We start from the raw sequence: 72,089 nt of genomic DNA, 5'->3' as shown, positions 1-72,089 counted from the left end.
AAATCATGCATGTAATGATTTTCACTCCTTGGTTGTACAGAGTATTTGGTATAAATAGATGCCATCAGCTCTTAGAACTTTCAAAGAATCTATCATGTTGAGCTCCTCTAGTAGCAAATCTAGACTTGAACAAAAAGATATATCAAGTGTCTTAAGATTTTTACGTTTACCAATATATGTAGGAAGTTTTCTGATACTCTTGCAGTATTTCACATCCAGTAGGGAGATTTCTTTGAGGTAACCGATATATTCATCAACATGAACCAGTTTAATATACTTTCAGAATTAATTTCTTAAGATGGGGCATTCCAAAACTACAAATTTCAAGGTGTGTTGCACTAGTTTCTCCTTGCAGTCTTCCTCTTATATCTCCCTTAACATATCAATTTTTGAAGGTATAATAAAGTGATAATTTTGTTTTTATAATTTTGTATTTGAGGTAAATAAATAGCATTAGTTTCTCAGTGAAAATGTTATTAAAAGCTTGTTTGAGTTGTTGGGATATGGGTATTTTTCTTCCTATGTGGATAAATAAAGCTCAATATGGATCAACCTACTTTTGCCCATAGACTCATTACTATGGGGTATATATATAGATATTTTTAGGTCTTGTTTCACCATCACAAAAGAGAATTTCAGTATCCACAGAGAAAAAACAAGACCATATTTTCATACCTAAAATTTCAGCCACACTATCAACTTCATATTGTGATTTTCATTTCGTTTCTTATCCGATTAAGCTTATTTTTTGATAGCTTATTCCTCGTATCTCAATCTCTAATTAGGTACTTATGGAGGTAGATTTGGTGTCTTATAGCTTCTGTTTTTCATTCCCAAACAACAGCTATATTTTTGGTGTTTTTGCTCCTTTTTATTTTCTAGTTTTGGTGTTATCTTGTTGTGTTGTTTCTTATTGGTTGGAACTTGTTTGGTGAAAATTTTTAAGGACATTATTTTGACTATGGGTGGTTATATTGTAGGTTTGGTCCCATATTTTTTTACTCTTCACACCAAAGGATTTTCCATATAAATTTGGTGTCTTGTTATTCTTGTCTTATTGTATTTGTTTGATTAATTTATTTATTGATAAATTTTTTTTTTTGATTTGATTTTCTTATCTCCTCTTGGTTCAAATTCAAAGGAAAAGTTAGACTTGGTAATTTTTCAACTATTACCCTGTCGTACACCTTTGATTGTGCCCTTGTATTTTCCAACAAAGTGGTATCAGAGAGTTAGTTATTATTGATTGTTAAGTCGAATGATGGAGGAAAATATAAGCAAGATGGTGTGTTTGAATGGTAGTAATTATCATACTTCAAAAGACCAGAAAAAAGATCTTCTCATATTTAATAAAATGTATTTACTTGTATTTGCGTATGCTAAAACTCAATCCATGATAAATGAGGATTGGACATTTGAGTAACTATAGTTTTATGGTTATATCAGACAGTGGGTTAGAGATAATGTTAGAAATCATATTATGAATGGGACACATGCAAGAAGTTTGTGGGACAAGATCGAGATACTTTATGCTTTGAAAACTGGCAATAACAAGTTTTTTCTACTTAAGAAATTGATGAATATCAAGTATAAAGAGGGCAGTCCTATTTCTAATCTTACAAATTATTTTCAGGGTGTCATTGACCAGCTATCTAGAATAGGTGTATGAAATTTAGGGACTTTGGCTTCTTAATACTCTACCTAACTGTTGGGAAACTCTTCGAGTTTCTTTGACTAATTCTTCTCCCGGTGTTTTTGTAACTATGGTTTATGTTAAGAGTGATGTCTTGAATAAAGAGATAAAGAAAAAGATCTCAGGCCTTGGTTACTAAAGAGAGGGAGAGAAATAAGTCCAAAGTTCTGAATGATAGAGATAAATGAAGAAGCAAGTCGATGTCTAAATTTATGAATGTTACATGTGACTATCACAACCAAAAGGGGCATATCATAAAATATTATTTCAAGCATAAAAGAGATATGAGACAATAAACGGAAAAAGGCGATAATAAAAATTATGTTGTTGTTGTGTATAATTATAAACTTTTTCTTGCTTGTGGTGAGAATGCCATTAATCTTATTCGTGATGAGTCTAGCTTGTTTGTGGATTCTGGTTCTACTTCATGTTATCCAAAAAAAGGAATTATTTTCTTCTTATACTCCAGGTAATTTTTGGATGTTGAAAATGGGCAATAATGATGAAGTTAAAGTACTTGGCATTGGCAATGTTTATTTGATAAATAACAATGGTTCCAAACTAGTTCTTAATAATATCAAGCATGCTCCAAATGTTTGCTTGTATTTTATTTCTATAGGAAACCTTTATGATGAGGGTTATGTTACATCCTTGGTGTTGGCCAGTGGAAGCTTACTAGAGGTTCGATGATTCTGGCTCGAGGTGACTAGTTGTCTAACTTATATGTATTTTAGGGCTCTACTTCTAGAGATTCAATAAACTTAGTGGAGAACGATACTTCATTAGAGTTATGGCATAAAAGGTTGAGCCATATGAGTGATAAGGATATTGATAGTTTAGCTAAGAAAATTTTTCTTTCTAGAGTGAAACAAGTAAAGTAAAGAAGTGTGTTCATTGCTTAGCTGGTAAATAGAAAAGAGTTTCTTTTTAGAGTCATTCGCCTTCAAGAAAGCTTGATTTGCTAGAATTGGTACATTCTGATTTGTGTGGTCCTTTTAAAGTAAGGTCTAATGGTGTTGCACTTTACTTTGTGACATCATACTCGTAAACTCTGGATATTTTCTTTAAATTCCAAGGATTAATTACTTGATGTGTTCAAGGGTTTTCAGGCCTTGGTTGAGAGACAGGCAGGGAAGAAATTAAAATTCATCCCCAGAGATTATGTTAGTGAGTATGTTGGTCTTTTTGATAGACATTGCAGAGAGCAGGGTATCGGCATCAGAAAACTCCTCTAAAAATTACTTAGTTAAAAAGTTTAGCAGAGAGGATGAATAAAACTCTAGATGAGAGGATTAAATATATGCTTCTAGATGCTAAGCTGCCAGATTAATTTTAGGTAGAAGCACTTAATACTACAGCTTATGTTATCAATTTATCTCCTACTCTTATTTTGGATAGTGATGTCCCTGATAGAGTTTAGTCTGATAAAAATGTTTCTTATGATCATCTTAGAGTCTTTGGCTGTAAAAGCTTTTGTGCATGTCCCTAAGGATGAAAGATTAAAGTTGGATGTTAAAAATCGGTAGTGTATTTTCATTGGTTATGATCAAGATAAATTTGGCTATCGTTTCTATGATTTATTTGAGAAGAAACTTGTTAGAAGTTGTGATGTTGTGTGTTTTTTAAAGAGAAAACAATTAAAGATTTTGACAAAGTTGAGAAGATTGATTCTTATAGTAGCGAGAGTCTAGTTAAAGTTGTTCCAGTTAGTTTGACCATTACTCCAGAAGATAATCTTTGTGATGATGAAAATCAAGTTGATAATAAAGATGATGATCATATTTAGAATGACTAGCATGATATTGTTGATGCTTCTGTGTAAGTTTATATGGTTGATCAATAATCGGTTATTGATGCTCCAGAGAATTCTCTCAAATGATCTACTAGAGAGAGAAAACCTTTATCTCATTATCCTCCCAATAAGTATGTACTTGACTGACAAGGGTGAACTTGAGATTCTAGATGAGGCCTTGGAAAGTGAAGAAAAAAAAGTGATTTGATGCTATAGAAGATGAGATTAAATGTTTGCATGATAATCATGCCTTCGATTTTTTTAAGTTTCCTAAATACAGAAAAGCTTTGAAAAATATGTGGGGTTTTTGGGTGAAACATGAAAATGATAACCCTTTTCAACGGTACAAGGCTAGATAAGTTGTGAAGGCATTTAAATAGAAAAAAAAGTTGATTTTGATGAGATATTCTATCTAGTTGTGAAGATGTCATCCATTTGTGTGGTTCTAGGATTAGCCGCAAGTCTAGATTTAGAGGTTGATCAAATGGATGTTAAAACTGTTTTTCTTCATGGTTACTTAGATGAAGAAATTTATATGGAGAAACCTGAAGGTTTTGAAGTCAAGGAAAAATAAAATTATGTTTGAAAATTAAAAAAGAGCTTGTATGGTTTGAAAAAAGCTCCCAAGCAGTGGTAAAAGAAGTTTGGTTCCTTTGTGAGTTAGTAGAGCTTCAATAAGAATACTTCAGACCATTGTGTTTTTGTGTAAAAATTCTTTGATGGTGAATTTATTATTGTGTTGATTTATGATGATGACATACTTGTTGTTGGTCATAATCCTTACAAGATTCAAAAGTTGAAGCAAAATTTGAGTAAGTCTTTTTCTATGAAATACTTAGGACCAGCAAGGAAGATTCTTTGCATGCAATTTATCTGTGATAGGAAGGCCAAGAGGTTGTGGTTATCCCAGAAGAAGTACATTCAGATAGTACTTTGAAGGTTCAAAATGGACAAGGTTAAGGTTGTCAGTACACCTTTAGCTATGCACTAAAAATTGAGCACGAAGTAGTATCACTCCAGTGATGATGAGAAGGAAGATATAAAGAAAGTTCCTTACGCTTCAACCATTGGTAGTTTGATGTATGCAATGGTTTGTAAAAGATTAGATATTTCTCATGCTTTTGGTATTGTTAGCCATTTTCTTTCTAATTCAAGAAGAGATCATTGGAATATTGTGAAGTGGATTATGAGATAGCTTTATGGCACTTCTAGTCTGAGTTTGTGATTTGGTACATGGAATCTTATTCTTTGTGGTTATACTAATTTAGACATGGTTGGTGATGTTGATACTCATAAGTCTAGTTCAGGGTATTGGGTTACTTTTGCAGGGGAAGCTATGTCTTGGCAATCTATGTTGCAAAAATGTGACGCTCTATCTTATATAGAATATGAGCTTATTGCTGCTATTGAATCTTGTACAAAATTGCTTTGGATAAAGAGATTCTTGGGGGAACTCAATGTTTCTCAAAAGAGGTATGTGCTTTATTGTGATAATCAAAGTTCCATATGGATGATAATGGTTCTTACATGATGACTAAATCATTTTTGAGAAGGAATTTTGAAGATTGTTACATGATTGTCTGGATGGTGGTCTCCTCTACATAGTCGGGAGGGAGAGAATTATTGGGATAAGGACTTTTTCCCTTCCTATGTGGATAAATAAAGCCTAATATGGACCAACCCATTTTTCCCATAGGTCAATTACTATGGAGAATATATATAGATCTTTTTAGGTTTTGTTTCACCATCACAAAAGGGAATTTTAGTAGCCATAGAGAAAAAACATGCACAGTTTTCACACCTATAATTCCAATCATAGCTGTCAACTTCAATTTGTGATTCCCACTTCTTTTCTTGTCTGATTTATCTTATTTTTTGATAATTTATTCCTCTATTGTCAATATTTGATTAGAAACTGACAAAGGTAGATTTGGTGGTCTGTAGTTTTTGTTTTTCATTACCTAACAGCAACTTGAATTTTGGTATTTTTTCTCCTTTTTATTCTCTAGTTTTGGTGTTATATTATTGTATTGTTGCTCTTTGTTTGGCACTTGTTTGGTGTCCAATTTGAAGGATAATATTTTAACTCTTGGTAATTATAGTGGAAGTATGGTCCCATGGTTTTATTACTCTTTCCACAAAAGGGTTTTCCCCATAAATTTGTGTGTTGTTATTCTTGTCTTATCGTATTTGTGTGATTGATTTATTTTCTTCCATATTCTTTATTTTTCTTGGATTATTTTAATCTCCTCTTATTGAAAGGAAAAATTAGATTTCGGTATTCTTTTGCTGCTACCCTGTCGTTCACCTTTAATTGTGTCGTTGCCTTTCCCAACAAAGTGGTTTCAGAGAGTTGGTTATAGTTGATTGTTGGTTTGAATAATAAAGGCAAATATGAGCAAGATGGTATGTTTGAATGTTAGTAATTATCATAATTGGAAAGGCAAGATAAAAGATCTTCTCTTTTTCAAGAAAATGTATTTATCTGTGTTTACGTCTACAAAATCTCAATCCATGTCAAATACATAATGGGAATTTGAGCACCTATAGGTTTGTGGCTATATCAAACAATGGGCTAAAGATAATATTAGAAATATTATTTGGAATAAAACACGTGCCAGAAGGTTTTGGGACAAGCTTGAGACATTTTATGCTTCGAAGACTGGCAATAAAAAGTTGTTCCTACTTAAGAAATTAATGAATATCAGGTATAAATAGGGCACTCCTATTTCTGATCATATAAATGATTTTTAGGGTGTCCTTGACCAGTTGTTTGAAATGTCTGTATGAAATTCAGGGACTTTGGTCTTTTAATACTCTGCCTGACTCTTGGGAAACTCATTGAGTATCTTTGATTAATTCTACTCCTTGTGGTGTTGTAAATATGGAATATATTAAGAGGAGTGTCTTGAATGAAGATATGAGAAGAGTATCTTTGACCTCATCTTATTTATCTTCACACGTTAATAGTTTGGTTACTGAATAGGAGGGGAGAAACAAGTCCTGAGGTTTGAATGATAGAGATAAAAGTAGAAACAAGTTAAAGTCTAAATTCAAGAATTTTACATGTGACTATTCTAACCAAAAGGGGCATATCATGAAATATTGTTACAAGGATAATAGTGATATAAGACAACAAAAGAAAGAAGGCAATAATAAAAATTTTGTTGCTGCTATTTCTAATGATGATCTTCTTGTTGCTTGTGTTGAGAACTCCATTAATCTTGTACGTGATGAGTATATCTAGTTTGTGGATTATGATGCTACTTCTTATATTACGCCAAAGAAGGAATTGTTTTCTTCTTGTACTCTAGGTAATTTTGTGATGTTAAAAATGGGCAATAATTATGAAGTTAAAGTACTTGGCACTAGCACTGTTTGTTTGGAAAGTAACAATGGTTCCAAACTAGTTCTCAATAATGTCAAGCATGCTCCAAATATTTGATAACTCTCAACTTACACGTCAGTTTACTTCAAGGTGGTCTTCATCAATATATTTACCCAACTTTAGAGTCGTGGTCGAATCCACGAGAAACAATATGAGTGAAAATTAAACTAATTTAAAACTATAGTTACAAGTTAAATTCAAACAAATGATACGAAAATATAAAATGGGGGTTTTAATGATTGAAAAAAAGTTATTAACACTTTAATTCGCCTTAGATATCAAAGCTTAAACTGCAATATTTCAAATCAATGATATAGAGAAACTAGAGTTGTGATCACCATGATTAGTAATACTCCATTGAATAATAGTTGTAGTATTGAATTCTTATGACTTATGGAAAATACCAAATTATCAGTATCGACAGTTCGTCTAAGTGTTTCTCAACCTACCTAGATGTTGAGTTCCCTAATTCTCTCAAACTTAGGAACTTTCTTTTCAAACTAATTTTATTTCGAGTTGATTATTCTTGTTACAGAATTAATCATTATATGTGAACTTAACCTTCATAAATCCTTGTTGAGAATTCACTACCTTTAGTTTATTTCTAAGTTCAAGCTAATCAACATAACGTGAGATATATTAATTGGAACCAACAAAAAATAATTAATACTAAAGAATTATCAAGATGTTCCCATAATCACTCAAACCCTAACCAACTATTAAGACAATACAGGAGTAGTCATAGATCCCACAACCCTAGTTGTGGGTTTTAGTTCCACATGAAAGAGAAAGTGACAACAATAACTGAATTCTTAATTCAAAGTGATTAAACTTACAAAAGATGTATTTAGAAATTGATTATCTTCCTAAATTCAAGAAGAGTATCCCAAAACTAAATCAAAGAATTGAACATTGAAATCCAAGTTTAGAGACCAAAGAGAAGTAAAGTAATCTCTGGAATAAGTTCCAGAGGTTAAGCCCTAAAAATAGAGAGAAAATGGATTAATGTCGTGAAGTTCAATATGAATGTTAGTCTCCAATAAAACCTAATAATTTTCCCTTAAATACCTAGAGTTAAATTATGAATCAAATCACAGAACACAACTTTTTCTCGCACAGCTGACGACAAAGTGTGATGTCTTATCAGGAGTCTCACGACTTATCAAACATTATCATCAGCTCCTTCTCCAAGTTTGATGATTTCTGCCTTATGCTAATGGCAACTCCTAATGGCTTATCAGGACTTTGATGACATATCAGACAATGTCTTCACTTCTTCACTTTAAATCTCATGTACTGCCTTAGGCTAACGCCATTCTTGACGGCTTATCAGAATTATGATGACTTAAAAGATATGTCATCACACTTCTGCTCCAACTTCCTTACACTATCTATAGCTGACGATGACTCTGATAAATTATCGCAAATTTAATTACTTATCAGACAAGTCATCAACTACACTCCCATGGCCACTTGTTCCAAATTTACCTCTTTTCCTCTTATTGTCTTTCGTTTTCTTGCATCTTTGCTTTCTTTCATTATCAAAGAAAAAGCAATCAAAAACAATAAAACTTGCTTAAGACTATAATTATTTCTAGTTAAAAGCCTCAAATGTATTAGCATTATCTCATACCTTAATATTCTCCTAAATTTAGTTTTTGTAGGAAACCTTAATGATGAGGGTTATGTTAACATCCTTGGTGCTGTCCAGGAAAGCGTACTAGAGGTTCGAAAATTATGGCTGGAGGTGACAAGTTTTCTAACTTGCACATATTTCAAGACTCTACTTCTAGAGGCTCACTAAACTTGGTGGAGAATGACACTTCCTAAGAGATATGGCATAAAATATTAAGTCATGTGAGTGAGAAAGGGATTGATAGTTTGTCTAAGAAAAAATTATTTTCTGGAGTGAAACAAGCAAAGTTTAAGAAGAGTGTTCATTTCTTAGACGATAAACAAAAAAAAGTTTCTTTTCTGAGTCATCCTCTTTCAAGAAAGCTTGATTTGCTAGAGTTGGTACTTTTTGATTTATGTGGTCCTTTTAAAGTTAGGTTTTATGGTGGTACACTTTACTTTGTGACTTTTATTGACGATCATTCTCACAAACTCTGGGTATTTTCTTTAAAGTCTAAGGATCAAGTACTTGATGTGTTCAATGGTTTTCAGGCCTTGGTTGAGAGACAAACAAATAAGAAATCAAAATGCATCCACTCAGATAATAATGGTGAGTATATTAGTCCTTTTGATGGATATTGCAGAGAGTGGGGTATATAACATCAGAAAACTCCCCCGTTAAATATTTTAGCAGATAGGATAAACAAAACTCTAGTTGAGAGGGTTAGATGTATGCTTTAAGATGCTAAGCTTCCAGATTACTTTTGTGTAGAAGCACTTAATACTGCTTCTTATGTTATTAATTTATCTTTTACTGTTGCTTTGGATAGTGATATCTCTGATAGAGTTTAGTCTGATAGGAATGTTTCTTATGATCATCTTAGAGTTTTGGCCTTAAAGCTTTTGTGCATGTTTCTAAGGATGAAAGGTCAAAGTTGGATGTTAAAACTAGGTAGAGTATCTTCATTGGATATGGTCCAGATGAATTTGCCTGCCATTTTTATGATCCAGTTGAGACGAAACTTGTTAGAAGCTGTGATGTTGTGTTCTTTCAAGATCAAACAATTGAAGATTTTGACAAAGATAAGAAGGTTGATTCTCAGAGTAGTTAGAGTCTAATTAATGTTGACCTAGTTTCTTTTACTATTTCTCTTGAAGATAATCTTTGTATTGATAAAAATCAAGTTGATAATGAAGATGATGATCATTTTTAGAATGACCATCATAATGTTGTTGATGCTCCAGTGCAAGTTGATATGGTTGATCACCAACCAGTTATTGCTGCTCCAGAGAGTTCACTCAAATGATCTACTAAAGAGAGAATCCTTTTATCTTGTTAATATCCTAATGGGTATGTACTCTTGACTAATGGGGGAGAACCTGAGAGTCTTGATGTGACCATGAAAAGTTAATAAACAAAGTGGTTTGATGCTATGGAAGATGAGATTAAATCTTTGCATGATAATCATACCTTTTATTTGGTTAAGCAGTCTAAAGACAGAAAAGCTTTAAAAACGGTGGGTTTTCTTGGGTGAAACATGAAAATGGTAACCCTCTTCCACATCTAGATTGGTTGCAAAGGGATTTAACAATAAAAAAATATTTGATTTTTATAATATATTCTCTATAATTGTTAAGATATCATCGATTAGTATGGTTCTATGCTTAGTTGCAAGTCTAGATTTAGAGGTTGATCAAATAGATATTAAAACTATCTTTCTTCATAGTGGCTTATATGAAGAAATTTATATGGAGAAACCCAAAGGATTCAAAGTCAAGGGAAAAGAGAATTATGTTTGCAAATTGAAGAAAAGCTTGTATGGTTTGAAACAAGCTCCCGCGCAGTGGTATAGGAAGTTTGGTTCCTTTATGAGTCAGCAGTGCTTCAAGAAGACTACTTCAGACCATTATGTTTTTGTGCAAAAATTCTTTGATGGTGACTTTATTATTATGTTGCTTTATGTTGATGACATATTTGCTGTTGGTCATAATGCTTACAGGATTCAAAAGTTGAAGCAAGAGTTGAGTAAGTCTTTTTCTATGAAAGACATAGGACCAACAAGATAGATTCTTGGCATGAAGATTATCCATGAAATAAAGTCCAATAAGTTGTGGTTATCATAAAAGAATTACATTTAGAAGTACTTCAAAGGTTCAACATGGACAAGGATAAGGTTGTTAGTACTCCTTTAGCTATGCACTTCCAATTGAGCACAAAACATTGTCCTTCCTGTGATGATGAGAGGGAAGATATGAAGAAAGTTTCTTATGCTTTAGCCATTGGTAGTTTTATGTATGCAATGGATTGTACAAGCCTGGATATTGCTCATGTTGTTGGTATTGTTAGCCCTTTTATTTGTAATTTGGGAAGAGAACATTGTAATGATGTAAAGTGGATTATGAGATATCTTTGTGGCACTTCTAGTCTGAGTTTGTATTTTTGTACAGGGAAGCCTATTCTTTGTGGTTATACTGATTAAGACATGCTTGTCGATGTTTATACTTACAAGTCCACTTTATGGTATTTGATTACTTTTATTGGGGTGAGGGGGGCTATGTCTTGGCAATCTAGGTTACAAAAAGTGTTGCTCTATCTACAAAAAAGCTTAACTTATTGTTGTTATTGAAACTTGTAAAGATTTGCTTTGGATGAAGAGATCCTTGGGGGAACATGGTATTGCTCAAGAGAGGTATGTGCTTTATTGCGACAGTCAGAGTGCCATACATGTTGGCAAGAATTTTATATTTCATAGTCAGTCTAAACACATTGACGTGAGATACCATTGGATTCGGGATGTGTTAGATTCTAAGTTGCTTGAACTTGAGAAGATTCATGCGGATGATATGGTTACCACATGATGACTAAAGATTTTACAAGATGGAAGTTTGAAGATTATTTCATGATCGCCGGGATGGCGGTCTCCACTACATAGTCGAGAGGGAGAGAATTGTTGGAATCTTGGCAATCTTGATTTCAAAAATGTGTTTCTCTATTTACAACAGAAGCTGAGCTTATTGCTTCTATTAAAGCTTTTAAATATTTACTTTGGATGAAGAGATCCTTGGGGGAACTTTTTGATTCTCAAGATAGGTATTTCCTTTATTGCAATAGTCAGAGTGCCATACATCTTGGCAAGAATTTTATATTTCATGATTGGTCTAAACACATTGATGTGCTATACCATTGGATTTGGGATGTGTTGGATTGTAAGTTGCTTGAATTCAAGAAGATTCATATGGATAATAATGGTTCCTTCATGATGAATAAGGATTCTTCAAGAGGAAAGTTTGAAGATTGTTGCATGATCGCCGGGATGGTGGTCTCCTCCACATAGTTGGGATGGAGAGAATTGTTGCGATATTGGCCTTTTTTCGTCCTATGTGGTTAAATAAAGTCCAATATGAACCAACCAACTTTTTCCCATAGGCCCATTACTATGATGCATTTATAGAGATCTTTTTATGTCTCGTTTCACCATCACAAAAGATAATTTCAGCAGCCATCAAGAGAAAACAAGAGCAGATTTTTGTCGGATTGAGCTGATTTTTTGAAATCTTATTTCTCTCATCTTAATATTTTATTAGGAACTAGTGGAGGTTGATTTGGTGGCCAGTAGATTCTGTTTTTCATTCCCGAACATCCGCTATGTTTTTGGTCGTTTTGCTTATTTCTATTCTCTAGTTTTGGTGTTATCTTGTTGTGTTGTTGCTCATTGCTTGGAACTTGTTTGATGACCATTTTGGAGAAAAATATTTTAAATCTCAGTGATTATAGTGGAGTATTGGTCCAATGGTTTTTTACTCTTCACACCGAAGGTTTTCCATGTAAATTTAGTTTCTTGTTATTCTTGTCTTATCGTATTTGTATGATTGATTTATTTTCTACCATGTTCTTTGTTTTTCTTGGATTTGATTATATCTTCTTAGTTCAAATTGAAAGATAAAGTTGGAGTTGGGTATTTTTCTGTTGCTACCCTGTCGTGCTCCGTTGATTGTGCCCTTTCTTTTCCCAACATGATTTACTTAACCCCTTCTATTTATCTTGTATTCTTTACATTACGTTTTCCCATGCGATGCTAATTGAAGTTAGATATTGAAAATGGGCATGCCAATGAGTTAGAACTTCCATGTTAACATCTTTTGCACTCAATAGATAATAGATGTACAAATAAATGAATTTAAACCTATTTGCACAAATATCCAAAAGTCTTTCTAGACACAAGTTATCTTATTTGAACCCAATGATAAAAAATAGTCATAAATAATTAAATCGCTATATAATAGTTACTACAAAAGCAGCTCTATAAATCCAAAAAAGTATCGCAATGATCAATAAATCTTGATACTTCCTCCTAATTTTATCGTTTTCTTCATCATATTTTTTATTCGTTTTTGTAATCCTGAAATAGAAATTCTAGCATGTTCAGGATAATCAACTCCATACCATCTAAAAAACTTCCATCCAAATTGTATAAGAAGAACCAAAGAACCATAAAATTTAAATCTTGAATATTAGTATCTTTTAGACAAAGAAAAACTCACCAATAATGCAACCTTACTCGACCATCTTCACATCCAAGAAATCAACGACCTGGGTTGTTTACAAACAAATAAATCTTTCATATTGCTCCTTTTCCACAATGAAAAATGAAATTAGATGCCATTTTCATCTATCAATGAGCTGAAAATAGTGGGAAAAAAAATTAGGAGAGAGTTGTTGGAGAAAATAAAAAAGAGAATAAAGTGCAAATTCGATTTGTAAAAGGGGGATGTATATAAAAAGTATTTATTAAGGTCATAATAGTCATTTAAGAATTTTTTGACCTTTGGGAGGCTCAAATTTTAACTTCGACATTTGTGGTTTTGAGTTTATTTGTCACAATCCAGGGTAAGGCCTTGGCCGTGACAGACATCCCGAGCCATGAAGGCTCGAGAGGTTCCCCTTAGTGTGTAATCATAAGCATAATCCATACATAAATAAAAGTGCGGAAGATATAATAATATTCAATGGAGATTCATTTTGATACAAACTGTGTCAAGATAATTTTGACAATACATCACTTCAACTACTGTTACAAAGCCTCCACTGAATACTAATTGTCTAGGCCGGAAAAAAGCCCACGGCTAGACCATATACTGAAAGACTTAACATATAAATGAATGCCTTTCGAAATATGGATGACTCATCAATTTTGTCAATTCCCAAATGTTCTATTGATGTGATGGACCATAGGACTATACAACATAACCTAAAATATAGAGGGTCAATGCACAAAGGTACTGGTACGTAGAACAATTCAGAAACAAAATATATTTTTATACAACATAAGTAAGAGCATTTCATAAAAGCACGTCAGCATAAAATGATTGAAAATACATGGGCATAATTTGATAAGCTTCGAAACATTTTCTTTGTAATCATGATTCGACTCTTTATCTTACTTCTGAGGTACATGGTATACCATATATTTCTACGATCCTACAGGCTATATGGCATTCGCCCTTGACTTGGCGGCAAAGCCCCCAATCCAAGTTTTCTGCAAGGATTGGAATCTTTATTTTCTACTATGCCATAAGGTCATCGCCAACATACAATCCATACTATAGGACATCATAAACCCGTATCAAAAAAATACAATTTTGGGCTATGAGTTATCTGAACTCTAGCCTTCTTCGGGTAACCATCTAACTCTCTTTAAGCCCAATTTTAGTTCTTTAAATCCATGCTTCATGTTTTTTAAACATTCAATACTTATTAGGTTAAGGGCATATCATTACTGGCTATTGTCATACCCAAACATGTAAGTCGTTCATATCATATCAAATCCAACCCCTTCTCATTCAAAACATGTAAATGACCACCAAAAGATTTATCAACATTAGTGATACATAAATCTTATAATCAAAAAGGGGCTATTAAGTCATGCTCTCGAAAACAATTCACAATTCATACCATGCAAAGTCCATAAATTTTATCATGGGGAAAAGGGAATTTCACATATCACATTCATAAAACACCTTTCAAATTCAAATCATATCTGCACGAGATTATAAATCAATTTTATAAAACAAGCCCCATGAAATGTTACGTACTTTTATCAAATTTGATTCACGATGCATCTTCCTAAAATTATTTCCCAAAAATCAATACATATACATGCATATATAACTTTAAACCTTGTTAAAATCGTAAAACATATGCCCATGAGATTTAGGATAGCCCCACATACCTTTGATAGAAGAAAACATTGAGAAACTTTGACTCTTGAGGCTTAACCTCTCAACCTAGGTTATTTTCCCCTCTTGTGCTTAAGGAAGATGAAACAAGGATTTTTGTCAATGATAAAACATGAATAATGACCTTAATTTTGTCTATAGATATTTAGGGACGGTTATGGGATGTTAAATGACCTACTTGCCCATGAAATAACACAAAAATAGAGCATTTACGCTGCCATAACTCAACCATGTGTTGCACAGCCCATGGCACAGGCCATACTATGCGACGTACAACCTATGGCACAGCCCTTATGTGGGCATCGTCTGCCCCATCGTACAGCCTGGATAGTGCCTTATTCAAACACTCATTAACTTTTTACTCCAGACTCAAATTGATGAACGGTCGGTGTCATTAGAAAAAAGACTCGTATGGATTCAATTTGATATATTGTAGGCCATATGAATCCTTATATCCTAGTAGAAATGGTCGCTGAAAGTTCAACCAAGTAAAATCGTCAACTAAAAGTCAATCAATAGGGAAGTGCTCAACTTAACTTTTGATTTAGGAGATTTTTATGGTGAATATTCATCTCCAAGGATGTTCCAACACTAATGAAATATTAATCACATTTATTTCTAACTAGAAACCATTGGATTCATGTCTATATACATCGAAAAGATGGTTCAACTTTAGCTTGAATGTATGGGGTGTTACATTATCTCCCCCTTGGGATCATTTGTCCCTGAATGATGGGTAGGAACTTCTTGAAGCTCTAAAAGTATGGGATAAAGAATGTGACCTTTCATTTAACATTTTTTCTCAGAAAAATATGCAAGGTCATCAAAAGGTCTTCAGGATAACCCCCTAGTGAAATGTATAAGCACGAAGCATGAGATAATAAGAATTGACATAGAGATGACCCTGTACATGAGTTCTAGGGATCGTAATCATCACAGCATACGGAACGAGTTTATTTGGTGATTATGGGCCTGATTTACATCAGTCGTAGTCATGAAATATAAGGTTTTGCAGGACATAGAAATAGAGGAACTCTCCATCTCACATGATATGGAGAATAGCCTTTAAGATTAAAAACAGTCCTAAACTATGCATTCTACCACGAACCAACAGCTTCATCATTTCTAACTTACAATTTCCCCCACAATGTACATTGCTACAAAATTCAGAATCTAACTATACATTGCTTCCATACATAAGCCTAAACCAAAGTTAGAAGATGGTAACTTAAGCTACGGGGCTCTATAATTCACATCCATCCAAGAATACTAGTCCATCCTATCACTATAGTAAAAAAACATCATGTATTATTAAGTGTACTAGACACTTAACACAATGACTTGTGTATCTATAATTCACAATATTCAGGCATATCTCTACTACACCCACTTCATGTGTATTCCCTCTAAGACCAACAAATGCAATTAGTCTCATAAGGATTTTTGCCACATATCTCCTTCCTAACTATTTCCAGTATGAAAGTTTATCTCTTTCTTCCCCCTCCCTTATCTATAACCTTAGCTTGAGAAATCACATCCAAAATTTTCACATTCAAGAACATCTACTCCCCTACCAAAAACATTACTATGCTTCTATTACCACCTCCATACTAACACATAGAGGGTCATTGAGGGACCCGAGCATAAGAATCATAAATGGGAGTAACACTATTTGGTTATAACTTATATTTATTTCTCTACTATAGGTGGAACAAGAGGTGAATATACGATAGAATCATAAAGTGCTTCATGTATCAAGTGTCTAGATCATAAGTAGAGAGTCATTCTAGCATAAACACAACATAGCATGAGTTCTTAGGACAACCCACAGTGAGAAACATGAGCTCTTACATCATGAGTTGTATAACATAAGGTCAGAATTCATGAAGTCAATGATTGAGACAAGGATTGGTACTTGAAGCTATCGCTTCTCATTTCAAATATGAGATAGTCATGATTTTTATTGAAACTTATCACTCTAGCTAGTCCCGGCGTAAAATAAGTCGGGAACATATAGAAAGCACTGTTTCTTAGAACTAAGCATTATGTGAGACATGAATTTTACGGATTATGAGAAACATAACATAGAGCTTGAATACTTGGAATATTTGATAACTGAGAGACATTATTGCTTCTAGTTTGAAGGTCAGAACAAGACATGACCTATATAGAGAACTCAGACCTTAGACATAGGAAAGACTTGAATACATAAGACATTAGTAGGATGATCTCTTAAATCGAAGTAGGAGGAGTTTGGTTGAATAGGAATAGTTTTATCATGGCTCTTCCCTGCAACTTGCCACAATGAGAAATTTGTGAACTACCTTTACTCATCATCTCCTCCTTAAAGAAAAGTCACACTCCTGAACTTCCGGAATATAACCTCTCATCAAATCTATACCCAAAACTCTCAACACAAAAGGGTATCACCATGAACATAAACGCTAGACTCTCCTCAATAATCTTAAAGTAAGGACACTAAATTCTTTCTAGGACATCCCTTTCAGGGGCACTAATCATAACTTCCTCTAAGCCTAAAGTCATCGAATTATGACTAACATTATCATGGGCATGGATATCCATGCTTCAAAACACTTAACACTCTATCTTCAATTCCTTCGGTTACTAGAATTACACCTCTAATCACATAACTTATAACTTAAAAAAATTTGTACAACTATACCAAAGGCGCATATTGCCTACCTATATTTCCTTAATTCAACTCTAAAGTACACAATACAACAACTTCCCCGACTTATCCATACTACAAAATTCAAAAACATGAGCTAGGTAAACATGACACTTTTACCCATAAAACCTTAACAACATACTACCTGGGGGTTTAACTTATTCTTATATACCTTCGCCCTTATCCATTTAATGACTCAACCACAATTCGTTGTTTTTAACACTAGTCCTCATGACTATATATATCACAATTATACACTCTTCATTACGCAAGTGCCAACCTAGGCTATTTCAAACATTACATCAAGCCAACTAATTCTTTCCCAAAAATCATGCATTATCAACCTTGAGCTACTAATCTTACAACTACACTTCCCTTCTAAAGTTCAAGGCTATTGTCTAACTACACCAATCGTATGAAATATGTCATACAATATACTAATCAATCGGATAGAAATGTCAACCTAATTCTTTTATTTCACTTAACTATGGCCCATAAGTTCATCCTCTCCATGACATTATTACTACACCTCAAAATCTACTACATACATTCTCATATGCAATACTAGTTTAAAACAACTAGAAAAAAGACAACTATGGGGAGTAAAGTCACATAATAGGGATAGTCGATCTTAATCTTATGTAATAAACCATTACGATCTTACCAACATATTCCACTTTCTCACATCATATTTACTTACACCTGCATACATTTAGACTACCTTCAAATTCCATGTACACCAATAAGTCTCTACCCATAACTTATTGACTAATCTACCCTTTTCCATTCACGAACAATAGATGATTTCTACAACCACTATAAATATCCATTCTAAGACCCTTTCCTATTTTGAATAACTAATAATCATATCCAGTCACTTCCTTCATAGAATACCTTACAATCTATAAATATTGCTACCACATTAGTCTATCACTATAAAATGGAAATCTAACTCTCAATCAATGGTTATACAACTAAAACTATCTTATTTATGCAAAAGTCACCTTCACTCTGACTCCTAAAATTGAGACTCCATATCATTAAATTTTTTACCATCTTACTACCAATAGGTCATGACACCCTATCATATACTTCTACTCAGGTGGAAATACTGTTCCAATATTCTGCTACAATCTCTACCCTTAAACATGACATCTACGATAAGAATTTTGAAATAGACTGAATAACTTCATACCTCAGGCTAAAATGCATGATTTTCTCAGGATAAAGGTATACACCCGAATTAATACACCTTAAAGAACTAATGGACTCCACTCAATTTGTTGTAATATTTCATAATATTTTATGACTCAATTACAAAGGATCACATCATTTAGACTCTAAGCTTCTGCCCTTGAATTGACTCAACAGTGAGACATAACTAATAAAATCAAAGTAAAAAAGGAATTTGGATAACTTCCATATAGACAAATAATGGAATGATATAGAGTATGAAAGAATGGGATACATCTCCCAAATACCTCGTAGATTCCTTCTTATAAGTGTGGTGTGATACCTCCTATAAAAAGGACACTACTTGACACGGCTTCATAGACAACCTGGACCATTAATCGTGCTCTGATATCAATCTTGTCAAGACCCGAGTTGAGACCCTGGCCACAATGGACATCTGAAATAATGTAGGCCCGAAAGGCCCCCCATAGCATGAAATAATAAGCATAATCCATACATAAATCAAAGTGTGGAAGATATAATAATATTTAATGGAGATTCATTATGATACAAAATGTGTCAAGAAAATATTGACAACACATCACTTCAACTACCGTTTACAAAGCCTCTACTGAATACTAACTGTCTAGGTTGGGACAAAGCCCCCGGCTAGACCATATACTGAAAGACTCAACATATAAGTGAATGCCTTCTGAAAGATGGATGGCTCACTAATTCTATCTAATCTCAAGTTTTCTACTGATGTGGTGGACCATCGGACTATACTATATAACCTGAAATATAAGGGTCGATACACAAAGGTACTAGTACATAGAATAATCCAAAAACTAAATATATTTTTATACAATATAGGTGAGAGCATTTCTAAAAGTATATCAGCATAAAATGATTAAAAATAAATAGGAATAATTTAATGAGCTTCGAATTATTTTATTTTTTGTAATCATGACTCAACTCTTTATCTTACTTTTGAGCAAGATGGTACACCCTACATTTCTATTATCCTACTGGGTATATGGAATCTTCCCTTGACTAGGTGGCCAAGCCCCCAATCCAAGTTTTCCACAAGGATTGGAGTCTCTATTTTCTACTACGCCATAAGGCCATTGCCAGCGTAAAATCCATATTATAGTACATCATAAACCCGTATCAACAAAATATGATTTTGGGCTATAATTTATCTAAACTCAAGCCTTCTTTGGGTAATCAGTTAACTCTCTTTAAGCCTAATTTTAGTCCTTTAAAATCATGCTTCATGTTTTTCAAACATTCAATAGTTATTCTAGTAAGGGAATATCATCACAAGGTATCTTCATACCAAAACTTGCAAGTCATTCATATCATATCAAATCCACAGCCCTTCTCATTCAAAATATGTAATGACGATCAAAAGATTTATCAAATCACAAGAGAGTTCTTAATATCGATAGCATATGAATACTTATGCAAAACACTCTCTTGATAGGACTTTAACATGTGACGATCAATTCATTTATTCAACACATGTATTTCTTTCAGTTAAGACACCAAAGCCTTTAACATAAGAAATACCCCTTTAAAAGTGTGCAAATGACAATGCATAATGGTTAAAGAGGAATTCAAACTCATGAATTTCCATCACTCATAAAACAACCCCAACATTAGTTATACATAAATCTTATGATCAAAAAGGGGCTCGTAAGTCATACTCTTAAAAACAATTCACAATTCATACTATGAAAAGTCCATAAAATTCATAATGGGTAAAGTCAATTTTACCATTCACATTCAAAAATCACCTTTCAAATTTAAATCACATATTCACAAGATTATAAATCAATTTTATGGAACAAACCCCATGAGAGTTACGTACTTTCATTAAATTTGATTCACAGTGCATGTTCCTAAAATAATTTCCCAAAATTCAATACATATACATACATATATAACTTTAAATCTTGTTAAAATTATAAAACCTATGCCCATTAGATTTAGGGTAGCCCCACGTATCTTAGATTGATGGAAACGTTGAGAAACTTTGACTCTTGAGGCTTAATCTCTCAACCTAGATAGTTTACCCTATTTTTTATTAAGAAGGATGAACTAGGGATTTTTGTCAATGATAAAACATGAATAATGACTTTAATTTCATCTATAGATATTTAGGGACGGTTATGGGACATGAAAGGGCCTTTTAGCCCTTGAAATAACACAAAAATAGAATATTTATGCCGCCATACCTTATCCATATGGTGCACAGCTCATGGCACATGCCATGGTGTGCAATGCACAACCTATGGTATATCCCTTAAGTGGGTGTCACATGCCCTATCGCATATCCTGGACAGTGCCTCATTCAAAATCTCATAACCTTTTACTCCAAACTCGAATTGATAAATGGTCGGTGGTGTTGGAAAGAAAACTAAAAGGTCTTCAATTTGATATATTGTAGGAAACATTAATATTTATATCCTAGGAGAAACAATTGCTTGACTTTCACCAAAATAAATCATCAACTAAAAGTCAAACAATAGGGAAGTCTTAACTTCACTTTTGAGCTAAGAGATTTTTATGGTGTACATTCATCTCCTTAGTAATCACACTTATTTCTAACTAGAAATCATTGGATTCATGTCTATATATGTTAGAATGATGGTTTAACTTTAGCCTGAAAGTGTGGGGTGTTACATTATACATGCATTTTGCCAAGTAGGATTGGGGTATTTTTTTTGTTCAACTTTTGTATAGTTAAAGGGCCGACTTGTACATTGATAAAGTTAAAGGTCATAGTTATAATTTACTGTCAAGTTAAAGGTCATGTTTATGTATTATGCCTTCTATATTTCCCATGTAGCCTACGCAGGATGGTTACCTGACCCACGTAGTTTTTCCTACTTGCATAGTTTCTTTACCACCTTTTATTAAGACAATCATAACTTATACTCTAGACTCATATTATTAAATGGTAGTTTCATTGGAAATAAGACTCAATGGACTTCAATTTGATAAGTATTAGGTCTCATAACTTTTCATATTCTACGAGGAGTGATTCCTTGAAGTTGACCCTACTAGAAACTTAATCCTTATTTGGTAGTAAGGCATTCAGCTCATTGCTCTTGAGATTTCTTATGACCTTAATTCACATACAAATCTCTTCCCCCACTAATGAATTGACATTAATACATATGTACCATTAGGAATCATTAGATTCAAATCTATCATAGTCGATGAATGGTTTAAATCCTAGCCAAAATGTTCGAAATATTATAGTAGCAGTCAACACCGATTGATATATATTCATTAGTTCTCTGATTTTGTTATTCTTTTCAAACATTATTTTTTTTATGCTAATATTATCCCAGTTCTTTTTCTTGTATTTGGAGCAGAATATGCATATATATTTCTAGCTGCTAAGACAATTGTCTATATGACATTTACTTTTGCATAATTTATTTTTATACTGAGAATACTGAAAATATTTATCTCAATCATATCAAATATCAATATCATCATTTAATGTTGTCTATAATTGAGGAACTTGCTAGATTCACCAAAACATCTTTAGATCTTCAGAATCATTTTTATTTTATACTGATTATTAGGATTTCTCATAATGATAACTGTATATTCACTTGATTTGCTTATTTTTTATCTTTTTATACCATAATCATGATATGTTACGTGTTTTGCCATTGTCTTGATCTAGCTACGCAATCCTTTCCAAAACCTTATTGGGCATGGCGGGCATGTGATGTCTATAGATTTTCATCCAACATAGGCCGGTCTCCTCAGTTCTTGTGATAGAAATGATGACATTAAACTATGCGATGTCAATAAGGGTAAGTACAAATTTAATTTTAAAGTGGTTCATATTTTTATTTTGATGTTGTTAAATAGATATCTCTATTTTGTTGGCATGATAGACAACACAAAGATCATAAATTAATAGTGAATATCATATACTTTTATGTAATTATATATTATTGTATATGTGTAATTATAGAGATATAATGTAGTAATCAAAGAGATAAAATAGTACTCTAGAAGGGATATAATAGCAGATTCAAAGGGATAGAATAACTGATCTTTAGGGATAGGAAAAGAGGATTTTTGGAGGTGTAATCTCTGAATACTTTCTTTTTAATGGAAAGAATCTCTTCATTGAGACACATTCAACATAAATTTGACATGGATTAGTGCTCTAACAACCTACATTTTTTTGGGGCTAGAATTCAAATCATTGTTCTAATGCGTATAGACTCGAACCTAATAATTCTTTGTTAATATATGTGTTGTGATCAATTCTATAGTGTGGGAAAACCATTGGATATGAATTGAGCTCACAAATATCTCCTAACTCAAAGATGAGTTGAGAACATTTTTATCAATGAAGTTTTATTGAACATTTCATCTTAGGCCAAATTTCAAATACTAAGACTCCTAGTATATTAAGAGTTACGCGTCCTATAATATACCAAAAGAGATATCTTTGAGTCCTCTTTCCAACGCAATTGGTTCCACCTTAATATGATTTAGAGTAGAAAGTTATGCTCATTTTATTTCGTAGTGTCTGTCTACTAAAATTTGACGACAAAGTTGACAACTTATCAACTAGGTGATGACCAAGTTGACAAGCCCTTAACTAAGTGACGACCCATTAGCCCTTGTCATCAGCCTAGGGAAGTAAGTGGTAAAATCCAGACCAAAAGTTATGACCTAGGTGATGAGCTATCACCTGAGTGGCAAGCCATCAACCATGATCGTCAACTGATGAAATTTTGCGACTTTTTTATTTTTCGTAGGGGTATTTTTGTCTTTTCCTCACTCCAAAAACTTTTACACAAATTAAGTTGCCCCTTAAGCCTTATTAATCAACTTTTATCAATTTTAAAACATCACAAATTCTCTCCACTCTTAAAAATCAAGATCAAAATAGGGTTTTTCTCTAAGTTCAAGATTCAAAAAAAGGGTCAAGATTAGAGTTCCAATCTTCAAATTAAATATCATAAGGTGTGTGGGGTTTTCCCAAGCTACATGGTCATGTTGAAATCATTTTAGTAAGTTTGAAAATTATGAAATCATACACTCATGAAGGGTTTTGAGAATAATTTAAAGGTTATGCATTATGAATCTTTTTTTAACGATATAATGTTTTGGTCTTGAGGCCTTCCCTTAGGGATTGGTTTTTGATCATATATATATATATATGATAGGTATGTATGCGTTTGAAGTTTGAAAATATGAATTGAGGGCATAAAGAATGAATTTCCCTCTCTCGTTATGTTATTTCTTGATTTATAAGTTAAGGGTTATTCAACTCCATGTCTTAAATCATGAACCAATGGTTTACCAACTTATATGGATTTTATGTTGATTTTGAATTGAAGTGAGGGATAGTTTCTTCTTTTTAATTGCTAAAGGTGATAATCAAAGATATTGCATGATTGTTTGAGACATTGACCACTATTTGTTGTAATGTTGAAAAAGAGAATCTTTGTATGGTTTGACATATGTTTTGAAAACATGAATCCTATTATAGTGTTTGAATGACTTGGTGGTAAAAATATTGCTTGAATGAAAGAGCTATAATATTATAATGTATGGTGTAGAGATATGACTTACAAGTCTTAGTATGGCGATACCAAACAGACAAATGCCATAGCATATTTAGAACATACTAAAATATAGATTGTTTCTCAGATTTCGAATTCATAAAGATGCATGTCTAGAAAAGGTTAAAATGGGCTTAAAGAGAGTTAGATAATTACCCAAATAAATTACGAGTTGAAAAATTCAATGCTAGAATTCATGATTTAAACACACGGGGTTATGGTACCATGCTGTGTCGTCTTTTGTACCTTGATTTATGTCATCTCAATTTGGGACTATGGTTAGAAGACATGCTTTGTGGTTTTGTGCACTACTATGAAATTTTGATTTAATTGGGGATCATGGCACTATATTATATGGTCTTGTGTGTCTCCCCTTATTGATACTCCAATCCTTGCAGGCAAACTTCGATTAGAGGCTTGGCCACTGAGTCAAGGATGGATTCCATATAGCCCATGGAATTAAAGATTGTAGTATGTAGCATCTAGCTCAAAAGTAACACAAAGAGTGATTCATGATTTCAAAGTCATTGGAAGTATGCCCATGTGTTTTTCATATATGGTATATAAACTGTTTTATGAATTGTTCTCAATTATATTTTTTAAAAGTACATTATTTTGGATCGATCTACGTACTAGTACATCTATATTGACCCCTATATTTCAGGATTTGAGGCTCAGTCTTGGGGGTCTACAAACCAATAGATCAATTTAGTTAGAAGTTGCATTTGGTGAGCCTCCCTTATTTCAAAAGGTCTACTTTAGAACATTGTTATTTTATTTTGGTTTATGGTCTGAATGGGGACCTTGTCCCAGTTTTAGACAGATGTTGGTTTCATAACTTTTAGAGATTTCACAAACTAGTGTTAGATGTTGTTGAATGTTTTATGGATTTCATAATCATATTTTTTAGTGGAAATAAGATGACCATGTTTCTGTCTCGTTATATGTTCTGACATTTCTTTATAAGTATATGAATTATGCGTATTATTGCCAATTAGATGGGCTCTCGAGCCTTCATGGTTCGGGATGCTCATCACAGCCAGGGACTCAGCTTAGGTCGTGACAAACTTGGTATTAGAGCATGGTTCATGGTCCCAGGGTGTCTATAAAATTACATAGGGTAGAGTCCTTTTTATGAGTGTGTAGCGTGCCACACTTATAAAGAGGAAGCTATTAGGCATTTAGGAATGTTTCACTTTTCATTATATTCTATATCGTGCCATTATGTTGTCCATTTTGAAATTATCCAAATTCCTTCTTTACTCAAATTTTATTAACTATGTCTTATTATCGAGGCGATTTAAGTACAGAAGATTAGAGTAAATGATATGGTCCCTTTTGATTAAGTCATAACCGATTATGAAATTGCATAAAGTCTTAAGAGGAGTTTGTGAGTGCTATAAAATGTATTGATATAAGCTTATACCCCTATCTACATCAGTCATGAATTTGAGCTTGAGGTTTGGAGTGTATTCAGTCCTCTCTTACAAAATCATTATTGCAGATGTCATGCTTAAGGGCAATGATGTGTGGCAGAGTATTGGAACATTACTTCACCCAAATGGTAGTATGTGATAAAGGGTCATAACCTGTGAGTTGTAAGAGGATTTAGAAGTTAGTGATATGAAGTCACAAGCTTAGAAGTCAAAATAAGGGTAATTTTGCATAAATAAGTTAGTTTGGTTGTGTAACCATTGATTGAGGGATGGTTTTCCATTTTATAGTGATAGACTAATATGGTAGCAATAATTGTAGATTATATGATAGTCTGTGAAGGAAGTGACTGTCTATAATTATTATGATGGTTGTAGAAATCATTTATTGGTTGTGAAGGGAAAGGGGTAGATTAGTCAATAAGTTATTGGTATAGACTCATTATTGTTTATGAAATATTTGAAGGTGGTTGTGATTTATGCCTGAGTAAGTGAATATGATGTGAGAAAGTGGGATATGTTAATAGATTGTAATGGGTGATATTATAAGATTAAGATCAACTATCCTTTTTATGTGACTTTACCCCCTTGATTTTGTTTTCTCTAGTAGTTGTAGATTAGTACAGTATGTGAGAAGGTATGTAGTAGATTTTGAGGCATAGTAGTAGTTTCGGGAGGAGGATGAACTTATGGGCCATAGTTAAGTAAAGTAAGAGACTTAGGTTGATATTTCGTTTTGATGGGCTGGTTTAATATACACCATACTTCATCGGTGTTACATGATTAGTGCTAGACAATAGGCTTGAACTTTAGATATGGATTATAGTGGGAATAATAGTAGCTTAAGGATAATGATGCATGTTTTATGGGAGTAAGTAGTAGGCTTAATTTGACGTGTGCAATAGCCTAGGTTGGCAACTAGTGGAAAAAGTAGTGGATAATTATGATATTTATGTACATGAGACTAGCGTTAGGATGATAAATCGGGGTTGAGTCATTAAGTTGATAAGAACGTGGGTATATAAAAATAAGTTGGACCCCCTAGGTAGCCTGTTTTTAGATACAATTTTATGTATATGGGTGTTTTGTGCGCCTAGTTGTGTTCTTGAATCTTGTAGTATGGTGATGTCTAGGAAGTTTTTATATAGTGTTCTTTAGAGTTGAATTGAGGAAAAATAGGTAGGACATGTGTGCCTTTAGTATGGTTTTACCAAATTTTGTTAAGTTGTAAGTTATGTCATTATAGGTGTAATGCTAGTATCCTAAGGAGTTGAAGATAGAGTGTTAAGTATTTAGAAGCGAGGATGCTCATGTCCATGATAACTTTAGTCATAAGTTGATGAATTTGGGGGTTTGGGGAAGTTATGATTAGTATCCCTTAAGGGGAATGTCCTAGAAAGAATTTAGTGCCTTTATGTTGAATTACTGAGGGAAGTTCGTATTCATATGTATATCGATACCACCATATTATATTGAGAATTATGGTTATAGATTGATGATAATTTATGTTCTAAAGTCTAAGATTGTGACTTTGATATCAGGGGGAGATGGTGAGCTAAGATAGTTCCCGAATTTTCTCATTATAGCAAGTTATGGGAAGAGTCATGACAAATCTATTCCTATTCAAGCATATTCCTCCTACTTCAGTTTAAGAGTTTATTCTACCAATGTCTTATTTATTCAAGTATTGCCGATGTCTATGGATTGAGTTCTCTATGTAAGTCATGTCATGTTCCGACCTCCAAACTAGAAGCAATGATGCCTCAGTAAATCAAGTCTTTTATATATTCAAGCTTTATCATATGATGCCCATGATCCAAAAAAAAAATCCATGTCTTATAACATGCTTGGTTCTAAGAAAATTGTGCTTTCTATATGTTACCAATTCATGCTACGTCGGGTCTAGCCCTATGAGATAATGTTTATGAAAACTCATAGCAATGTTTAGTTCTTAAATGAGGAGCAATGGCTCTAAGTAGAAATCCTTGTCTCAATAGTTGACTTTATGAATTCCTGCCTTATGTTATACAACTCTTGATATGTGCACTCATGTTTTCTCACTGTGGTCTGTCCTAAGAATCCATGTTGTATTGTGTTTATGCCAAAACAACTTCTACTCATGATCTAGACATTTAATATATGAAGAACTTTGTTCCTAGTGTGTCGTATCTCCATCTCATATCCCACATTGAATAGTTAAATAAGTTATAGTGGAATAGTGGTACTCCCCTTTTCATGATGCTCATGCTAGGGTCCTTCAATGACCCACCGTATGATAGTATAATAGTAGTTATGGAAGAGTAGTGATGTTTTAGGTAGGGGAGTAGATGTTCTTGAATGTGAAAATTTTGAGGTAATTTCTTTAGCTAAGGTAATAGGTGAAGGGGGAAAGAGGGAGACAAACGTTTGTTATTGAAATAGTTAGGAATGAGATGTGGTAAAATCTTTGTGAGAATGATTAAAGTTGCTGGTTTTAGTAGGGAGATCTATAAAATGGGTGTAGTAGAGATAGGATTGAATGTTGTTCTTGATGAAAATACAAACCAATGCACTATGTGGTTAATACTCCTCGATTTAAGGCAGAAGGTTGTTCGATTATAGTGATAAGATGGAGAAGTGTTCTTAAAGAGATGTAGAACATGGGGTCCCATAGCTTAAGCTAGCATCTTTTACTCTAGGTTAGGCTTTAACATAGAGTACGATACAGTTAGACTCAAGCTCTTGCAGTTATGTATTTAGCGTGGAAATTATAAGATTTGGGATGTTGAAATGTGGTATTCATAGTTGAAATCTTAGTGGAAAAGCATCGTAAAAGTTTAAAGGTTATTAGACGTATCATTTGAGGTAGAGAATGTTTCTAATCTATTCTTATGTCCCGCGGGAACGTCATCTCATGTCTTGTACCAATCTTAATCAAGATGGGGATTCTTAGAAAACTTGATGCCTTACAATGTTTTAATTATGTGCCATAAAAACACATGCCAAAAACATATCGATGTCAAGTTTCGTTATTTCGTGATTTGTGCTTACATAATTTACTTGGTGATGCCATAAAGCTCTTCTTGAATGTCTAGGTATTTTTCATCGAGGGAAATAAAATTTCTAATGTGATATTACATCCATTATTCCATACTTCTATAGCTTTAACAAAATCCTTCCTATCAATCGTGAACGAATGATTCTAAGCGGGGGATAATGTAACACCCCGCAATTTTTACGGGCAAGATTTTAAACCATCATTCCTACGTGTATAGACCTGAAATGTAAGACCCTGCAAAATCCTAAGTTTAACTCAATCAGTTAAAGCTTGAAAAGAGGTCCCAGACTTAGAAATTTTAGCTAAGTGTTTACACCTAGAATTATTTTAGCCTTCATAATTTGGCCATCCTATTTAATGATCCTTATAACCTTAAAATGTTGATCCTTGGATTAAATCACAATCAAGTGTGTTAATAGGTTATGTTGGGTGATTTTGGGATTTTTCGGACCTCATTTGGATCATATTCAAGTAGCATAAATAGTGGGTCAACGCGATGTCGACATATTACGTCGCCCATCGTATCGATGGATAATTTTTCCCCAGCTTTCAGTGTAAACTCGACACAGCGTATTGGTTATTAAGTTGATGCCATCGACACTGCACATCGCTCACCGCATCACTAGGCACGTTTTCAATTACTAAAACTCTGCAATCAAAGGGGCATTTGGGTTATTTTCCCACCCTTAATCAGCCCTATAAACACGAGATTAACCTACTCTTATGGAAAAAATCTCTCATTCTCTTTCAAATTTACTAGAGAACAAACCCTAGGGTATTCAAATTTATAGACCAATCTTCAAGAACAAACCATCAATCTTCATGAATTTACTTACCAAGGTATGTTAGGTGTTCATCCAAGGGTTTCCTTCCACCCTTGGACTTCAAAAACATCCTTTAAAATTTCCAGATGATTGTTTTTATGAATTCAATGTTGAGTTAAATTGTATTCAAGATTATGATTTTATATGGTCCTAATCTATGATTAATCACAAAATTCATGTGAATTAAATAGCATGTGTGTAGTTTTATGTAGTTTCATGTTGAAAACCCTTGAATTTGCGAGTTTGAAATTGTGATCATAATGCTTGCATGTTGACTAGTATTATGTGCATAAACTATGTCCCCAAGTGTTTTATATAATATTCATTAGAGTTGAATAGTGAAACATGATATAATAGTATGTGTACAAGTTCATGCCATACAAGTGTTTGCTAAAATGCCTCAATGAATGAATTGTGATAAAGTGATTACTTATCAGGTTTTCAAGATTGTGCTATGTTTTTACTATCTATACTATCGAGTCCTGGGGGTATCTAATACCTAAAAATCTAGCTGCTACCTAGATTTACAATAGTTTTAGGATAGTCTCAGTGATGTCACGTACAATAGTACTCAGTCAGTAACAAAACCCAATATACTCAATCATTAATAGAACTCAGTATATTCAGTCCGTTAACAAAATACAGTGAACTAAGTCCAGTTCAGTTAGACAGCACGATCAGTAACTATTTAGTCAAGCCTAGTATAGTCTAGAAATCAATTTAGTGTCTATTCAGTTAGGGGTAGGAATTAGCACCCAGTGAACCCAAGGATGGGGGCATTTCTGTCAGTAAAAAGGGTTTGACTCTTAGTAACAGTCCCTGTGTTACAGAACTACACAGCCATTATAGGTTGATATATTTTTCTACCAATCTAGGGATGATACATCTCGTATGAGTTTTCCTACCAATGAGGTTTGACTAAAGGGTTTCTTGCCAGAGAGGGTTAACTCATAGACATTGTTAGTCTCCCTTGGCAAGGTGCTAACACCTTTACAACTAGGGTCATAGGTTGGACCCCAACTCAGTTCATAATCAGGGTATGTCAGTTAGATGAACACTCCCACAGATTCAATTTTAGTTTCATACTGAGTATAAAACCTCAGTTCAGTATCAGAATCTGGACTGTCAGATACAGTCACCCAACTGAGTTTAGAGCTTAGTTTAGTTCTACAGAATCAGGACTGTTAGAAACAGTCACTCAGTTAATAGTAATACAGTATCAGTAAACACAAATATCCATCATTCAGTTTTCAAAACTCATTATCCAGTATTAAAAGTGATCTCAGTCATAGTATATGTAGTTATGTCCATAGCATTCCATAATCAACATTTTACAGCAGTTTCAGATATACATATACTCGCACTCAGCTATATTCATGATTTCTCAGCCAATTACTGTTCATGCGTATGAATCCCTGTATTCAGCCTTACCTCACCTAGTATACTAGTACATTCAAAGTACTGACGCATACCTTTTTTTTGCGTAATGATGTCTTATATCATAGGTTCAGACACACTTACTCCTGATCGTACCTAGCAGCCTAAATTATTAGCAGCAGATTTAGTGGTGAGTCCTCATAGTTTAAGGATAGATTATTATTTTAGTTATTCGTAATTTAGTATTCGGAGTTAGTTGGGCGCTTGTCCCATCAACTCTATATTTAGAAATTTTAATAAGAGGCTCTTCAGACTAGATTATTTTAGATAGTGTTTCAATTTTTAATATTTATTTATCCGTATTTAGTGTTTGATTTCAGTTATGAACCTTATGGCAGATTCAACCTAATTTCTATATTATTACAGAGTTAATATTATTCTGTGATTGCAGCAGGTACCAGTCATGGGTTAGCTTATGGTCCTTCTGGATTATGAGCATCATGTCACGTCCAGGGTGCAGACTTAGGGCGTTACAAACTTGGTATCAGAGCATAAGTTTCAATAGAGTCCTAGTAATTTTGAAAGCCATGTCAGGTAAAGTCTTGTGCATGGGTGTGCAACACACCATACTTACGAACAAGAGGCAATAAGGCATTTTTGGAAAAGTTTCCCTTATTTCACTATTCATATCGTGTGAGTAAGAACGAGCTCAAGTTAAACTCCCAGTATAATTCCTTTTCCCTTCCGTTTATAGAACATGCCTCCCCAAAAGAAAAACTAAAGAAGAACAAAAAACCAGCTAGCACCTCCGCCTGTTCAGGCAGATCCCCTAGACGAATATTCTCCCATGTAGAATTCATAGCATCTTTTACCACTCTAGCTTATTCTATGGAAGCCCAGAATGAATGCCCAGTTACCGTTCCGGCCAATCCAGTGGACAATACTGTTGCAGCTAGAATTTGGGACTTCACCCAAATAAACCCTCTAGCCTTTACCGGGTCTAATTCAGATAAGGACCTACAGGAATTCCTTAATCGGGTATAGAAAGTTACATATATTATGGGGGTGACTGTGAGTGAGGGTGCTGAGTTGGGTGCATATCAGTTGTAGGATGTGGCTTACTCATGGTTTAAGTAGTGGAAGGGAATGAGGGTCGTAGATGCAGGGCCCGTAGGATGGGAAGAGTTTGCCACTATTTTCTGGATAGGTTTTTCTTACTGGAGTTGAGGAAAGAAAAGATTTTGGGGTTCATTAATCTAAAACAGGGCAATATAACAGTGAAAGAGTATTCTCTCAAGTTTGATCAGTTAACTAGATATGCCCCTCATATGGTAATAGATAGTAGATCTAAGATGAGTAAGTTTGTGTCTGGGATGTCTAACATTGTGGTCAAGAAGTGTAGGATCACAATGTTGATTAAGGAGATGGACATATCTAGTCTCATGGTCCATGCTCAACAGCTAGAGGAGGCTAAGAATAAGGAGATAGAAAGGAAAAATAAAAGAGATAGAACAGGTAGCTTCAACTTAGCCTAAGTCAGAGGGTGGAAATCATTCTCAGTTCCACCTAAAATCTTTAGTTCCAGCTCAATCCACAGCCAGTGCTCTAGTTCCAAAATTCAGAGATGGCAATAAAGATAGGGCACCAGGACCTAAACCTTAGGGTAGTGTTAGCAATGCCCAAACATATCCCCTTTGCCAGAAGTCTGACAGAAACTACTAGGGTGTCTATAGGGCTGGTAGTTATGTATGTTTCAGATATGGCAAGCCAGGCCATAGGGTTAGAGAGCATCCTCAGGTAGGTTCACGGAGTCAAAATAATCGTCCATTAGCTCAGTTCGACCACCTAAACCAGCAGGGTTCCACTTCCAGTGCCACCAGTGGGCAACACCTAAATAGTCTTTATGCACTTCAATCCTGACAGAATCAGGAAAATTCTTCTAATATGGTCACTGGTACGTTATAAGTTTATTATTTGAACATTTATGCTTTTCTCGATCCAGGAGCTTCTTTGTCCTTTGTAACTCCTAATATAGTTGTTGACTTCAGAGTCAGTCTCAAAATCCTAGAAGAGAAATTCTTAGTCTCTACTCCAGTGGGTAAATCTATCATAGCCCGTTGGGTATACAGGAGCTATCCAGTTATGGTATCACAAAAATTCACATCAGCAGACTTAGTAGAATTAGAGATGACAGGTTTTGATGTCATTATTAGCATGGACTAGCTTCATTCATTCTATGCTTCAGTTGACTGCAGAAATAGAGTTGTCCATTTTCAGTTTCCGAATAAACCTATCCTTGAGTGGAAGGGTAGTACTTCATCACTTATAGGTCAACTTGTTTCCTAACCTAAGGGCTAGAAAAATAATATCTAAGGTTTGTGTCTATCATCTTATTTGAGTTAAAGACTCTAGTTAAGAGACCCCTAATCTTGAGTCAGTTCTAGTAGTATGTGAATTCCTAGATGTAATTCTTAAAGATCTTCCTGGAGTCCCTTCCGAGTGAGAAATTGACTTCGAAATAGACCTTGTTCCTGATATTCAGCCTATCTCTATCCCTCCATATAGTATGGCCCTAGTAGAATTCAAAGAGTTAAAGAAACAGTTGAAGGATCTCCTAGATAAAGGATTCATCAGATCTAGTGTATCCCCTTGGGGTATACCAGTTCTATTCTTGAGTTAGAAAGACGGTTCTTATATAATGTGTAAAGACTACCATAAGCTAAATAAAGTCATGGTCAAGAACAAGTATCCACTTCCCAAAATCGATGACTTGTTTGATCAACTTTAGGTTTCTAGCTACTTTTCTAAGATAGACCTCAGATCAGGCTATAACTAGCTCAGAGTTAGAGAATATGACATTCGAATTCCTAGTCATGTCATTTTGTTTTACCAATTCCCCAGCATCCATCATGGACTTGATAAACCACATGTTCAATTAGTACATGGACATGTTTGTCATAGTCTTCATTGATGACATTCTTGTCTACTTCCGCAGTGAACGTGATCATGTAGACCATCTCAGAATTGTATTACAAACTCTCAGAGCCGATCAATTGTTCGCCAAATTTAGTAAGTGTGAATTTTGTCTAAGGTCAGTAGATTTCCTTGTTCATATAGTTTCCAGTGATAGAATTAGAGTTGATCCTCAAAATACTAAAGCAGTGAGAAACTTGCCCAAACCTATATCTTTTTTATGTATCAGGATTTTCTTGGGTTTGGCTGGCTATTACCGATGGTTTGTTGAAGGATTTTCATCCCTTGCATCCCCCATGTCCAGATTGACTCAGAAAAAAGTCAAGTTTCAGTAGTTAGATTCTTGTGGGAAGAGTTTTCAGGAGTTAAAGAATCAGCTCACTACAGTCCCAGTTTTGACTTTACCAGATAGTTTAGATGGATTTGTTATGTATTATGATGCTTCAAGAGTTGGTTTGGGGTATGTTTTGATGCAGAGAGGTAAGTTCATCGCCTATGACTCTAGATAGCTTAAGCACCATGAAAAGAATTACCCCACTCATTATCTTAAGTTAGCATCTTTCACGTGTTCCTTAAATATTTGGAGGCATTATTTGTATGGGGTACATGTGAATGTGTTTACATACCACAAGTGCCTGCAATATGTGTTTTCTTGGAAAAACCTAAACCTACATTAGAGAATTTCACTAGAGTTATTGAAAGACTATGGTATAAGTGTTTTGTATCATCGAGCAAGGCCAATATAGTGATTGATGCTCTCAGTGGGATGTCTATGGGTAGTGTTTCTCATGTGGAGGATAGTAAGAAGAAGTTAATTCAGGAAGTTCATCAGCTTGCCCGACTAGATGTCCGCTTAGTCGATTCAATAGAGCGTAACGTATAGGTGTAGAATAGTTTAAAATCCTCTTAATTTTTGAGGTAAAAGAAAAGCAGAATAAAGATCCCAGTTTAGTTAAACTAAAAGATTCAATCAGAGATAAAAAAGTAGAGGTTTTCTTCAAAGAGAGATTGTGTGTTATGCTGCCAGGGTAGACTATATGTGCCATGTGTGGATAGTGTGAGACAAAGGATTCTTGTAAATGCTTATGGAGCATGTTACTCGATTCACCCAGGGGCCACTAAGATATACCGTAATTTTTGGGAGCTCTATTAGTGGAGTGGGATAAAGAGAGACATTACAGAGTTTGTGGCTAAGTGCTCTACATATTAGCAGGTCAATATTGAGCATCAAAAGCCTAGTGGGTCTATGCAAGAGTTAGTATTCCCTTATAGAAGTGGGAAGAAGTGAACATAGATTTTGTGATAGGTTTGCCCCATACTCGCCATCAACATGATTTGATTTGGGTCATAATAGATAAGATAACCAAATTGGGTCATTTCTTACCGGTTCATACCTATTATTTAGTTGAGGATTATGACAAGCTCTATGTTAGAGAGTTGGTCAGATTGCACGGAGTTCTGTGCTGCATCATTTCAGATAGAGGAATGTTGTTCACCTCTCATTTCTAGAAAGCCTTCCAAAAGGGTCTTGGTACCCAAGTTAACCTCAGTACAGCCTTTCACCCTCAGATAGATGGTCAAGCAAAATGGACCATCCATACTCTAGAAGATATGTTAAGAGCGTGAGCCATTGACTTTAAGGGCAGTTGGGATGACCACTTGCCTTTGATTGAGTTTGCATATAATAACAGTTATCATTCTTGCATTCAAATGGATCCATTTGAGATGCTCTATAGGAGGAGATGTAGATTCCCCATTAGTTGTTTTGAAGTGGGTGAGACCGCAGTGGTAGAACCTAACTTGGTATTTTGATGCCTTAGAAAAAGTTTAGTTGATTAGGGAAACGCTCAAGACAGCTCAGAGCCAACAAAAATCGTATGCTGATGTGCGACGAAAGGATATCAAGTTTGATATTGCTGAATTTGTATATTTAAAAATCTATCTTATGAAGGGAGTGAAGAGGCTTGGCAAAAAGGGGAAACTAAGTACCCGATATATTGGTCCTTACCGAATTCTCAATCATTTTAGAAAGGTAGATTACGAGCTTGATTTGTCTTCAGAATTAGCTTCAGTGTACCCAGTGTTTCATGTCTCCCTTCTAAAGAAGTACGTATGTGACCAAGCAGTTGTAGTCCCAAAAAAGGGCATTGATGTCTAGATCAGCCTCTCTTATGAGGAAATCCCAGTCGAAATTTTTGATTTTTAGGTTTGCAGACTAAGGAACAAAGAGGTTCCTCTAGTCAAAGTTCTTTGTTGGAATTACTTCATTAAGGGAGCAACTTAGGTAGCAGAAGCAGTCATGCAGACCAAATATCCTCACCTCTTCTACGTAAACTAAAACTCAGCTTAAGGTAACAGTATTCCTTGATTTACTCAGTTCCATGCTCATATTACCTTTAAATCTCTATATCGATTCAGTTTCATAGAATTCACATATCATGCATACCTTTATAAAATAGCTCAGTCATGTTTCATGTCTTTAGAACCTAGTCATACTTCAGTTATGTATGCCAGTATGATAGTTTAGTATATCAGTAGATTCAGTCATGAAATCATGCTTCAATTGTGCATGATCAATATGTAAATTTAGTCTATCAGTATTCTTAGCTTAGTCAGTCTCATTAGAGGATGAATATTCCCATGGGGGAGATATTGTAAGACCCCACAAAATTCTAAGCTTAACTCAGTCCATTAAAGCTTGAAAAGAGGTCCCAGACTTAGAAATTTTAGCTAAGTCCTTACACCTAGAATTATTTTAGCCTTCATAATTTGGCGATCTTATTTTATGACCCTTATGACCTTAAAATATCGATTCTGGGATTGAATCATGATCGGGTGTGTCAATAGGTTACTTCGGGTGAGTTTTAAATTTTTCAGACCTCATTTGAATCATATTTAAGTGGTCAAAATAGTGGGTCGACGCGATCTCTACGCGTCGTGTTGCCCATCGTATCGATAGATAATTTTTCACCAGCCTTTAGTGCAATTGAAATAAACCAACGTGAACTTGACGCAGTGCGTTGGCCATCACATTGATGCCATCAACGCAGCACGACGCTCACCGCATCACTAGGCACTTTTTCAGTCATTAAAACTCTATGACCAGTGAAGTATTTGGGTCATTTTCTCACCCTTAATCAGCCTTAAAACATCAGATTAACCTACTCTAAAGGAAATATCTCTCATTCTCTCTCAAATTTACTCAAGAACAAACCCTAAGGCATTCAAATTTCATGACCAATATTCAATAACACACCATCAATCTTCACAAATTTACTTACAAAGGTATGTTAGGTGTTCATCCAAGGGTTTCCTTCCACCCTTGGAGTTTAAGAACCTCTTTTAAAATTTCAAGATTATTGCTTTCATGAATTCCATGTTGAGTTAAATTGTATTCATGATTATGATTTTATTCGGATTCTAATCCATGATTAATTATAAAATTTCTGTGAATTAAGTAACATGTGTGTAGTTTTATGTAGTTTTATGTTGGAAACCCTTGAATTTGTGAGTTTGCAATTGTGATCATGATGCTTGCTTGACTAGTATTATATGCATAAACTATGTCCCCAAGTGTTTGATATAATGTTCATAAAAGTTGAATAGTATATCATGACATAATAGTATGTGTACAAGTTTATGTCATCCAAATGTTTGCTAAAATGCCTCAATGAATGATTTGTGACAAAGTGACAAGTTATCATGTTTTAAAGATTGTGCTATGTTTTTACTATCTATGCTATCGAGTCCTGGGATTATCTAATACCCAACAATCTAGCTGCAGTGATGTCACGTACAGTAGTACTCAGTTAGTAATAGAACTCAGTATACTCAATCAGTAACAGAACTCAGGATATTCAGTTCGTTAACTAAACTCAGTGAACTCAGTCCAGTTTAGTTAGACAACATGATTAGTAACAGTTCACTCAAGCCTAGTACAGTCTAGAAATTAGTTCAGTATCTATTTAGTTAGGAGTAGGAATCAGCACTGAGTGAAGCCAGGGATGGGGGCATTCCTGTTAGTAAAAAGGGTTTGACTCTTAGTAGAAGTCCCTATATTACAAAACTACGTAACCAGGTAGGTTGAGATATCTTCCATCCAGTCTAGGGTTGATACATTTTGTATGAGTTTTCCTGTAAGTGAGGGTTGACGAAAGGGATTCCTTTTAGAGGGGGTTAACTCATAGCCATTATTAGTATCCTTTGACAAGGTGCTAAAACCCTTCTAAATGAGGTCACAAGTTGGAACCCAACTCAGTTCTTAATCGGGGTATGTTAGTTAGATAAACACTCTTAAAATTTTAGTTTCAGTTTCAGACTCAGTATAAAACCTCAGTTTAGTATCAAATTTAGACTGTTAGATACAGTCACCCAACTCAGTTTAGAACTCAGTTCAGTTTAAAAGAATCAGGACTGTCAGAAATAGTCACTCCACTAACAGTAATACAGTATTAGTGAACTCAGATACCAGTCATTCAGTTTTCAGTACTCATTCTCCATCACATTATACGTAGTTATGTGCATAGCATTGCATTATCAACATTTTACAGCAGTTTCAGATATACATATACTCGCACTCAGTTATATTCATGATTTCTCAGCTATTTACTGTTTATGCATATGAACCCCTATATTCAGACTTACCACACCTAGTATACCAATACATTCAAAGTACTGATACATACCTTTCCTTTATTCTATGATATCGTATATCGTGGGTTTAGACGCATGGGCTGCTAACCATACCTAGCAACCCAGATTATCAGCAGTAGATTTAATTGAGAATTCTCATAGTTTGAGGAAAAATTATTATTTCAGTTATCAGTATTTCAAGAGTCGGCATTAGTTGGGAGCTTGTCCCAGTAACTCCATATTTAAATAATTCAGTTAGAGGCTCTTCAGACTAGATTATTTCTAACAGCTGTTTAGTTGTCAGTATTTATTTATTAGTATTCAGTGTTTGATTTCAGTTATGAACCTTATGGCAGATTTAACCTAATTTCTGCGTTATTACAGAGTTATTATTATTCAGTGATTGCAACAGGTATCAGTCATAGGTTAGCTTATGATCCTTTGGGATTAAGAGCATCGTGCGATGTTCGGGGTACAGACTTGGGGCATTACATGAATGTAATGATTCTTTTTAAATATATATGTTATGATCAATTCTATAGTGTGGGAATGCCTTTGTATATGAATTGAGGTCACAAATATCTCCTAACTCAAAGACGAGTTGAGATTAAGTTTTATTGAATATTTCTTCTTGGGTCAAATTTCATTGACCTTTACTCCTATCATATAAGGAGTTATATGTCCTACCATATACTAAAAGAATGATCTTTGAATCATCTTTCCAATGCAACCGGTTTTACCTTAATCTAATATCGGAGTAGAAAGTTATCTTATTTTACTTTGAAGTGTCTGTCTGCCAAAATGTGACGACGAAGTTGACGACTTGTCAACTAGGTGATGACCAAGTTGACGGTCCGTCAACTAAATGATGACCCATCAGCCCTAGTTGTTAGCCTAGGGCAGTAAGTGGTAAAATCCAGCACAAAGTAAATGACCTAGGTGACCAGCTATCACCTGAGTGATGGGCCATCAACTGATGAAATTCAGCGACTTCTTTGGTTTTCGTAGGGGTATTTTTGTCTTTTTATCACTCTAAAAACCTTCACCACAAATTAAGTTTCCCCTTAATCAATATTAATCAACTTTTATCAGTTTTAAAACATCTCAAATCCTTTCCACTCTCAAAAAACAAGATCAAACTAAGGTTTTCCTCTAAGTTCAAGATTTCAATAGAAGGGTCAAGATTAGAGTTTCAATCTCAAATTAAACAACATAAGGTACGTGGGGTTTTCCTAAACTATATGGGCCTGTTGAAATTATTTTAGTAAGTTTTAAAAATTATAAAATCATATACTCATGATGGGTTTTGAGAACAATTTAAAGGTTCTACATTATGAATTTTTTTTACCAATATAATGTTTTGGTCTTGAGGCCTTCCCTTAAAGATTGATTTTTGATCATATGTATATGATATGTATGTATGCGTTTGAAGTTTAAAAATATGAATTTAGGGCATGAAGAACATATTTCCCTCTCTCATTATGTTATTTCTTATTTTAAAGTAATTGCATGTCTTAAAGCATGAAGTAAGGGTTTACCAACTTATATGGATTTTATGTTGATTGTGTTGAAGAGAGGGATAATTTCATATTTTTAGATATTAAAGGTGATAATCAAAGGAATTGCATGATTGTTTGAGAAATTGACCACCATTTGATAAAATGTTGAAAAAGAGAATCTCTGCATGATTTGACTTATGTTTTGAAAATATGAATCCGATTGTATTATTTGAATGACTTGGTGGTCTTAATATTGTTTGAATGAAAGAGATGTAATATGATAATATATGGCTTAGAGATATGACTTGCAAGCTTTGGTATGACGATACCAAACAGACGAATGCCGTAGCAGATTTTGAATAGTCTAAAATACAAATTTTTCTCAAATTTTGAATTTAGAAAGATGCACGTCTAGAAAAGGTTAAAATGATCTTAAAGAGAGTTAGATGGTTACCCATAGAAAGTATGAGTTGAAAGACTCAATGCTAGAAACCGTGATTTGCCGACACGGGGTTATGGTACCATGTTGTGTGTTCTTGTGTACCTTGATTTATGTCATCCCAATTTAGGACTATGGTTGGGAGCTATGATTTATGGTCTTGTGCACTATCATGACATGTTGATTTGATTATGGACTATGGCTCCATGTTGTGTGGTCTTGCGTGTCTCCCCTTATTGATACTTCAATCCTTGAGGCAATCTTGGATTAGAGGCTTGGTCGTGGATTCAAGGGCGGATTCCATATAGCCCATGGAATTACAGATTGTAGGGTGTACCATCTAGCTTAGAAGTAACATAAAGAGTGGTTCATGATTTCAAAGAAATATTTCAAAGTCATTTAAAGTATGCCCATGTGTTTTTTCATATATAGTATGTAAACTATTTTATGAATTGCTCTCACTTATGTTGTATAAAAGTACATTATTTTGGATTACTCTGCGTACCAGTATATTTGTAATGACCCCTGTATTTTAGGATCTGAGGGGTCCCGCTAAGCAGTAGATCAATTCGGTCAGAAGTTACAGTTGATGAGCCTTCCTTATTTTGGAAGGTCTATTATGGTCTTACTGGGGGTCTTGTCCCAGTTTTAGATAGATGTTAGTTTTGTAATTGTTAAAGATTTCGCAGATTGGTGTTAGATGTTGTTGAATGTTTTATAGATTTCATAATTATTTTGTCAGTTGAAATAAGATGACCATGTTTCCGTCTTGTTGTGTTTTTATGCATTTCTTTATAAGTATATAAATTATATATATGATTACCGATTAGAAAGGCTCTTGGGCCTTCATGGTTCACGATGGTCATTGTGGCCAAGGCCTCGGCTCGGGTCATGACAAGAGCCTTCTCTTGGTTTTCTATGTTTGATCGAGTCCATCTTGGTTCGTTTTAATTTTCTCTGAAAATTTTTGTTATATTGATGGTTCGTTAACATCGTGAACTTTTGATCTTGTTTATTTTGGTTGTCCTTTTGGGTTCATACTATTTCTAGTTTTTATAGCTATTTAAGAACATGAATTCACATCAATTTGAATCCTTCAATGTTTGCCTCACTGGAAAAAATTATTCTTACTAGGAATTTCAGTTTCAATTATCTATCACTAGAAAATAATTATAGGGGTAGATAGATGTAAGCAATCCTGGTCTTACTGATCCTACAAAGTTAGGTTGAAGGAAGATTAAGCATTCTTGTGTGAAGACATGGCTTTTGGAGTCAATTGACCCTTTTATTGTTCTTAATCTCAGGCCTTAGAAGACTGCTAAGGCCATATGGACAAAAGTTAAATTCTTTTTTTCCTAATTTTTGTTGTCGTTCTACAAAGTATTTTGATGTCATTCATAATGATGGTTAGGGCATTTCACCAACTATTTATCATGCTTATTTCTAGTACTATGTGACATTTATAGTTGATTATAGTCGATTTACATGGGTGTATTTTCTTTATTTCAAATCCGAGGTATTTTGCATATTCAAGAAATTGTTGGCCTATATTGAAACTGAATTTTCTAACTATTACGATTTGTTTCTACAAGAGAATATATGTCTTACTAATTCAAAAAAAATTTCCTTGAAAAAGGAATTATCTCTCAATGCTTTTTCCCATATATACCACAACAAAATGGGGTTGTTGAATGTAAAAATCATCATCTTTTAGATGTCACTCGTACTTTATAGATTGAGTCCTCTATTTCATCTAAATATTGGGTAGAAGCTTTGTCTACTGTTGTTTACTTAATTAATAGACTACTATCTAAACTGTTAAAACTTAAATCTCCATATTTTCATCTTTATTACAAAAATCCTTACTATGATAATTTTCATGCATTTGGTATTAGTTTTCTTGTGCATATACCTCCTTCTCAGCATAATAAACTTTCTGTTCAGTTTAATAAATGTATTTTTATGGATTATAGTACTTTATTGAAAGGTTTTATCTATTATAATCCTTGTTCTTATAAATTTCATGTTTCTAGAAATGTTGTTTTATTTGAGAGTCAGTATTTCCTTCCTACTCATGTTGAGTCATTCCCTATTTCTCCTCTTCTTCATTCTTTTGAGTAGTTTTCATCATTTTTAAGAGGTTCAAACCTAAATTTGTGTATGAATGATAACAACCAACTTTACCCCCTCCCGATATTGATCCACACTTGAAACTGCTCTATGACTAGAATTTAGCCTACTCCTCTTGAGCCCATTCAATGATCTACCAGAGTATCTCATACTACTAATTAGTATAGCTTTTCAGATACTTTATCTGCTTTTTTTTTTCCATCTTGTTACTCACAAGCTTACAAGTATGAATGATGGTCGAAAGCAATGAGGGAATAACTTTGTCTTTTAAAGAAATGACACATGGGATATTGTTTCATGTCCTTCAAATGCCTGTCAAATTAGATGTAAATGGGTTTATTAAATTAAATTTCATTCTGATAGAACTCTTGATTGGTACATAGCTCGATTGGTTGTTCTGGGTAACAAACAGGAGTACAGTGTGAATTATGAGGAAATTGTATATAAATGGACTTATTCAATTAAATTTTATTTTGATAGAACTCTTGATCAATACATAGCTCGGTTGGTTGTTCTAGGTAACAAATAGGAGTATACGGAGAAGTATGAGGAGACTTTTGCACCAGTAGTAAAATTGACCATGGTGCAAACTATTATTGCCATTGTTGGTTCCCAAAACTAGACTCCTCATAAAATGGATGTCAAAAATGTTTTTCCTAATGGTGATATCAAAGAAGATATTTATATGAAACCCCCACCAGGTTTGATCTCACTGCCTACAATAGATGTATGCAAGTTGAAGAGGTCTTTTATGGATTAAAATAATCCCCCAGAACTTGATTTGACAAATTTCAGTCTATTTTGCTATAATTCTTGATTGAGCAGAGTAAATATGACTCATCTTTGTTTCTTCAAAAAAAATCTACAAGTTGTATTGTTTTTTGGTATGTGTAGATGATATTAGTATTACAAGAATAGATTTTTCACTAATCACTAGCCTGCAACAATAGCTTAAGGATTTTTTTCATATGAAAGATCTTAGTACTCTTACATATTTCTTGGGATTAGAAGTTCATAATGATTCTTCAGGTGTATTTTTAAACCAACACAAATATGCTCATGATGTAATTTCTTTGGTTTGTCTTCAAGGTTCCTCCTCCATAGATACTCTATTATAATTGAATGTAAACTATCATCGTGGGGAAGGAGTTCTTCTTCCTGATCCAACAATGTTTTGGCAATTAGTCTGGATCTTAAATTACCTTACTATTACCTAGCCTGACATCTCTTCATCAGTTCAACAAGTTAGTAAATTTATACAAGCTCTCCGTCATCTCCATTTGGTTGTTGTACATCGCATCATTTGATATCTCCGAGGAACATATAATCATGGATTATTCCTTCCTAGTGGTTCTCTTATTGATCATAATGCTTTTAGTGATTTTGACTAGGCAAGATATCTCGATACCCGTCGTTTAGTTACTGGTTGGTGCATATTTCTTGGAGGTTCCTTGATATCTTGGAAGAGTAAGAAACAAAAACATGTCTCTGAATATCAATCTATGTCTATTGCTGGGTATAAGTTTTTATGGCTTCATGGATTACTTGCTGAGATTGAATTTCCTTAATTTGATCTGACTACTCTTCATGCCAATAATAAAAGTACTATTCAAATTTCTACTAATTCGGTTTATCATGAAAGGTCCAAACACGTCAAAGTAGACTATCATTATATATGAGAAGTTGTAGATAAAAGACATATTACTCTGCCACACTGTCCAGTGCTCTTCAAATAGCTGATGTGTTTACACAATCCATGCCATGATAACACCATCAGTTTCTAGTAAGCAAATTAATGTTTCTTGATCCACCATTTTAAATTTGAGGGGGGATGTTAGCATGATGGACAACTCAAAGATCATGAATTAATAGTGAATATTGTATACATTAATGTAACAATATATTGTTGTATATGTGTAATTATAGAGATATTATATAGTAATCAATGAGATATAGATAGTAGATTAGAAGGGATACAATAACGGATTTAAAGGGATAGAATAGCTGATCTTTAGGGATAGGAAAGGTGGATTTTTAGGGATGTAATCTTTGTATAATTTCTATTTAATGAAAAGACTCTCAACATTGAGAGACATTCAGTATAAATTTGACATATTTGACATAGAAAGGCTTCATAATTTGATAGTTTAGTTGTTTTTTAGTTGTTTTTTTATGTCCCTATGGTTAGTTGAATATGGTATTTCATGAATTCCTAATTTTACTTTAGGAATTGTTACTCTTATTGTTCTTTCTTTGTAATTCCAAGTAATTTCAAGGTTTTTGAGATTAGTAGTAAGTGACCATTTGACTTCAAATGCAACAGGATAGATTAGGAAATAAAAAGGTTTTGCAATTTTATTTGAACCAATATCTGTATCACTCAGAAATGTCTTGTATGGTGCTCTAACAGAAATGGTTTATAGTATATTAGCTATAATTCATTCATGAAAATTGTATTGGTTAGCTTTAAGGTATAAATGCAGTTAGGGAGTAGACAAGTTAGATTTCAGTTTCAACTTAGGGATTTTTTTGGCTTGTTTTACCAGACATATTATAAATATCCTTTATGTCGAGATTAACAGTATCCAAAAAAAAGTTACAAGTAAGATGCTTATTCTATATCATTGATCAAACTTGTTTTAAATTTCTCATTTGTTGCATTATTATAGCATATCAATGTGGTTTCATTTTCTTTGATTTACGGGGACACGCCAAAGACATCCTTTCAATCTATTGGGAAATGAATGGGAACTACCTGGTATCCATGAGTGAAGATGATGCACAGATATGGTTTGGTAGTGACAGAAAGTGTATACATGAATACTACTCTAATGAAAATAAGTTCAAGTCGTTGTACATTCCTCCCTGAGCACGCTCAAATATTGGTGATTGGTTTTGATAAGGTCTTCTTACCACTATATAGGCATTTTTCATCTCAATAAAGAAAATGTTTATTTTATATTGATTTTAGTTGAGCATTTTTGCATCCTTCGTCATATTTTATCATTTTGTGTTGCTTAATAATTTCTCTGTTGAGGTAAACTATTAGAACTCTAAACTGAGTAGTTGTGCAACATGATATGGTTCTTGTTGATGTTTATTCATATGTATAGTCCTTTATTTTGTTTTTTCTCCTTTTAAATCATCATATGAGACCTGCCAAATGTTTTTGCAATTACTGGACCCGTGGAATCCATTTTTTGGGATCAACATAACTAGTCTATATTGTACACATTATGGTATAATTTCTTCATTAGCAGATTCATCTTCGAAAAAGAACCATTGCTTCAGTGAATCATGAACGGTGGATAAAGATATGGAGATGACATTTCTTTGTGGATAAAGATAGAATAGATGTTATTTCTTCACTCTTTTATCCAAATTACATCAATATTTGTATCCTAATATGTATTGTTGTGAAAACTTTATCAACATCACAAAATGATAAATTATTGGCAAGCTTTTATGAATTACACCTCTTTAGCTTCTCTTTGCCCGTTGTAAATAGTCTCTCTATCCTAATATGTATTATTGTGTAAGCTTAACCAACATCACATAGTGATAGATTATTAGCATCTTTTTATTAATTACCTCTCTTCGGTTTTCTCTTTGCCAGTCGTAAATACTCTTTCTATCTTTATATGTATTGTTGTGAAAGCTTAATCAACATCACGAAATGATAAATTATTTGTAAGTTTTTATCAGTTATGCCTCTTCATCTTCTCTTTGCAAGTGGTAAATACTCGTACACCTCTGAATTCATCATCTTCTTTGTTTGAGTTTCAACATAAATTTGCTTCTTGTTTTTTCCATCAGGTTTGACTGTAGCTATGGGCAATGAGAAATCTTTATACCTATTGTTGTATCTGCATAACTGGAAGGAAACATCTAAAATTCAAGGAGGGTAAATTGAAAATTTTCCTTGAGTCAACATACCTGCAAATCATTAGACTTAACAAACTAGATTAGATTTAAACAAACTAAAATTTATCCTTGAGTCAACATACCTTGAGTCAACGAAAATTTATCCTTGTTCGGAATCCTAATGTGGTGCCTACTTTCAGTCACATTGGGTTTCATAGTTTCCGTAGATCTTTTCAAAGTTGAGTCTGAGTACAATAATGGTAAACAAGTTCTGAAAACTTATTTTGTTTTTTAGATGTTGTGACACAGTTAAATCTATATGACAAAGTTGACTCGATCTTATTTATGTATAACTATTGTAAACTAAGAAGTACAAAGCTTTGTGAGACTAAGATTGAAACACACTAAGATTCTCCTTTGAAGTTGTGTGAGTGTTTCAATATTCAGTCCTTGTCTTTTATATTCTTCAGTTGCTCTGGCTTCTTTTCTTCATAAGGAAACCCAAATCAAGGATTTAAATTGATTTCTTGAGTGAGGGATGAAACTATATGGTATATCCATATCAGATATGTCCATACACAGTGCAACCTTCTTTATCATAGCCATATATATAACCATATCAGATATTTCCATGTAGGAGATGTGATCTTTACTTTTGTTTTGTGGTGACTGATTCATCTTTTTATTTTCAGGGAGCCAGTAATATCCATTATTGATACTATTTACAAGTTTAGCACAGGTCACCATGTGAGTAGATGCTTGCTTCTTTTTGCAAAATATTCTTGGATTGATTCTATAGGGATCCCAGAATATCTTTTGTTCTTTTGTATCTTCAATATATCTTGCAAGATATTTTTTTATTAGTTTGTATTTATTAAAACATTTAGTGAGAATGAGGGGAGAACATTCTCCCCTTTTTTATAGTGACATATAATAAACATCAGTTGACTTCTCTATTTTTGCAGTCGACTTGCTCCACCTTTCTTGCTGGCCCTTTTGATTTAGAGCATTAGTTGACTCTTATTTTTTATAGTCGACTTTCTCCCCATGACTTGAAGACGCCTCTAATATTTCTGCTTTCTCCCCTTTTTGGCATAATCAAAAAAGAAAAAATAACACACATAAAGGGAAATAGAACCAAATAGACACATAGCCAATAAACAAGAAAATTGGTTTAAAAAAAGGTGGTAAGACAGTGTGAAATATAATCTTACAACCCAAAAAGTGGATAGGACCCCCTTTTAAATAGCAGTCATTTAGTTACCATTTGGAAAGAAAGTATGTGACGGTATTGTGCATGTTGTGATAGAATAGTTCATACGGTTTCTTGACATTTTTAAAGAAGGAGGAATATGATTTCTGGACGGATATAAAAAGATCATTATTTGAGGAGTTAACTTTAGTCTTAAGAGATTCAACGCGTGTAAGCACCTTTGTGAATAGTTTGATACCCTCCTTCTTGAACATATCAAGAGTCAACCTCACCTTGCCTGCATGAATGCTTATATCATTCCCAAGCTGCAACAATTTGTAAGTTGACTTCTAAATCAGCAACAATTTTTCCTATATAATCTTCATAAGGTCCTTTAGCTCCTCTAATTCTTTCAACAAAGGAAGCTTGGGGTTAGAAACTGACTTGCTTAACTTAAGAAGATTTGATTTTTCTCTGGTTGGGTACTTTTTGCACCATTCATTACCTATTAAGATGTATCCCATATAGGTGAAGGTCTTAGAATCTCTAGTGACAGAGACTTCTAGCATAGGGTATGCAGATAGATAAATAGAGTAATATTGAAGGATCCAGGTGACTGGTGGAGGGATAAGCATTTGCAGTACTTTCAAGCATAAATTAGCAAAACTAAGCATAAATTAGCAAAACTAAACTGCCCAATTAATCTTGTACTTTTCATTATACAGTAGAGAACAAACACATCATGATAGGTTATGTTACAGAGGGGGCCTTTTCTTGGTATTAGAGTGGTGGCAATGATGTAATTCATGATACAGTACTTAAAAATGAAAGATAGTAGAACAAAGATGGATGACATTGTGTCTGGATCGGACACAACCGTTTTTTCTTCCTAGAAGATGACTTCAAATTCATCAGGCCATGAGCCATTTATAACAAGATTTCTCCAAAGAACATTGTGTCAAAAATCTTTTTCAAATAGAAAATCATTGCGAATAATTCTTGTGCCCAGCAAAAGAGTTTCTAGCTCACCATTGTCAGGAGAAAGGCGAATATTTGCATAGAATATGCAAGCAGAGTCCTCATACACTTCAAGTCAATAGAGGCAGAAAACCAAAGATAATTCTTGAAATTTAAAGAATGAAACATTGCAATAGACTTTCTTTAATTGGCCGATATTCATGACACGATCGGGTACAATAGAGCGATTCTTGATGGCAATGAACTTGTCTTTTTATGAGACGATCCAAAATTATTCATATCTTCTAGATTGAGAGGATCCAGAGAGGTTGAATGAGGTTTCTTGATTAAAGTGGTTGACTAGGTGTAGGACGTTTTTTAGTGACAGTTGATTGTCTAGATTCAGATCAAGATTCATCAGAAAATTCGGAGATGAAGATATGATTTTTGGAGAGAAGGTCTGGAGGAGATTTGGAGAAATTTTCCATAAAGAGAGTTCTGGTCATTGGAGAGAAGTCTGACCAATGTTTTTAAAGGGGTAGAGAGAAAGATAAAGAGATGGACAGATAAGGAGGGGTAAAGAAACTGAGAGGAAGATCAAAAGAGGTGAAGTAAATAAGGCAAATGCTGAGGTGAAATTTTGGCAGAGCAGGTCATTGGGAAGATAAAAGGTAGAGAAGCAGAAAAGGTGTTGTAAAAGAGGTAGAAGTAATGAAGATACTTTTTCAAAAAGGTTTACAAGAAATAAAATAATGAGGTAGTTGAAAAATAATTTCAAAAAATAAAAGTCATAAGTCTTTAATGATGATAATACCAAGTCTCTTTCGAAGGAAACAAAAACTTTCTTCTAATAGGGGCTTAGTAAAAATATCTGCCAAATGATTTTTCGAATCAACAAATTTTTGAGAAAAATTTCCATTTTCTACATGATCTCAAATAAAATGATGCTTGATATTAATATGTTTAGCCCTAGAATGATGAACATTATATTTAGATAAGCTAATAGCACTGGTGTTGTTACATATTATAGGAACATATTCAAATGATAAATAAAAATCAAACAGTTGATTCATAATCCACAAAATTTAAGTACCACAACTTCCAACGGCTATTTATTCGACTTCAGTTACTGATAGAGCAACTAAAGTTTCCTTCTTGCTATGCCATGAAATCAAGGCATCACTAAGAATTTGGCATGTTCTGCTAGTTCTTTATCTATCATTCTTATCACCTGTAAAGTCAATGTTTGAATATCTAATTAAGTCAAAATGAGAGAAAAGAGGGTATAATAGTCCAGTATCTTCTATTCCAATAGGATATCGAATAATTATTTTGACGGCAATCAGATGAGACACTTTAGAAGTTTAATGGAACCTTGCGCACTTACACACACTGAACATAATGTATTTTTGACTGGAGCTCAAGTAGAGGGGTGTAATACCCCATACTTTTCTTCTCTAGTGTTAAGCATATGGTGCGGGACGGGGGGTCCAGCTTAATTCAGATCCTAGTTGCATGTATAAGAGGCTTAAAGCAAGAAAATTTAACTAAGTGTTGGGGATTTAGTCTTATTTTTGGCCTCTTAACTTCGAGGATTTTTAAGTTGGTCCTCCTGATCTTGAGGCATAGGTTTTTGAGTTAATTAATGTTTAGGGGTTTACCAAGCATGTCTTGGGAAAGTTTTGGAATTTTTGGATGAGGATTAGGTCTTGTTAAGATTTCAATTCCAGAACTTCACTACGATAATGGCACGTTGTGGTGGGTATAGCGATGAGCCCTTCATCGCATCCTGATGTCCTTCAAATCCTTATTCTAGTTGTGGATTTAATTCTCTGATGGGAAATTCAGTCTTTTCCCACTAACCCAATTCGTAAAAACATGAATTAAAGCTTCAGCTAGGGCATTATGTGCCCATTTTCACCTAATTTTCCTCTTAAAAGAAAACCCTAATCCTCCCCCAAGTTCATCAATATCATTCTTTCCTCTTCAATAAAACAAAGAAATCAAGTTCCCAAATCCAATAACTTTCAAGAAAAGAATCAAGATTGTGTTTTTCTTTCAAGTTTAAGGATTTAAGGTATGTGTGATGTTCATTAATGGGCCCTTTCCACCCATGGAATCCAAGAATCTATTTTTATGTTTTAAATTATGAATTATACATGTTTATGATGAATTATCTCCATGAAACTCTTTTGAATTTTTATTATGAATTATGTTTTCAAGTGGCTTCGATGGGATGAGCCATTTTCACGTTTGAATGATGAAATTTCCACATTAATTCCTTCATTCATGGTTTTACTATTGTATTTATGTTCATATCGCATGATTACCTAATCCCATGCCTGAATTAATGATTCCCATGTGTTTGATGAAATGTTTAAATGTTGGGTTTTGATCAATGATCCTTTATTATGGTTTCTAATGCTTCATATGTCCTCATTGTTATTTTCATTCAGTTCTAGTGGGTTATGAACACCCAGTACCTATTTGTTTACATAATTTCAATATCTTTAGAATGAATTCAGATATACAATGAGCAATATCATTGAGTTAGTTATTTATGAGCAGTTTTTTGCTCAGTTAAGCTTAGTTCAATCCAGTAATCAGTGTCAGTTCAGTTAGGAGTAGGATTTAGCATCGAAAAAACCCAAGGATGGCGGCTTACCTTCCATTATAGGGTATGACCTTTAGTTATAGTCCCTTAGTTCCAGCACTACGTAGCTAGAGTATGTTAGAGATATCAACCTACTAGTTGAGGATTGATAAAGTGTTCACCTATTAGTTGATGGTAACACATATCTTATTGAAGCACCTGCTAGATAAGGGTGACTCATTAGTCCTTCAATATATTAGTTAAGTGGATCCACACAGCCAGTATTAGTACCCTTGGCATGGTACTAACACCCTTCCAACTTTGGTTACTAGTGGGACCCCACAGCAAAAATTAAGGCATATCGGTTACATGATACCTCCCATAGTCTTAATTTAGCATTCAATATAGAATTTAGGTCAGTTTTTCTTAACCATAGCATAGATTTCATCAGTTATGCAGTTACTAAACTTTAGGATTTTCAGTGTACAGACTATTTTAGTATCATGGTATATGCTTGGTCAAGCATTCTCAGATTTTACAACTTTCATGCATTTCTTCATGAGTTATCTCATGCTATTCAGTAAGTCATTATTTTATGCACATGAACCTATTTATTTTATCCTAACATCATCCCATATACCAGCACATTCAAAGTACTAATCATATACTTTTCCTCGCGCTATGATGTCTTATATCATAGGTTAAAATGCTTAATACCCTAACCATACTTAGACAGTTTAGCTTATCAGCAACTGCAATTATGGTGGGTCCTCATATGTCGAGGACCTATTATGTCATTTTAGTATTTTTGCATTTCTTTTTAGTTATTTCAGTTTAGATTTAGTTGGGGCCTATCCTATCAACTCTTCAGTTAGTTTAGAGGCTTTCGGATGATTCAGTCGTTCAGACAGTTAGTCAGTTTATTAATAGTTTGATCATTCTTTTTCAGTATGTCATCAGACATTCAGACTTATGATTTAAATCTTATTTTCTTTATTCGAACCTTGTGGCTTTATTCAGTTATTTCTGCATATGTTCTTTATCATTATATTATTTAGTGCTCACAGCAGGTACCGGCTCATGTGTTATCTTGTGGTCACTTATGAGCATAAGCACCATTATCGCAACTAGGGGTAGCCTTGGGTTATGACAAAACTTGGTATCAGAGCCAAAGGTTTTATAATATTCTAGGGATTCTGAATGTCGTGTTGAGTAGAGTCTTATGCATGGGTGTGAAGCGCTCCACACTTATGGACAAGAGGCTAAAAGAAAATTTAGGAAAAGTTTCCTTTCTTTTAGTATTCGTACTGTGTGAGTGAGCATGATCTCTATTTAAACTCTATTTCTAGTCCATCCTTTATTCCATTACAGAAAAATGCCTTCTAGAAAGACTAACGGAAGAAGGAATGGGAACCAGCCCGCACCTCCTCCTATTCAGGAAGATCCCCTAAATGAGCATGTCTCTCACACCAATTTCAGAGTTGCCTTCAAAATCTTGACTCGTTCAATCGCTGCTCATAATAATAAGCAGGCTATTGCCCCAGCTAATCTAGTGTAAAATACAGTTACAACTAGGATTTGGGACTTCACCGAATGATTCCCCCTTTGTTTTTAGCTAATCTAGTTGGTTAACATTAAAGATGATCATTGAAAGAATTGCATGGTTTTCTATAAAGTAATTGAACACCATATGTTTAAGAATTGAAAGAGAGAATCTTTGCATAAGTTTTCATATATTTCGAAATATGAATTCTCCTATACTATTTAAATAATTTAGGTGGTCCAAAAAATATGTTTAAATGAAAAGACTATAATATGACATTATTGCTTATACAACTTGAAAGTCTTGATATGATGATACCAAATCAGACAAATGCCATAATAGACTCAGTCCAGGCTAGACCACAGAAAGTTTTTAGACATTAAACTAATTTTCATAAAGATTCATAATTTAAAATGTCAAAGATGGGCAGAAAGAGAGTTCGATAATTACCCGAAGAAGATGTTTGAGTGTAAGGGCTCATCGCTGGAAACCCATTTTTACCGATACGGGTGATATGATTGGCTAAGGCCAATATATAATTTTCTTGAGACATTGGTATACTAGACTAGTATGTAGGACCCCTATCCTTATGGCAAACTTAGATATGGGGGCTTGGCCGCTAGTTAATGACAGACCTATATGGCCCATGGGTACTAGACTTGTAGGGTATACCATCTAGCTCAAAAGTAAGATAAAGAGTGAATAATGATTTCAAAGACATTAAAGTACGCCCATGGGTTTTCCTATATTGTATGTAATATGTATTTATGAATTGCTCTCACTTATGTTTTATAAAACTATACTATTTTGGATTACTCTGCGTATCAGTACATCTGTATTGACCCCCTATATTTTAGGATATGAGACATAATCCCAGGGTCCCGCTAAGCAGTAGATTGGGTTATCTGAAGTTTTTAGTTAGTGATCCTCCCTTATTTTGGAAGGCCTTGTTGATTTGATATTGTTATTTTATTTTGGTTCTTGGTCCGACTAGGGGCCTTGTCCCAGTTTTAGATAGATATTGGTTTTGTATTGTTTGAGTTTTTGCATACTAATTTTCATATATTTTTGAGAGTTTATGAACTAAATTCCTAATTGTTTAGTTAAAGTCATAAAATACCATGATTTCATTTGTTTACCTTTTTTGCATTTCATTATAATATATGAGTGGTGTGCATGATTGCAGATAGAAAAGAGAACTCGGTCCTTCGTGGTTTGGGATGCCCGTCATGGCCAAGGATTTAGTTTGGGTTGTGACAAACATGGTATTAAAGCACAATTCATGGTCCTAGGGGTCTGATAAATCGCGGCGGGTAGAGTCCTATTTATGGGTATGTAGCGGGCCACACTTATAAGTAGGAGGCTACTAGGCGTTTAGAAATGTTTCACTTCTTCTCATTTTCTAGATCGTGCCATTGTGTTTTACATCTGGAAGTTATCTAGATTCCTTCTTTACTCTGACTTATTAACTATGTCTCATTGTCGAGTCGATTCAAGCGTAGAATCTTAGAGTCTAAATGAGGTGGTCCCTTCTAATTGAGTTATAAAAGATTATGAAATTGCACAAAGACTTGACAGGAGTTCATAAGTGCTTTATAGTGCATTGATTTAAGTGTATACCCCTATCTACATCAATCATGCATGTGATCCTAAGGTAGGAAGTGTATTCAGTCCCTTTCCAAAATTCTTATTACGGATGTCATGTTTAAGGGTAGTGATATATGTTAGAATGTTGGAATAATAGTTCTGCCCGAGTAGTAGTATGTGCCAAGGTGTCATACCTTATTGTTAGTAAGATGATCCCAAAGTTAGTGATATAATATCACAAGCTTAAAAGTCCAAATGAGGTTACTTTTACTTAAAAGAGCTAATATAGTGGTATAATCGTTGATTGAGGAATGGGATGCCATTTAATAGTGGTAGACTAATGTGGTAGAAACATTTGTAGATTTTATGGTAGTCTGGAGAGGAAGTGTTTGTCTATGATTATTATCTATTCAAAAAAAAGGAAGGATCTTAGAGTGGATAGTTATGATGGTTATAGAAATCCCTTATAGACTGTGAATATGTAATACCCCGTACTTTTTTCTAGCTTAATTTAGCCGCTAGAATGTCAAAGTATAGCATAAAAAATGGATAACTTTTGTCCATGTAGAATTCTCTAGATTTAAACCCTCTATTGTGTAGAAAATTGAATTAGATTTCCATCGATACTAATTTTATCCAAATCCGATACTCGGTTGAGAAGTTATGGCATTTTTAGTAAAACAATGTGGAATTTAGATAGTCACCGTGCCACGGTGGATGGCAAAATGGCAATTGCCCAATTTCTAGTGGACCTCCGCGATTGGCCCGTGTCACGGAGAAGTACCAGTTCCCAGTCGTCCTTTTCCAGTGGCTCATCGTGATGGTGGGACGTCATGGTGATGGCCAAAATGGGACTTGTCCCTTTTTCTAGTGGCTAACATAATTTTACCGCATCGCATTGGAGCCCAATTTCCTAGTTGTCAAAATCCAATGAGCCACCGCGATAGTGACGCGTCGTGGTGGCATGCACAATCGAGAATTTCTTCCTTATTCCACTCCCGACAAAAATCTTAAAAATGGCTCTTTGGTCAATTCTCAAGCCACCAATTCATTCTAAACAAGGAATCAAGCTCATTCTTAAGCACTTTATGCATATTTTCAATTATTCTCTCTTAAATAAAAACCCAAGAGCTCAAAATTTAAGCTCTAAGAAATCAAATTTCCTCCATTGATTCTCCGAGAAGACCCAAAATTGAGGATTCCTAAATCAAGATACTCAAGAGTTAATATTCAAAAGCACAAATAGAGAATCATTTTCAAGCTTTCTTAGAAATTTCTTCAATTAAGGTATGTGGAGCTTATGAACAAGGATCATCTTTCCTCGTTGTATCCAAAACCAAGTTTTTACTTCAAATTTATATGATTTGGAATGATTATACATGAGTTTTAAATTAGGGTTCATACCCATTATTTCTAATTGCAATATTATGAGATTTCAAGTGTTTTAGAAGTTGAATTGCATGACTACTTTCATATTTACATTCCTATTGCAGTAAATTTCAGATTTTGATATGAATTGTCATTAATTACATTGTCAAGCATGAACTTTGTGATGTTTTGACATGAGACTGATGCATGGGTTATCTTCCCAAGATTGAATATTATTATTTCATAACGATTATGCTTTAAGAATCAAATGATCGATTTATTTTTCAGATTTTCAGTAAAGATTTGATCTTTTGATCCTCAGTTAAGACTTGGAATCCACTTTATAGATTTATTATAGATTACAGAAATCAGATTAGCTTTACTTATAGATTGAATTATAAAAATGCATAAGTGGTTTCATAACAAACCCTTATGCTGGTTTTAAAGTGGATTTCCAATAGAATGAGCATACAGATTAAAAGGGAGTAGTATTTAGCATCGAACTGGAAGTATGGGAGTAGTGTGCCCTATCTTCCACAGAACTATGTAGACAATGTAGGTACAGATTCAGATTATTCCCATTTCTATATGGATGACAGATATAGATGTGATCACTTAGATTAGTTTATACTCCTTGGAAAGAATATGACACCTCTCCCTATCGTGAGGTTTTTCCCATAGGGGAATAGGATGTTGGAATCCACATTAGCTCACATGGTTTATGTTGGTTAGAATAACCTCCCTTGCAAAATTTTTTTAAGAGAACTCCCTACTAGTAAATAAAATACTTTAGAAAACTAAGTGTAAAGGCTTACAACTTTATTCAAAGTATGCTTTACAGAAAGATATTAGCTGCAGACTTCAGCTTTCAAATTTCGTATATAATAGTGAGTCCTTTCTACAGTTAGGAAGCATTATTTATAGAAAGATACAAGTACATACTTTAGAACTAAATGTTATACTCACTATATTTATAAAGAATGATGTGCTTCTCATGATTACAGATTTCAGTTTTTAGATATTCCAGCCTATGTGAGTCATTTCCATTTAGCATGTATTGTTTTATAAATCATGATGATGATTGATATAATTTTTTTACTTATGCATTTCACCCCAAAATACTCAGTAATCCTCAAATTACTAATCCACATATATATCTATGTGCTACATTGTCTCATAATGTAGGTTCAGGTGCCCAGTTTCAGCAGCGTGAGTGATTTCGAGCATCTAAATCTACATCTCGACAATTTGTGAGTCCTCATAGTTCTGGTACTTAGTCATTTAGATTATCATCTTTTTAGTACAGACAATTTCAGTATTTTTCAGACATTTTGAGTCAGCTGGGGTTTGTCCCAGTGACTCTCCAGATATTAGTAGTAGAGGCATGTCAGACCGCTAGTTTGCTTCAGATTTTCAGAATTGATTCATAAGAACATTGAGATTAGTATTTTTTAGATATTATATTCAGACAGTTTTTTGCATATAGTATGACTTTTATGTCTATATTTCCTTATTTTGAGATTCAGACTTAGAAAAAGGCAGACAGTGTTAGCTTAAGGCTACTCGTAGTCTTGAGCATCGTGTGACGGTTCGGGACCAGGTTTCAGAGCATTATGATAACGCTCAACTTACACCTCAATTTAGTGTAAGGAGGTCGTCGTCAATATATTTACCCAACTTTGGAGTTGGGGTCGAATCCACAGGGAACAATGTGAGTGGTGATTAAACTAGTTTGAACCTAAAGCTACAAGTCAAATTCAAACAACTGGCACGAAAAGATAAATGGGGGTTTTGAGTTTAACAAGTAATTGATGGTCACCTTGGTTTTAGTTTGTAATCAAGAATTTATGAAATAACCAGGATTATGTTCACTAGGGCTTACGGTACATGACAGATACTAAAATTTACTCAAGGTTCTCATGGTAGTTAGGATGACAATCTATCTTTATCGATGGAATGCTCAAATGTCTCTCGACCTATTCAAGCGTCTAATTCCCTAATTCTATCGGACTTAGGGAATCGCTTATCACTACACAGATTTTACCTTAGGTGAATCAACCTTGTTACATCGTTGATTATTAAATGAAGCCTTTCTGAGTCCCTGTTGATAACTCACTTATTGTTTGTAACTAACAGATATAAATTATAGTCTCAGAATTATCAAGAAATCTTAACACCTATTAAACCATGAGTATTTAATACCTTATTATGACCTAACCCTATATCCCATAATCCAGGTTAATGAAATTTAGCCACTCATGATGTAATGAATGAAACACATAATTGAATTCATGATTTGAAAGATAAACTTACAGAGATAAATAATAACTAGTGAATCGCAGATTAGATCACAAAGGAAATTCCAAAGTAATGATATTAATCTCTTCAAAGGATTTGCTTCTTCAAGCCAAGAAAATTAGAGAGAGAAAATATCAATGTGTTGTCTCACCAAATACTCAAGTGCGGCTCTCTCCCTTTCTGTGGAATAATAATATTAGAAAACCCTCCTACAGGTTTTTAAATGGTCAACCCTAAATAAGGAAATAAAATTAAAATTTAAGATTTTCTTCGGGATAGCTAACAACATTCTTGATGGCACGTCATAGTATGACTGTGTGTGCAGGATGCCGTCAAAGTCTCCAGTGAATTACTATCTTCTGATGTGCAGGATACCGTCAAAGTCTCAAGTGAATTACTATCTTCTAATTTTTCTGACGGCAAATCTGATGGCATGTAAATTATGTGATGGACTGTGAAAAATGTCGTTACATCTTCACTGGAAATCAGCATAATCTACCTCAGGTTAACGGCCACTTTGATAGCCCGTCCCATGCTTGACGGCACTTCTGAAACGCTGTCACATTTCATCTCAAATCCTCAGGTCCTGTCTAAGTTTGATGGCAACTTTGACAGCCTGTCATATGTCTGACGGCGCTTCAGAAATGGCGTCAACTTCAGTATAGCTCATTTGCACCAGATTTCAGCTGATTTATTCTTATTTTCTTTAATTTCCTCCCTGATCACTTGTATCTCCATTAAAAAAATAAATTGATAAAAATACAAAAAAAGTTTCTTAAGACTTCGCAATTATTTTGAGCTAAAACGCATTAAATGTGTTAGCTTTTGCTCACACATCAACACCCTCAACTTAAAACAATTGCTTGTCCTCAAGCAATAAACTAACTAAGAGAATACAAAGAACATTCAGCAGTCAACAACCATTTTAGCTCAAAACTCAGTTACCACCTCCAAGGTCAACCAATTTAAACCACTGTGTATCTTATTGAAAAGCAGCAATGTAACACAAAGGATTCCAGCCATGGCATCAACTAAGTACCAACAATTATGCTTATATCAATATGACACTACGTAAACAAGTAAGTCACCCAGCAACATACTAGTGTGCCCTCACAACAATGAATTTCCCCTTTTTCTCTCACAATAGAAATCAAAGTATAAACATAGGGATCATCACAAAAACACTCACTCTCAGAATGAAGTTCAAACCAATGTATGCCAAATACCATATGCTTGCCTTTATCTTCATTACCAAAGTGTCTGGACAGGTAAGCTAAGATCACTACAGGGCTTTCTTAGGCTTGTAACGTAGGCTAAGGGCTGGTATGATATTAGATGGCATTTAGAGTGACTAACCTCCTTGGCACTACCTTAACTTGTGGGGTCCACTTATTAATATTTTTTTTAAATTTTATTTTTCTCTTTACCACACATTCAGAATGGGTGTAGTTTTTCTTTTTATTCAAACAAACTTCTTTTCTTGCTCTTTTTCACCAACACCCAATTTTCTATTTCTTTTTTACTTATTTTTTTCTTCTACTCTACCCTTCTTCATACCCAATTTAAATCATGCACCTCTATGATAGCCACCCTCAACTTAGGCTATTTGACTAAGTTAAGGTGCACTGTGTCCAAGGAGGACCCGAGACAAAATAGGTTCATTATAATAAAAAAAGGGAAGGTGATAGGTATCATAGAAAGAAACTGGTCAATTCAGGCTCAAACAGGGATCAAGGGATATCATGCATTACAGGAATATCATTTAGGCTAATAGTGACTTAAATTTAAAAACGGCCTATGATCTTTTCCTAACCCCTACCTTTTAACTAAGGTAAGATAAACCGGGCAAGTTCTGGATTCGGCAGTACAAAGGGAACTCAGTAAAATCTCACACACATATGGCACATAGGTACATGACAAGCTATTACCTATTCAATTTATGCAATTGTTAGCAGTGATTATCATGTCACTAGTACTAATGCCACAACAAGATACACAGTGGTCACACATGAATACATGTCACACAGTCATAAAACATATCATTGGAGAGGTTCAAAAAAAATTAACAAAATATGTCAACTGCCCCAGATACTTATTTTCTCCTAGTTAAACAAAGTACATCACAAAAAAAATATGATATGCCTAAACATGTCGGCTCTAATAGGAACACAACTCTGGGGAAAAGAGGCACGACAACAAAAACCCCAGGAGGACATCAACACCCACAAATAGCCCCACCCTCAACTTAAAATCATGCAAAGTCCCCAATGCATCAAACCAAAACAAGAGAGTCAGAAACATACCTGTGGCATCATGGGTGCAAATATCTAATGTCAATCACATAATATAAATACAAACAACAAAATACCTTGGGTTGCCTCCCAAGAAGCACCTGTTTTAATGTCGCGGCATGACTCAATTATCTTGACTACTCAGACTTCATCAAGATACCATGTTGATAATTATTTATGTCTCCACTTGGAGGATTTGAAACGCCGGCCACACTTTTGATCAATACATATTCGAGATACATTGGGAAAATGTGAGGGCATGATGAGTAATGTTCTATCACGCCACTTCAAAGACTTGAGATGCTTTCCCAATTTTGTATCAAACTTTTGTGTGGGCACATTTGGCAATGGTGAGAATCTTAAACAACCACTAAATGAACATCGATCTTTAAGCTCCTTAGCCTTCAAACTCCAAAATGTAAGAATATTCCTTGTCATTTTCAAAATTCATCATTTGCTTGGGTGATTTGACTTTCATCACATCCACTAACCATAATGTTGAAAAGTGATTCGAATGAGGACTAACTCTCAATTTTGGAGTTAACTTCCCTATTAGTGTTTTTACCCCGAAATGGACTAGAGTCTTCACGAGGATTGTGCTTGATTTTTTCTTTTGACTCTAATGCCATTTCCTCATCCTTGACATCTTCATACATAAATGGTTCAGTTGGTTGGGAAATCACCGAGGGTTGCTCAACATCAACCTCATATCAACTTCGGATTCTTGCACTTCATCCTTACACTCTTCCATTATTTTAAATAATTCCACAGATAAGATATCACCTAAACATAATGTAGAAAAGTATTTTGGATGATTGAACTTGATATACATCTCTTCTATACTTTCTCTTCTCTCATTAAATGCCTTAATGTCTTGACGTATGTCACATATGGTATTATTCATTGTGTCTATATGATCCAATATTAGTTGAAGCATAGCTTCAATGTCACTGTTTCCAGTACTTCGTTCTTCTCTTTTTTTACCATATGACCTGTCATACTCATAAGAAGAACTAAAACTTAGGTTAGCATAAAAGCGGGAGGGGGCATTTGGACAATCACTCTAATGTCCAACTTGACCACCATATAAAGAACAATTATATTGCTGATAGGCTAGAGATGGTCCACGTATCTCACTTCGAAGAGCATATCTACAATCTTGCCAAAAGTGGGGTCCATCACAATATGGACATAGATCATCCAGATAAGATTTCCAACCATCAAACTCACATTCATTCCATGATGCCATAGTAAGAAATAAATAAAAATAAATAAAATCTACCTAACACAAAAAACAGAAGAAATTACAAACAAATATTTACAAGTTTGAATTCAAGCAAGTAATCTAAAATTCCAAACCAACTCAATACGCCCAATTATTCCCGGCAATGGCACCATTTTTTGATAACGCTCAACGTACACCTTAATTTAGTGTAAGGCGGTCATCGTCAATATATTTACCCAACTTTCGAGTTTGAGTCAAATCCACAAGGGATAATGTGTGTGGCGATTAAACTAGTTTGAATCTAAAGCTACAAGTCAAATTCGAACAACTAGCACGAAAAGATAAATAGGGGTTCTGAGTTTAATGAGTAATTAATGGTCATTTTGTTTCAGTTTGTAATCAAGAGTTTATGAAATAACAAGGATTATGTTCACTAGGGCTTACGGTACATGACAGATACGAAAATTTACTCAAGGTTCTCATGGTAGTTAGAATGACAAGCTATATTTATCGATGGTATGCTCAAATGTCTCTCGACCTATTCAAGCGTCTAATTCCCTAATCCTCTCAGACTTAGGGAATCTCTTATCACTACACAGATTTTACCTTAGGTTAATCAACCTTGTTACATCGCTGATTATTAAACAAAGCCTTTCTGAGTCCCTGTTGATTACTCACTTCCTACTGTTTATGATTTCTTTCTCAAGCAAACCAAAGTAGGCACGCTTATTATTTGCAACCAACAGATATAAATTATAGTCTCAGAATTATCAAGAAATCCTAACACCTATTAAACCTTGAGTATTTAACACCTTATTATGACGTAACCCTAGATCCCATAATCCAGGTTAATGGAATTTAGCCACTCATGATGTAACGAGTGAAACACATAATTGAATTCATGATTTGAAAGATAAACTTATAGAGATGAATAATAACTAGTGAATCGCAGATTAGATCACAAAGGAAATTCCAAAGTAATGATATTAATCTCTTCAAAGGATTTGCTTCTTCAAGCCAAGAAAATTACAGAGAGAAAATATCAATGTGTTGTCTCACCAAATACTCAAGTGAAGCTCTCTCCCCTTTTGTGGAATAATAATATTAGAAAACCCTCCTACAGTTTTTTAAATAGTCAACCCTAAATAAGGAAATAAAATTAAAATTTAAGATTTTCTTCAGGATGGGTGACGGTATTCTTGACGGCACATCTTAAGTATGACGGCGTGTGCAGGATGCCATCAAAGTCTCAAGTGAATTACTATCTTTTGATTTTTCTGATGGAAAATATGACGGCGTGTCAAATATGTGACGGCCCATGAAAAATGTCATCACATCTTCTCTGGAAATCATAATTTGCCTCAGGTTGATGGCCACTTTGACAACCCATCCTATGCTTGAAGGCGCTTCCAAAACGTCATCACATTTTATCTCAATTGCTCAGGTTCTGTCTAAGTTTGACGTTAACTTTGATAGCCTGTCATATGTCTGACTGCACTTCAGAAATGGCGTCAACTTAGTATAGCTTATTCGTACCAGATTTCAGCTTATTTATTCTTATTTTCTTTAGTTTCCTTCCTGATCACTTGTATCTGCATTAAAAAATAAAACAATCAAAAAAACAACAAAAGTTACTTAAGACCTCGCAATTATTTTGGGCTAAAAAGAATTAAATTTATTAGCTTTTGCTCACACATCATATTATAAACTTAGTATCATAGCTTAAGGTTTATATGAGTCTAAGGGAGTCAGACAAGCCGCGTTACATAGAATCTTGATCATGGGTGTGAAGCGCAGCACATTTATGAGAAAAAGGCTATGAGATATTCTTAGGAAATCAACTTTTTATTTCATGATCTATTATGCTTATAGTATCTCTATCTAATTTTAACTCATTCTCTTATGTGACAGCTGAATATTCCTTCTCTTTGAGCTAATTCCCATAGAAATGATAACTTGCCACCCCAGCCCACCGATCCTCTAAATAAGAATATATCCCATGCTATGTTTTAGGCTTTCTTTCATGCATTGGCCCAAGCAGTGGCTTCCAATATTCAGAGAAACTATCAGGACGCATTTCAACTTCAGCAGAATGGGGATTTAGCAGTAGCCAGAATTTGAGACTTCATGAGAATGAATCCACCAAAGTTCTTTGGGTCGAAGGCAGGTGAGGACCCACAATTTTTTTTAGATAAGGTAAAGAATATTACCTAGATTATGTATGTTTCTGAAGAAGAGAGTGTAAAGTTAGCATTCAATAAATTAAAGGATGTGGCATATGATTGGGTGGTTATGTCAAAGAATGGTAGAGGCGAGAATGTAGCTCCTATGATTTGGCAGGTATTTCGAGATGCTTTTCTAGACAGATTCTTTTCGTGTGAAATAAGAGAAGCTAAGATAGAAGAGTTTGTAAACCTAAGGTCGGTCTTAATGATAGTGAAGGCTTACTGCCTTAAGTTCAATCAATTGTCTAAGTATTCCCCGGGTATGATGGCTAATCCTAGGAAAAGTATGAGTAAGTTTGTTACTGGTATATCTAGCTTAGTATTTAAGGAGCTTCGGACTTCCATGCTTATTAGAGATTTGGAGCTTACTAGATTAATGATTTATGCTCAGTAAATTAAGGCAGAAAAGTTAAAGGAAAGAGAGAGGGGGAATAAGAATGCTAGAACTAACATTTTGAGTATGGTCAGACTAGCTCTAGAAGGGGAAATCATTTGTAGTTTCAGAATCATTCATCTACGCCAGCCCTATCTTCATCTAGTTCTCCTGCTCCCAAAGCTAGGAAAGAGAAGTGGGGTAAGTCTTCTATGTCCAGATCTAAAATTAGTGTGAGTAAAAGGCCTAGTTATCCTCTATGTGCTAAGTATAGTAAGAATCATCCTGGTGAGTGTTTGTTGGGACAGAAAGGTTGTTATGGTTATGGTAAGTTGGGTCATGGAATTAGAGAGTGACCGCATGCTAAGAAAGGAGAAAAATATTTTCGTCCCCAAACTCAGGCTACTACTACACCAGCTCCTCTAGGTCACCCATTTCCTTCTCAGGGCGCATTATCCAGTACTAGTGGCGGTCAATGCCAGAATCTATTTTATGCTTTACCATCCTATAAGGAGCAGGAGGATTCAGCAGATGTTGTTACTGGTATGCTTCGTGTCTTTCATCTTGATATTTATGTGTTGTTAGACCCAAGGTCAAATTTCTCTTATGTGACTCCACTAGGTACAATAAATTTTGAAATAGGTCCTAAAAAATCCTTGAGCCCTTCTTGTTTTCTACCCTGTGGGTGAGTCAGTTGTTGCCGAACAGATCTATAGGAAGTGTCCTATCTCTGTCCTTCAAAAAATTATGTTAGCAAACCTAACAAATCGAGATATGGTTAACTTTGACCTTATTCTTGGTATGGATTGGCTTTTTTCCTGTTATGTTTTCATAGATTGTCTCACCCGAGTTGTGAAGTTCCAGTTTTTGGATGAGTCAGTCTTTGAGTGGGGAGGAAGTTCAGTGTCTCTTAATAGTCATTTCATATCCTATCTTAAAGCAAAAAAGTTTATTTCCAAAAGGTACATCTATCATCTCGTTTGAGTCAAAGACACTAAGTCTGAGACTCCAATAGTTCAGTCAGTTAGTGTAGTCAATGAGTTCTCCAATGTCTTTCCTAAAGATTTTCCAAGTTACCTCTCAATAGGGAAATAGTATTCGGTATTGACCTTCTCTCATATACTTAGCCTATTTCTATTCCTTTTTATTGTATGAATCCATTCGAGCTTAAAGATTTAAAAGAGCAGCTTAAAGATCTCTTCGATAAAGGTTTCATAAGTCCTAGTGTTTCTCCATAGGGCGTTCCCATCCTATTCGTGCGAAAGAAAAATGGTTCTTTCCAAATGTACGTTGACTATCGTCAGCTGAATAAAGTTAAAGTCAAAAACAAATATCCTCTTCCTAGAATTTATGACTTGTTTGATCAACTCCAAAGTGCAAGTTATTTCTTTAAGATAGACCTTAGATCCGGCTATCATCAGCTTAGGGTAAGAGAGTGTGATATTCCAAAGACAGCTTATAAAACTCATTATGGTCATTTTGAGTTTCTAGTCATGTTTTTGGGCTAACAAATGCCCCAGCAACCTTCATGGACTTGATGAACAGAGTTTTCAAATAGTATTTGAACATGTTTTTCATAGTCCTTATCGATAATATCCTTGCATCTCTCATAGTGAGGATGACTATGCAGACCACCTTAGAATTGTATAAAAAACTCTTATAGATCATCAATTATTCGCCAAATTCAGCAACAGTGAATTTTGTTGAAGGTCAGTAGCTTTCCTTGGTCATATTATTTCTAGTGATGGTATTTGAGTTGATCCCCAAATGATCGAAGCAGTAAGAAACTAGACTATACCTTTATCTCTATCAGACATTAGAAGTTTCTTAGGTTTAGCTGGCTATTACAAATATTTTGTTAGGGTTTTCTCGTCTATTGCATCTACCATGTCTAGATTGACCAAAATAAAGTTAAGTTCCAGTGGTCAGATTCCTGCAAGAAGAGTTTTAAGGAGTTGAAGACTCGACTCACCTCATCCCCAATTTTTGCATTACCTGATGGTATGGACAGTTTTGTAGTATATTGTGATGCCTCTATAATTGGTTTGGGTTGTGTTCTAATGCAGAGAGGTAAGGTTAAAGCCTACACCTCTAGACAACTTAAGCCTTACGAAAAGAATTACCCGACCCATGATCTTGAATTAGTTGTTGTTGTGTTTTTTTTGAAAACATGGAGACATTATATTTATGGGATGTATATTGATATGTTTATAGACCACAAAAGCTTGCAGTATGTGTTTACTCAGAGGGAGTTAAATCTGTCAGAGAAGGTGGTTAGAATTATTGAAGGATTATGATATGAGTGTGTTGTATTATTCGAGCAAGGCCAAATATAGTTGCAGACGCCCTTAGTAGATTGTCCATGGGTAGTGTTTCTCATGTGGAGAATGATAAAAATGATCTAGTTCAAGAAGTTCACTTTTTAGCCAGATTGGGTATTAGATAGGATGACTCGGCTAAAAAGAATATTTGGGTTCAGAGTAGTTCCGAATCTTCTCTAGTTTCTAATATGAAAGAGAAGCAAGATAAGGATTCTAGTTTGGTCAAACTGAAGGAGTCAATTAAAGACCAAAAGGTAGAGGTTTTCTACCAATAGAGAGATGTTATATTGAGACACCAGATTAGATTGTGTATACCATATGTTGATGACTTGAGGCATTGGATTATGGTGGAAGTGCATGGTGTGTGTTACTCCATTTATCCAGGACCTACCAAGATTTACCATAACTTGCAGGAAATCTATTGGTGGAGTGGTATGAAGAAAGATAGCAGAAATAGCTGTGTGTGCAACTTATCAATAGGTTAATGTAGAGCACCAAAGACCTAGTGTCACATTGCAGGAGTTTGGTATCCCCACTTGGTATATGGGAAGAGGTGAATATGGACATTTTGACTGGATTACCTCATTCGCATCATCAATGTAATTCGATTTGGGTTATTGTAGCCAGATTGACTAAGTCAGCGCATTTCTTTCCAGTTCACACATCTTACACAGCTGAAGGTTATGCTAAGTTGAATATCAGAGAGTTAGTTAAATTTCATAGAGTTCCTTTGTGCATTATCTCAGATAGGAGTACTCAGTTTACCTCTAGTTTTGGAGAGCATTTCAGAAGGGTCTTGGTACCCAAGTCTATCTTAGTTCACTTTTTCATCCATAGACAGATGGTCAGGAAGAAAGGACCATTCAGACTCTAAAGGAAATATTGAGGGTATGTGGTCTTGATTTCAAAGGTAGTTGGGATGACCATTTGTCGTTGATTGAGTTCGCTTATAATAACAGTTATTATGATAGTATTCAGATGGCTTCATTTGAAGCTCTTTATGGGAAAGATGTAGATCGCTAGTTGGTTGGTTTGCAGTGTGTGAGGCCACTTTGGTTGGGCCATACATGGTTTTGAGGCCATAGATAAAGTTTAGTTAACCCGAGAAAGATTGAAAGCAGCCCACAGTCATCATAAATCTTATACAAACATAATAAGAAGAGATCTTGAGTTTGAGGTTGATGACCTTGTGTATTTGAAAGGTTCACCCATGAAGGGGTGAAAAGATTTGCAAAAAGGGGAATCTTAGTCCCCAATATGTATTCCCCTACAAGATTCTGAGTCATTTTGGGAAGGTGGCGTATGGGCTTGAGCTAACCGCAGATTTATCCTAAGTTCACCTAGTATTCCATGTGTCCATGTTGAAGAACTACATGGATGATTCAGCTATTTTAGTTCCTCTAGAAAGCACAGATATTCAGAATAGCCTTTCATATGAAGAAGTTCCAGTAGAGTTTCTTCATCACCAGATCCATACACTAAGGAACAAAGAAGTTCCCTTGGTCAAAGTTCTGTGGCAAAATCAGTCCGTTGAGTGTGCTACTTGGGAAGCAGATGTAGACATGCGTACCAAGGGGCAGATATAGCTATTTTTTTCAATCTCAGATTCAGCCATATAACTATTTCTATGTAAATTCATGCAGTCTCAGTTAAGTTTAGTAGCTTAGTATGTTTTAGATTAAGACATGCAGTGTTTTTTTAGTGTTTTCATCTTAACTAGCCACATTCAAGGATGAATGTTCCTAAGGGGGAGATATTGTAATACCTCATACTTTTTTCTAGTTTAATTTGGCCCCTAGAATGTCAAAGGCTAGCTTCAAAAATGGATAACTTTTGTTACATATAGAATTCCTCATATTTAGACCCTCCATTGTATAGAAAATTGATTTCCATTGATACCAATTGCACCCAAATTCGATACTTGGTTGAGAAGTTATGGAGTTTTTGGTAAAAAAATATGGAATTTAGACACTTACCACACCGTGGTGAATGCCAAAATGGCAATTGTCTAATTTTCATTAGACCTCCGCGATTAGCCCGCATCGCAGAGAAGTACCAGGTCCGAGTTGTCCTTTTCCAATGGATCACCGTGATGGTGGCATATCGAGGTGATGGCCAAAATGGGACTCATCCCTTTTCCAGTAGCCCAACGTGATTTCACCGCATCGCGTTGGAGCCCAATTTCCTAGTTATCAAAATCCAGTGAGCCACAGCGATAGTGGCTCATCGTGGTGGCATGCAAAATCAAAAATTTCTTCCTTTTTCCAGTCCCAACAAAAATTTAGAAAAAGGATCTTTATTCAATTCCCAAGCCCCCAATTCATCCTAAACAAGGAAATAAGTCATTCTTAAGCACTTTATGCATATTTCAACAATTCTCTCTCAAAGAAAAACTCTAGAGCTCAAAACTTTAGTTCAAAGAAATCAAATTTCCTCCATTGATTGTCCAAGAAAACCCAAAATTGAGGATTCCCAAATCAATATAATCAAGAGTTCATCTTCAAAAGAACAAATAGAGATTCAAGTACAAGCTTTCTTTGAAATCTCATCAATTAAGGTATGTGAGGTTTATGAACAAGGATCCTCTTTCATCCTTGTTCCCAAAACTAAGTTTTTACTTCAAATTTATATGATTTTGAATGATTATACATGAGTTTTATATTAGGATTCATACCCATTATTGCTAATTGCAAGATTATGAGATTTCAACTGTTTTAGAAGTTGAATTGCATGACTACTTTCATATTTGTCCTAACCCATTGTCAGGCCCCTTAAGTACGCATCATCTTTCACTTAGGCACCTCAAGATGACGTCGCTCACTTTTGGCACCTCAAGTATCCACAAAGTGCGTCATTTTGGCACATTTTGCTGAGTTAGCAAAATAATACTACGTGTGTGTGATACACGCGCTGATGAGCTGGAAAATGATGAATAAAAGGTGGACAAGTGTCATTTTTATCCAAATAATTTATAAATAATTAATTTAAATAAAAAATACCCCCTGCCCCTAACCTAACTACCCCACTAGTCTTCTTCTTCAAACACCCCATCCACCTGCCACCTCCACCCCACCATTTTTCTTCTTCAAACATCCCTCCGCCCACCCGCCACCCTCCCCCACCCCACCTCACCCCTACCCTACCAGTTTTTTCATCAAATAGTCCACCCACCCCGCCACCCCGCTAGTCTTCTTCCCCTTTTATCTTCTTCGAAAACCCCGCACCCCTCGCCACCCCCTTACCCCAGTCATCTTTAATTTTTTTCATCGATTTTGCTTCAATTTTAAATTTTTCTTTACTGATTTTTCTTGGTTTTTGGATTCGATTTTAATTTTTTTTAAGATTTGCTTCATCTATTTTTCTTTAATTTTTAGTTTTTTTAATTGATTTTGTTTTTTTTCAATTTTTCTTCACGGATTTATCTTTATGTTTTAATTTTTATCATTGATTTTTAATTTTTCTTGGTTCGATTTTAATTTTTTTTATTGATTCTGTTTGATTTTAATTTTTCTTCACTGATTTAGCTTTATTTATTAATTTTTCTTTATCGATTGTTTTTTATTTCTAGTTTTTCTTCGTTGATGTAGCTTATTTTTTATTTTTCTTCATCAATTTTTACCCTTAACGATTAAAACAAAGGTGCTTATTATTTAATCTTCACGAACCTTCAAATGCGTATATACATTTCTCTCAATAATTCTTATCATTAAATAAATTAAGATTAACAAAAATAACGGATAAAAATGTGAAAGAAGTATAAATTAATGGGCGTTGAGTTAATATATTATTTTTGGCAAAACAAAATCTTAAATGTGTATCTAATTTTTAAGTCTCTCCCAATAATTTTAACCATTAAATAATCTTAAAATTGACAAAAATGATGGATAAAAATAAGGAAAAAGGTATAAATTAATGAAAATGGATTAATATACCTTTGGTGGGCTAAATTGGGTGCCACATCAACTAAAAAAGGGCTTTCACGCGCCTTCATGGAAGTGTAATACACGCACCTTACCAAATAAGCAAAAGGTGCCAAAATGACACAATTTATGTCTACTTGAGGTGCCAAAAGTGAGTGACATCCACTTGAGGTTCCTAAGTGAAAGATCGCGCGTACTTAAGTGGCTTGGCGATGGGTTTGGCCTTCATATTTACATGCCTATTGCAGTACATTTCAGATTTCGAGATGAATTTTCATTAATTATATTATCAAGCATGAGCTTTATAATGTTTTGACATGATATTGATGCATGGGTTACTATCCCAAGATTCAATATTACTATTTCATGAACGATTATGCTTTAAGCATCAAATGATTAGTTTATTTTTCAGATTTTTAGTAAAGATTTGATCTTTTGATCCTCATATAAGATTTGGAATCCACCTTATAGATTTATTATAGATTACAAAAATCAAATTATCTTTACTTATTGTAACACCTCGATTTTCTGAACCAGAATGCTACACGGTGCTTATGACCTCGAAGGACCACAAGCTATCTCATGACTAATATTTGTACCTGTGCACTGCAATATATAATGTAATAATGCAGAAAAAATGAACATGTAGACCATGAGGTTCAACTAAATAAAAAATCTATAAAATAGTAACATCCGTGTGGGTGAAAGATACCAAAAACAACTGAAAACTGAATCAAATCTGAACTAAATCTGAAAGCCTCTAAGTACTGTCTGAATAAGGAGTTGAAGGAACATCTCTCCAACTAACTCCATCTAGAAAAACTTAGCTGAAATAATAAATGAAGTAAAAAATATCGTATCATCCTCGAATGAAGAGGACTCATGCAAATCTGTATACTGGAATGCAGCTGCTACTGCTTATCTGGAACTCGTGTCTCTGAACCTATGGGGTAACATGACAAGAAAGTACCATAGCGCAAATGCATTAGTACAATTGGAGTACTGAGTATACGGGTGAGGTAGGCTAATGCAAAGGTTTTACATGCATGAATAATGCTAACTGACTGACTAATATGAACGTAAGAGTACAAATAACATACATAGTAATTGAGATCATGAGTATGTGATAGCTAAATCTGTACACTAATACATAATTTACTGATAATTGACATGGCCAAAACTGTATTTCTAATAACATGCGCGACTGGGTCTGACAGTCTTGAACCTGATGGAACTTTCTGAGTCCCGTGCTATAACAAAATTTTATTGTATCTAACAGTCCTGGTATACTGATATCTAAAGAATTGTCTGAGTTCTTTTACTAAGAGTGAGTCTGAAACTGTGGGAGGTAGTTGTTTAAAAACAACATGCCCCATGTGTGCCATTATGGCTAAGCTGGGGTCCAATCTCTGCCTCGACTGGAGGGTGTCAATACCCCGCCACTAGTAAGAACCATTATGAGTGACCCTTAGCTGGAAGGTACTCGAAACAAGAGCGGTGGGAACCCTAAACTGACAGTTTAAGCCACCTCATCAACCCTAATCTGATAGGATAAGATGTCTCAACCTATACATAGTTCTGGAATGCAATGATGGCTGCTAAGAATCACACCCTTAACTGGTAGGTGAGTTCCAATCCTTGGGTTCACTCGGTGCTAAATTTTACTCCCATCTGAAGAGACTGAACATGATTCAAATAACTGTACATGGACTGATTAACTAACTTCCTTTGACTGACAGAATAGTACTACTATCTGAGGGTTAATTGAGATCATGAGATATCTGAGATTT

This window comes from Capsicum annuum, chromosome 1, assembly GCF_002878395.1.
Source record: "Capsicum annuum cultivar UCD-10X-F1 chromosome 1, UCD10Xv1.1, whole genome shotgun sequence".
Lineage (NCBI taxonomy): Eukaryota > Viridiplantae > Streptophyta > Magnoliopsida > Solanales > Solanaceae > Capsicum > Capsicum annuum.
The sequence above is the reverse complement of the archived record's forward strand: the minus strand, read 5'-3'. Positions refer to the sequence as shown.